The 60,948-nt window shown below is 46.8% G+C and overlaps 1 protein-coding gene across 2 annotated transcripts; it reads right to left on the bottom strand.

Moving 5' to 3' along the window:
• Positions 1–1,026: 1,026 nt before the first annotated feature.
• LOC149343229 (sodium-coupled monocarboxylate transporter 1-like) lies at positions 1,027–48,995 on the bottom strand. 2 transcript variants are annotated; one of them, XM_089545776.1, is made up of 17 exons: positions 48,790–48,995; positions 47,828–48,278; positions 39,580–39,645; positions 37,331–37,382; positions 34,401–34,468; positions 34,093–34,247; positions 31,689–31,829; positions 30,781–30,910; positions 26,133–26,221; positions 25,920–26,032; positions 25,047–25,114; positions 24,456–24,542; positions 23,663–23,835; positions 23,492–23,589; positions 22,044–22,162; positions 20,733–20,925; positions 1,027–1,489 (listed from the first exon to the last, which is right to left on the bottom strand). In XM_089545776.1, exons 2-17 carry the CDS (start codon positions 48,200–48,202, stop codon positions 1,356–1,358), a joined length of 2,061 nt encoding a protein of 686 aa, XP_089401902.1. In that variant the 5' UTR covers positions 48,203–48,278; positions 48,790–48,995; the 3' UTR covers positions 1,027–1,355. The 2 variants fall into 2 exon arrangements, with proteins under 2 accessions (XP_089401902.1, XP_089401905.1); XM_089545779.1 differs by lacking the exon at positions 48,790–48,995 and adding an exon at positions 48,358–48,750.
• Positions 48,996–60,948: the final 11,953 nt, after the last annotated feature.

Below are 60,948 nucleotides of genomic sequence, written 5' to 3'. Positions count from 1 at the left end.
GTGTGGTTGGCGGCAGCGCAAATTTGAAATCTTACGTTCCGTGCCTTCACACTAAACCTCTCCGCATTCCTTCGGTGCTGCTAGAAGAAGCCTGATATTTAATCCTCGATTACGTGACTACTTGAAATGCTAGCCCAAAAACACTTGGCATGCTTTACCCGCATCCAATATAGACTTGAACCCTTCAATAGCGCGGAATTATCATAAAGTAATCCCCGCATGCATCCCTGCAGTGGGGTAACGTAGGCTTCGCACAGATTATATCGCATAATTTTTCTTTCTACGTCATGACGTGTGTTAGATTCAAGTGATAAAGCCACATAGTTGTATTTTTGAGGAAGTTATGCTTTATTAAACCAAAAACAACAATAATGATATAAAATACAATTCTTAAAAACTCCTTTGATGCACGTCGTCCCAAAAAAGTTTTCTTAAAATTTGTCTGTTTTGTTTGACTTCAAAAATTGGCTTGACTATGGCTTGACGTCGTTGATTGAGCGAGGAGCTGTCATAAGGATTTAAGCATGGTATCTGCTTTGGCTGCTGTTCAGTTTTTGCCTTAGATGACCAATGTATGCAGTGACACTAAATGCTAAGTGACACACGCAAAGCTTGGTGGTGTGGTGAAATTGCTTCACTAGTTTGCTTTCTCACTGCTTAGTCAATCACACAGGCAATGGTTCATGGAGCTTCTGGACTCCTTTTACTTTCTGTTCTTCCTCTTCGGGGACTGATTTCGCTAACGGCTATCACGGATAATGTGCCTCAGACACCTTCTCGCTGTAAAAATGCTGCGCCGCAGTAAAAACCTTCTTGCGACCTTAAAATTGGAAAAATTCTTGCCAAAAGACGAATTCTGCCTTGAAGATTGTGACAAAGACTTCTGCATAATTCAACCCAGCGGCAGGTGTCATTCTAGAGCTAATCGTGGCCGCTTTTAAAAACAAACACCAGTCGAATGAGTGACGACCTCGGTCATTTACAATGAAATGGAAGAAAAGGGTGGAGGAAGGGGGGGGGGGGGGGGGAGGAATTGCTTTGGGCTATGAGGTTCTTGGCAGTGTTAAGGACCTGATTTTGACCCGGTTGACATGTGACCGCTTACAATGAAAATGAAAATTGGTGAAGAAAGGAAAAACGTGGTAACTGTCGCTACTCGGTGGACACCTCAGCCGCGCCGTAGGGTAAAGGATGATGGCGGTAATGAAAAAAATAAAAAAGGGGCAGCAGGTGGGGGCGGGGGGGGGGGGGGGTGCTCCGGAATAATTTCGATCACCTGGTGATATTTAGCCTGCACTGACACCGCACGGCACAACACGGTGAGGAAGGGAGAAGAAGAATAGGGTATGGTCTTTCTACAGCCTTGAACCGCCTCCGTTGTTGGCGCCCCGGTTACTCGAGTTTCTTCGACGTGGAGCTGGCAGCGAGAACGGGTTGTCCTGGCACACGACTCCAGTTGGGGACACCTCTGGGGCCGGAAGCACCGTTTCTGCGCGCAATAGGATAAACACAACGGTGCGTAAGACGCCGCAAACAATTTAGTCTATCGGTGGCAGCGCCAACGTCCCACGTGCAATACACAGTCCTTGTACTAGGTCTGATTTTGACAAGGTGCCGGAAAATATCCTCAGGTACTTTACACCTTCCTTGTTGCCCCTAAACATTAAGAACAGCTGACATCACACTGAACGACCACAAAAAAGCCCGTGAAAGATCACTCAGGAGCAGGGTGTCGAACCGGAACCGAACCTGAACGCGAAACCGGAACAGAACCCGAATTTTCGACCGGAACCGGAACCGAACTGAACCCATATCTTTTTCGCCATCTTGAAACTGATCCCAAACTGCAACGATTCAAAGGAACCGTTCCGAACCGGTTCGGGACTCGGTTCAGCCCCACTTCTTTTGGAACCCGGCATACTTTTTTTTTTTTCAGACAAAATGAGATGGTCTAGCGCCTAGATTTACCCACCCGTAGCTGTGTGCACTGGAAAGTGAGAAAATGGCACCCAGTATATGCGACAACAATTTATAGGAAGTTTGGTGTCTGGCAAGAAACCTAACTGACGCTTCTGTAATGTACTACTACCGATAATTCTAAGACTTGTACGTCAGGTTTATGGGAAATCTTGAGTTATTACTGCTTCCCTTTTACATTTTTGCGTAAGGTTTTAATCAAATATCTAGGACTGCTCTAAGTCAATAGACAACTACAGACACCAAATTTTTGCTTGCGTGCTTCCTTCTTTCAAATCATGCGTTAGACATTGGTATAATGGAGGACTTCGTGGTATTCGCCTATACGTAATAAATAAGTTATATTAGAATTTCTTCTTGACCCTCTTTCTGTTTCATGAACAGAACGGTGGCTGTGACGTGTAGAGGAATTTAGGTCGCGAGAGGTGCAGGGAAAATATGGCAATATAACTACTGATGCGTCGTTCGCTGCAATTCTAGATTTTAAGCAGGCTGATTGAGCGGTTGTATTACAGTTTTTCTGTACCTCATGTGAGAAAAAAGGATATAAAGAAACTTGAAATGATCCAAAGAAAAGCCGTCCGTTTCCTTTTTAACGCTTACCATAGCTCTATCTCGCCATCCGTTCTGATGTCTACGAAGAACATATCCACTCTAGTAAGGAGGAGAGCACTTGCAAGGCTTAAATTTCTGTACTCATTTTACTCTAGTCAATTTAATATTAATGCTGCTCCCTATATATCCCCCCGTTCTACACGACAGACACGCAATAGCCACAACCATAACCTTACCCCGTACTTTGCAGGCCCAAATATGTTCAAAGACTCATTTTTCCCCCGAACAATCACAACATGGAACTCACTGCCAGCAAATGTCTTTTCGGCTCAGGATGCCGCTGCTTTTGAAAAGAGTATCTTATTGTATGTGTAAACTTAATATCATTGCCCTCTGTTTGGTTTTCTTTTTTTTTTGTTGCCGGAACGCTGGATTTGCGTAGTGTTTGATATTATTTTTGCTTTTTGAATGTTGCCCCCCTGCTTGGTCTCTATGACTGCAGTATGTGTAAATAAATAAATAAATAAAAATGTTCAACTACACGTCACAGCCACCATTCAGTTGAAGAAACCGAAACAGCATGGGCTAATAAATTATATTCTGAATTATTTAGCGGCAGTAGGCGAATACCGCTCGGTGATTCATGTATTCTAATATCTAGGGTATCATTTTAAAGAAGTAAGCAGGCAATAAAATTAGGTGTCAGTAGTTCTTTAAGCACGGATTGAGAATACCTTCCATTTCTTGAAACCATTTACCAAAAATATACGAAATATTAGCGCGAGAACCTAACAACGTTGAGGTGGCGGTTTTTGAGAAAAGGAAATGGCGCAGTAACTGTCTCCCTTCTCGATGAATATCTCAAACAACAGGCCGTAAGGGAAGGAGGAAGGCGGGATTGAAAAAAGAAAGAGAGAAACACGTGCCATAGTTGAGGGCTGCGGAATAATGTCGACCACATTGGGATCCTTAACGTGTACTGACATCGCGCAGCACATGCGTGCCTTTTGCGTTTCGCCTACATCGAAACGCGGCCTCCGGGGCTGGGTTCGAACCTATGTACACCGAATAAGTAACCGAGTGCCCTAACCTCTCAGCCACCGCAGTGGGTAGTGCAACATTTATTTTTGTAAGCGTTCGTTGTCTCAGACAGCCCGTTCTAAATAAATTGCCTCACAATGGGTCAGTGGTGCAACAAAGAAAAAAAAAATGGCAGTGGCTTAGCTCTGGTTAAGCCTGGATATACAAGCGAAAAACTGCAGTTATGCTTTGTTTGACGTCATGGCTGTCGCAGTTCGCGCACAATGCATTGGGAGCACCACGATAACGGTATAGGCAAGCGCGTTATATAGCCCTCCTTACGCATGCGTAGTAACTGTGGTAAACAAGCGGTTGCAATGAGGTCAAACGGTTGTGAGGAGGCGGCGGCTGCGGCCACCTGCGCCGCTCGTGACGTCGCTGGGTTTCGCGCATGCGCAGCTGTGGCAAATCGCGGCTGTGGTGCGGGTAGTGAAGCTTTTCGCTTCAAAATGGCTCAATGGCTGTGTAGCTCGGTTGCTGATTCCAAGGTTGCGGGTTCGATCCTGGCCTCGAGAGCCGCATTTGGATGGCGGCGAAATGCAAAAACGGGAGTTCGCTGTCGCACGCCGAAAAACCCCAGCTGGTCTCTGCTAATCTGGAGTCCTCCCCTACACCGCCCATCCTAAAGCACCCATGTCTACTCGACACGTCAAATCCGAGGTATTACTACTATTATTACCAAAAGAAGGATGTATAAATTGGTGCAGCTTCTTTTTCTTTAGAATCCGAATATTGTTTTTTTTTTGCACGCGACATAAATAAGCAATTAAAGGCGGGCTCTTGGCAACGGTAGAGATATACTTATAAGAACAAAATTTAATACCGATTACAAAAAGAGGCAAAGCGGAAATGCATGCGCTCGCTGGCATGTGAAAGTGATTACGCCCAGAAAGATGCTTCTATCTTGTGCAGAACCTAATACGCGTTAGACCTAACTACGCAAATCGACCGTCAATTTTTATGATCTCTGCGTCTCCAGATAGCCAGATAGGATTTAATTCTTTTAATTTTTCTTCTCTCTTGCTCTTATGCCTCTGCCATCTTACACTTTTGTTTTATGTTTCATAAATTCTGCCACCATTAACTATTCTAGAACTTGATCATTTCCGCTAATTGCATTAGTGAGTTTCAACTCTGTCAGTATTTTTCCACCTCATCTGCAAAACTTGTGCGCCTATACTCATGTATTTCTGATGGGAGGTTCCCCTGAAATTTTTACTTGAGGATCTCCCACTGTACGAACTTTTTGTGCACGTCTAACTATTGCATTTCGTTTTAATAAACCTTCAAACAGCACATCTGCGCTCACATTGAATAGAAATGTTCTCACTGCGAGCGTACAGCTTGTCGGTTTATGCTACAGAACTCAAGGCGTCAATAGCACCCGAGCTATACGTCTCTCACATAACACGCGTTAGCACACCGTTAACCACAGCGCCCGCAACCGTTGCCACATCTTTCACGCGCCAATGCCGTGGGAGCTTCACGGTATGGATAGCGGGGGCAGAATATGGGCTTGGCTGGATGGCGGCTACGGCATACTAAAGCGTTCCATTATCACCTCAGGGTCATGAATTTCAGCCGCGTGATTTATTTATTTTATTTATTTAGTAAGGAACCCACAGCGCCGTGGCATTACAGTGGGGGGGGGGGGGGGGGGGTGCAATGTACAACAAAGCAGCACACATGACACCTCCGCTCGCAGGCAGAGTTACAAGCATAAAACTTTCACCATGTACATCTCACTTCAAAAGAACACATTACAATCGCATCACATCATTAAAGAACGAAAGAACGCATCATTTGATGTCACACTCACAACATCGCTCGGTAGTCTGTTCCATTCTCTAATGGTTTTCGGAAAGAAAGACATTTTAAACAATTCAGTTTTTGCCGTGAATTCGCGGACTTTAAAAACATGGTCAACACGGTTGGATCTATAAAAAGGCTCCTGCACATACCTTTCGCGTTCAACCCGAACAGTTGAATAATAAACAGCATGAAACAGCTTCAGACGCAACTTCTTTCGGCGCGTGTCAAGCAATTCCCAGTTGAGTGCATCCTTCGTACGCGATGCACTGTAACGAGCCCCGCGTGTGCCAGACACGAAACGAGAGGCAATGCTCTGCACCCTCTCCAACTTATCTTTATCTCTAGCAGTAGGCGGGTCCCAGACAGTGCACGCGTAGTCCAGAACCGACCTGACATAAGTCTTGAATAAAATGTCACGACATGACAGTGGAAAAGTGCTTGCATTTCGGCGAAGAAATCCCAAGTTTCTGCATGCTTTAGCAGAGATATAATCGACGTGACGGCGCCAGCTCAAATCAGGAGTAAAATAAACGCCTAGATATTTAAATTCGAATACCTGTTCTAACATTGTGTTCCTAATAACATATGAATACACATCAGGGTTTTTCTTTCTTGTAAACTTCATATGGACAGTCTTGGACAAATTCAAATTCATATTCCATTTAACGCACCACTCTGAGATTCTGTTCAAATCTTCTTGGAACATTTCCGCATCTCGATCACTAGTGACAACACTGTAAAGAACGCAGTCATCCGCAAATAACCGCATTTGAGATACTATTCCGTCACCAATGTCATTCACGTAGAGCAGGAACAATAGTGGTCCTAACACGGAGCCCTGGGGAACACCAGACACAACCTGCACTCTTTGAGACCCGGCGCCATTCATAACCACAAACTGCTGCCGTAAACATAGGTAATCTTTTACCCATGATATCACTTGAGGGCTAATATTGTAAAAAGACATTTTTTGAATTAGTAAAGAATGCGTCACGGTATCAAAGGCCTTTTTAAAGTCCAAAAACACGCAGTCCACGCTAAGTCGCCTGTCCAGTGCCTCAGCCAAATCGTGCGCAAATTCAGTCAGCTGCGTAGTACACGATAGGCCCCTTCGAAAACCATGCTGACGAGGATTAAACAATGAATGTGCGTCCATATGTGCTGCTATACTGGTGAACAAAATATGTTCGAGTATCTTGCACGCAACTGAAGTTAGAGATACCGGTCTATAATTTGATACAGTGTTGCGAGGGCCAGATTTGTAGATTGGCACAACACTTGCAATTTTCCAGTCATCTGGAAGGCAGGATTCTTCAAGCGATTTTTCAAAAATTATCTTTAAGTAGGGTGCAACCGACTCAGCACACAGTTTGTAGAATTTGTTTGGCAAGTCATCAGGACAACCAGCCTTAGCAATCTTCAGATTCTGCAACAGAGACTGTATACCGTTGATGCTGATCACAACATCATCCATAACACTCGCCACTGGCTGGAAACTCGGGGTATTCATATCGGCATGTTCGATTTCAGAGCTGAAAACAGAGCTGAAATATTTATTAAAGAACTCAGCTTTTTGTGCATCATCTTCAACAAAGGTGTCACCAGAAACAAGAGGTGGTATAGTTACAGAGTCTTTTCCATTTCTCTTTACATGTTTCCAAAATTCCTTTGGATTTTCTTTTAATTTCGTCTCCATTGAAATGCCAAACGAATTCTTTGCAGCTGCCACAGCAACTTTCATTCTTCCGGCAATTTCCTGAAGCTTGAACCAATTCTCACGCGTCGGATTTCCTTTAAATTTAACGTAAACACGTTGCCTTTTGCGCGTAATACTGCGTAGCTCCCGAGTAAACCATGGTTTGCTTTTACTCCTCCTCTTCGTTAATATCCATGCCGGAACAAAGCACTGCCTCAGTTCAAACATCTTATCCTTAAATCTAGACCATAGTTCAACCACTCCAGAGTTATCGGCATGCGTTTCAAAGATCATTCGGTACTTATTCAACTCTTCGTTTATCTCCCTTACGTTTGCTTTTTCATAGTTATATACTCGCCTATGTGCTGTACCAGCGCTCCTTACATGTTCAACTTTCATTTCACAAAGCACAGCACTGTGATCGCTTATTCCAGGTAGCACCTGAGTGGAATTGACGAATTCAGGTTGATTTGTGAACAACAAATCTAGGATGTGATCCCCACGTGTCGGTTCCAGAACAGTTTGACGCAATGCATAAAGTTCAACCAAGTTGATCAGTTCTTGGCAGGAGCGACTCGTAAAGGGCTGGAAGTGAGGTTGATGAGTCCAGTTAATGCTACGTAGATTGAAATCACCTCCGATCACCATAAAATCTGTTTGAATTGCGTCAACTGTCCCCGCCAGCTGCGCAAACACATCAACTGATGAATCAGGCGGGCGGTAGAACGAACACACAGTTATAACTTTGTTGTTATTAAGCATCAGTTTACACCATACAGCTTCACATTCATCGGCAACATTTATTTGGTAAGAAGAAATTGAAGCATCCACAAGAATAAATACACCTCCTCCATGCAAGTGTCTGTCCTTTCTATAACATTTAAAACGATCTGGGAATACTTCACCATCTGCAATTTCATTTGCTAACCATGATTCAGTGCCGAGAATAACGGACGGCTTCACCATATCAATTAGAGCTGCAAATTCATCAACCTTGTTTTTAATGCTACGGCAGTTAATTACGAGAAAGGAAATCAGCGTTGCATTACACCGACACCGTCACTCAACCGGTCCTACCTCCTTTGTAGCACTGGCCTTATCACCTACTATCGGTACGACCTCATTTGTATTATCATCAAACAAGTACTTCTCGCCGTTTATAATAAGAGTGTCATACCTGAGGCTGATCTTGTCGCCACTTTGTTCACGTGATTTTGCGAACTGCCATAGAAACTTTCTCTTTCTACGTACTTCCTCAGAAAAGTCCTCTGAAATACTGACATCACTTCCTTTCAATTTATAAGCCCTCTTTAAAACCTTCTGCTTGTCAGCGTATGAGGCGAAAATCGCTTTTAGAGGACGGTTGCTACCAGACTTGAATCTGCCTAACCTGTGAGCAATTTCTAGTTTTACGGATTGAACTCCTAATTTCGAATTACACACGTCAATTACGCATTCTACTGAGTCCTCATTTGACTCGTTTGGTTTTGTATCCTCGACACCAAAGAAAAGCAAATTGCAACGCCTCCTCTGGTTCTCCAGATGCTCAACCTTTGCCATTACTGAACTCAACATCCGCTGCTGATCTTCAAATCGTTTTTTCCATTCACCAACTGCACAGTTCATTTCATCAAGGCTCGCTATTCTTGACTCTATCGATGCGATACGGCTGCCGAGATCATGCATGGCTCTCTTACTTTCAACTTGGGTCAGTTCTATTGCACTCAACTTGGCCTAACTTGGCCTGTTGTCAAGCCCAAAGGCGCAGTCGACGCCATACGGCAGCCAGCGATTTCCGTCACGTGTAACAAAAACCAATGCTTTGCTCTCTCGCTGGGGAAAGTGCATGGTCGCTGTTTTTGCTGCGGGTGGCGCTCAGGCGATCTCTCGTCCGTACATGAGCTCTACGCTGTCCCCGCTTTCTCTAGACCTGCACTGTGAATGTGCTGTGACAGTAGCTCGATGAAGCGTTAGGCTCGCGCGCAAGCGCCTCGTTTTCCGGCATAGCCGCGCGCAGCCGAGCATAGAGAAAGCTCCCGCATAGATATGCGTACACAGTGTGCTGCGCAACATCCGTAAAACCAGGAGGTGCTCGAACTTTTTCCCTTGTGCCGTTTGCCTCCTTCTCAAAACAGTGACATACCCACACCGAGTAGCCATTGTGACGCACTGTTTGTATCAGTTTCATGAATACCCCGGTTGCTAAACGCGTGAAAGGCGTGATGGTTTCGCGGAGGAGGACGCTGTTTTGTGCTCGCCCAAGCCTCACGCGCCTCCAGAGACATTTGAAGTTAGCTTTACTAAAAAAAAACAACAAAGCTAAAGTATTCCAGACATCGTCAACTGCGTCGGAAGGAACGTGAGCATGTACAGTCTCAGCCGTAATGTTACAGACCACGCTTCGGCGATCACGGCTTTCCTACGGCTTCCCTGAAGAAAATTAGCACTTTATATACAGGGTGTCGCAGCTAACTAGGACCAAGATTTTTAAAAAAAACTAAGAGTTCTTAAGTACTATATTCACGTGGATGTCTTTAGGGTTTATCTAAAGTTGCAGTACCATTTTTCGCTCGTCTTATTTCAATAATTAGTAGAGATAAATAATTAACTTTTTAAATATAGCTTGAAAAGTTCGGACGTCAACAGGAAAGTTGAGGAGCTCCACAAATATTGTCCAACCCAAGCTCTTCCAACGGCATAGACTTGCCGTGGCCGTTTTTATTTGGGAAAAACGAAAGCCCGCGGAGTTTAAAAAATGCCGCATGACAGCGTGCTCCGTGCGACCGGATGCGCCGCGATTAAAGCGCTCTAATCCGTGCTTTATAAAAAGCATCACACGCTTCGCGCCTTTCATGCTGCCCAAGACAGAACTTCACGTGGTGCTTGGTTCCAAGATAAGCGCCAGTGGGTACGGGCGGCAGTTGAAAGAAAGCGCTTAGTGGAAATCAGCAAGGAACTGAGAACAGCGGGGCGCAAGAAATTTTTTCAACGGGATGGGCGGAAAAGTAGGATAGGGGCTTGAGGGTAGAGCAGTAACTGTTTTAGGGGTTCCGAAGGCACTCGAAAAGAGCGAGTAATGGGGGCAGTTTTCGAAGCCTAAACCGGAACTATGCAGTGAGGACCTCTGTGCTGAGCATAAAAGGGGGCTGGAGGACCCAGACGCCAGAAATGAAACGACCCACTGAAAGATAATGAACGAAATCGTGAAGGAAATCAGAGAACGAAGCATAAGATCAGCATTATAGCTTACATAAATATGCATGGAAGAAGCGCGCCAGCAAAGTGGCTTGAAATAAACCAAGAGACAGAAGCAGCGAGTATAGCAAATTATGGTTCATAGAAGCGCACCTTAGGGACCTCGAAGGAGCTCCGCTATAGTTGAGAAGGTTGCAATAGGCAGGCTGCAGATTGAAAAGGCAGAGGAGTAGGAATGTTGGTTTGGCATGGGCTCACTTGGCAAAGAGTAAATAACAATGTGAGGAGCATGCACGTGTTAAATGTAATAACACAGGCAAAGAAGTACAGTTAGCAGCAGTAGTGTTCTTGCGGACATAAAGCGAAAGCAAGGCGAATAGGAAGTTTTAATCGAATATCTGTGGGAAGATATCAGACTAATGTGAGGCAAAGAGTGGCTCTTATACTGGGGGATATGAACCTTCACATAGAAGAACTAGATGGGCCACCGCGGTGGCTGAGCGGTTATGGTGCTCGGCTGCTGACCCGAAACACGCGGGTTCGATCCCGGCCGCGGCGGCTAGAATTTCTTTGGAGGAGAAATTCTAGAGGCCCGTGTACTGTGCCATGTCAGTGCACGTTAAAGAACTCCAGGTTGGCGGAATTTCCGGAGACCTCCACTACGGCGTCCCTCATAGCCTTAGTCGCTTTGGGACGTTAAACCCCATAAAACCAACCAACCTACCAGAAGAACTAGATGGATAGCTACACTGCACCGGAATAATTATGTTGACCATGCGTGAGAAAAATGACATTCTTATAGTAAATAGGGAAGTGAAATGTGACGACGTAATTACTTGGGAATCAGGCGCTTCCAACTCCAACCTTGACTATCGCATATTGACGGGAGATCTATATGACAGGATGAATGTAATGAAAATAGACGGGGAAGGAATAAATAGCATTGGCCGCAACCACAAGAGGCAAATCGTAATGCTTGGGCACCAACGAAAGGATGAAGCTCATGCACGAAAACCTAAGAAGCAGCACGGAATTCGGTATATGAATGACCGTCATTTGATGGGCGTATCACAAGTGGTAGAAAAGTGTATTATAAAAGTCTCCAACATATCGTGGACGAATGATGAATTTCTAAAGGTAATTAAGATATAGATAGAGACTTGGTACTTGAAAAAAACCAGTTGAGGAGCAAAAAGAGACCCCAAAAAACAGATCCAAAAAAGACCTAGAAGACTGCTCTGCGATGCCTAGCTGCATGTACACAGCATGTATTCCATGCGCGGTAGCGTGGAAGTACAGTCTTTGTCAAAAGTTTAGAGCCCAGGGGGTTTGCTTCTAAGCCTCGCAGTGGGACTCCTGAAGCATTCGTGGAAGCCCTACCCATTGGAGGAGGCAGGACCAGAAATCTTTTTACCTTCAGCAAATTTGGAGCGCTGTAGATGCATTACGAACCGGACAGTGTGGCTCAGAAGCAAACCCCCTGGGCTCCAAACTTTTGACAAAGGCTGTACGTTATTCCGTGCCTCCTTGTCAACTGCACAGCACTTTAACGTTGTTCCTCAGTACAACGGCGTTCACTGACCACTCTTTCCTATCCCCCCCCCCCCCTCCCCCGTCATCGCCGTCTGTCAGATTCGTCAATATCATCATCGTCGTAGTCATCACGAGGCAGAGCAAAGGTCTTTCCCATTGATCTCCGTGCAATTAATCCGGTACTGTGCCTACTACGGTGACCCTATCCCCGCCACCTTCCTAATCACTTCTTCCCACTTGTTGCTCTTCAACCTCCCCTGGTTTCGTTTTGCTTCTCACAGAATTCCGTCCGTTACCCTAAGCGAGCCTCGAATATCACTGCTCTTCACTCACGTCCCACCCAAGTTGATTTAAAGTCTTTGATTTTAGCTAGGGTATCATTAACTCGCGCATATTCTCTAATCCACATTGCTCTCATTCTGCCTCTCAGCTGCCCCCCCCCCCCCCCATCACACCAGTTCTTCTTCCTCTGGAGTGCTGCACTGTCGTCAGCTGAATTTCAACCGCCTTAGCTTGCCTGTCGCTCTAACACTACCCCATTTTCCTCACGAAACAGGCGCGATTGGTTTGTACCTGCACTACACTGTCAAAATGGGTAACGAACGCCGGTGAACGGCCGGGTACATTCAAGCGGTGCGTTTCAATATTAGGCAGTTTCGACATCGGAAAAGGTCGTGGCTGTGCGAAGAACACAAACGCCAGGCGACACTGCGTTCGTTGTCCGCCTGCTGAAAGCCCAACCCTGATGCAATCTTCCGGTGTTATTCAGACGGAAACCGGTAAGCGACGAAGGACGCGAGCTTCATGGCTGCAGGTTGTTTGTTACCTTGCCTATGAAGAATTTCCGCTGCGCAGTGCGCAAAGCGCTGATCTCAATAACAGATCGCGTGTGTGTACGTAACATATATGGATGTGTTTAGGTGAGAACCCTAATCGAGGTCCCAAGACCATTGTTTGTTTTCAGTGAAATTTTTATATCTGATGAGAAAATGTAGCGACACAAAGGAATGCCGCTTTGTTTTTCAAGAAACGCAGCCCTTTTTTTTTCGAAAAAGTTGTATATCACAAGAGGTGCGAAACGTCGCTTTTGCGATTTCGCGAAATCACTATTTTGAATACCCTCAGTAAAGGTGCCCGGGTGCAGTGCGAGTTCAGTGCACATTAAATATCCCCAGGTGGTCTAAATTATTCCGGAGCCCTACACTATGACACGTCTTTATCTCTTTCTTACCTTCTTCCCTTCCCTTACGGCGCGGTTTGGGTGTCCACCGAGGTGTGAGACAATTACTGTGCCATTTCTTTTCCTCTAAAACCAACTTTCATTTTATCCCCGCAGAAACAAAAAAAAATTGGGGGAACCTGACTATTTTCAGCAGTTGTATGCAAACTTGTATATAGTTGTATACTTTGGCTATTTTTCGGGTCAAAAATTCGCAAACATTGTTGAAAAAGTAACACATTCCAATAGCGGCCCTTTTAGGACATTACTGGGGCAACAAGCAGTGGCAATTTTCTCAGTACTGTCTGTCATGTTGAAGACCGCACCGTTGAAGAAAGTCTTCAATGGCAGGCGGCTCGTTTGGAAGCGACGGGTAACCCTAAGCATATGATTGTTTCCGTTGCCGAGGGCCTGCATCGCAGACGGAAATCAGTCTCTCGCATGAGTGACAAGCAGAGAGCATAAAATAAGAGAAAATAAAAAAAGAAGAGAAAAAGAGAAGGTAGCAGTCATCCCTTACGCACAATCTCAAGAAAGTGGGGCAACGTTCTGGCGTTAGTCTTTATCACCATGCCAAAGAAGCTCGTGAGTCTGGACAGGTTAAGTTCGCCAACGCGTACGCGAAACCGGTTCGCACTATAAAACACAGGTATGCCTTTGTATCTTGCCAGAGGGGCGTCGTATACGAAATTCCACTGTCATGTGGAAGGCGCTATATCGGCCATACTGGAAGGTGCTTGAACGCCAGGCTGCAGGAACACACTGAGAAAGTCAGCAGCATTGCCACTGACGCATAGCAAGCTGCCTACTCTAAAAGGTGTGGCCCTGAAACACCGTGCCATCCTCTGCTTGATCAAACGATTTCTTTGTATAACCACTGCAGCAGCCTGACCACAGAAGTTGTCGGAGCTTAACTGATAGCACAGGCAGATGATGATTGTATCAGCGCCGGTGGCACGTCGTTTTGGTCCTTTCCTTCTGGATATCTAAAAAAAGAAATATCGGCCTGGTTCAAGAGGTAGCGCGCAGGGAAATTAAGACACATATGTGACGTTGTTGTCGTGCGTCGAATTGCGGTTTCACAAACTACATCCTTCTGTAACTATCAACCGTTTAGCTCGGCAAGTACACGCTCCGATAGTTTATGGTTTAGGGGGCTTTGCCGTTCCCATGCTACTCAGGCTGAGGTACACCGTAGTTAAGGGCTCCAGAAATTTCGACCCCCTAGGGTTCTTTAACGTGCACTGACGTCGCACAGTGCACGTTAAAGAACCCCAGGTGGCCGATTCGAAAACAGCGCTGGCAACTTAAATGGCACAAATGCGAAAACCTCAATTCATCTTCATTTCGTTGAATTCACAATACAAACCTAGGGCTAAATTATGAAAATCCGCCTCCAAACATATTGCACTCCGTATGGTACGGTTAAGGGCAAACGTTTTGCGAGGTGCAGGTTCATGAAAAAATTATGTATATTGTTAAGGTTCTATTCACAAATGCTATTTACAAGACAGGTCGACCAAAGCCTGGTGCGCCAGCGGCAGGATACTGTACTTCCTCTTTTTCTTCCAGCGTGCGCACATCTTCATTGTTCCTCAGGGCCCATGCTTAGCACGTGACATTTCCCCGTTCGCAGAAGAAGCCCTCTGGGCCAGTCAATCGATCTGGGTCCCGAGAGTGGAAGGGCTTTAGCCGTGCGACATGCACGACTTGGGTTTTCCTTGAGTGGCGTCCTTGCGTAGATTGGGGAGAGACGACATAGTTGAGGTCGTTGAGGCGAGCAACAACGATGAATGGGCCTGTGTAGTGGGACAGCAGCTTTTGTGATAAACCACGTTTGCGTAAAGGCGTCCACAACAGTACAACGTCACCGGGAAGGTAGCACACATCCTTGCGCCGGCGGTCATAACGCTGCTTAGAGTGATCCTGCGATGCTAAGGTGCGTATCCGGGCAATCCGACGGCCTTCTTCAGCGCGACATAGTGTGTTGGCAATAGAAGGCTCGGTGTCGAGAGAGAAAGGTAAGATACTGTCGACGGAGCTTCGAGGCGGACGGACATAAAGAAGTAGGAACGGGCTGTAACCAGTTATTTCATGCCTCGACGTGTTATAGGCGTATGTAATGAAGGGAAGCACATCGTCCAAGTTCTTATGGCGGGAATCGACATACATGGCAAGCATGTTCGTCCGATTGGTACGTTCAACCAGCCCATTTGTCTGGGGGTGGTACGGCGTCGAGTGGCGAAAATGGCATGAACAAAGACGCAGAAGCTCTTCCTCAACGTCTGCCATAAACTGGCGACCACGGTCACTGATAACAACTCGAGGAGGTCCATGCCGGAGGATGATAGCATGAAAAAGAAAGAGCGAGACTTCAGCAGCGGTGGCGCACGGTAGGGTGGCGGTTTCGCAGTAACGGGTGAGGTGATCAACGCACACGATGACCCAGCGGTTACCGTTGGACGAGCGGGGAAACGGGCCGAGCAGATCGAGACCAACTTGTTCATATGGTGTGCTTAGAGGTGGCACAGGATGCAGGCGTCCATGGGAAGAAGTGCTGGGAAGCCTGAACCGTTGACACTGCACGCAGGTGGCCACGCAGCGCTCAACCATGCGACGCATTTTTGTCCAGTAAAAACGTTCTTTAATGCGGTTAAGGGTCCTGGCAAACCTGAAGCACCCAGCCGTGACGTCATCGTGCATTGCGTGCAGAACAGAGGAATACAGAGTAGCCGGAACGACGAGGAGAAAGCGCGCACCTCCAGGCGAGTAATTCGTTCTGTAGAGTAAACCGTCGCTAATGCAGAAAGGGCTTGCGGATGTCGGGTCACAGGCTTCGGCAAAAAGCGGCGCCAAGTGCTGATCCTTGCGTTGTTCCGTCTGGAAAGTGCCAAGATCTGGAAACTCTTGGGAAACGGCAGTGATATAGCCGTCGAAGTTTTCATCATCGGAAGTAGTAGCCGTGCGCGGCAGCCGCGAGAGGCAATCTGCGTCAGCGTGTTGGCGGCCACTTTTGTAAGACACTTTGAAGTTGAACTCTTGCAGGCGTAACGCCCAGCGGGCCAACCAACCGCAGAGGTCGCGTAGATTGACAAGCCAGCACAGAGAATGATGGTCTGTGACGACTGTAAAAGCACGTCCATAAAGGTACGAACGAAACCATTGTACGCCGAAAACGGCGAGACACTCTGGCTCTGTTACAGTGTAATTGCGTTTCGACTTGCTGAGGGTGCGACTTGCATAAGCGACAACGTGTTGACTGCCCTCATGACGTTGGATAAGCACAACACCCACGCCGATGCCGCTAGCGTCAGTGTGGAGTTCAGTGGGTGCTGTCGGGCAGAAAAGACGCAATATTGGTTTGGTTTATTGAAGTTTAACGTCCCAAAGCAACTGAGGCTATGAGAGACGCCGTAGTGAAGGGCTCCGGAAATTTCGACCATCTGGGGTTCTTTAACGTGCAATATTGGCCGCGAGGTAAGGAGAAACTTGAGCTGGCGAAACGCGGAGTCGCATATGGGAGTCCACTTCAAAGGAGTGTCTTTCTGCAGGAGACCGTAAGCGGGTAGGCTAAATCAGGAAACTTGGGAACGAAACGCCGAAAATATGAGCAAAGTTCTAGGAAACTCCTGAGCTCTTTCACTGATTTGGGCTCTTTGACACTGCTTACAGCTTCAACCTTCTGCGGGTCGGGCCTGACGCCATCCTTGTCAAAGAGATGGCCAAGCACAGTAATTTGGCGTTCACCGAAGCGACACTTCTTGGAGTTCCGCATGAGTCCCGCTCTGTCTATGTGGTCTAAGACAATGGCTAAGCGGCTGTTATGTTCGGCGAAGGTCCTTCAAAAAATAACATCATCATCCACATAACACATGCAAACTTGCCACTTCAGGCCACGTAAAAGCGTATCCATAAATCGTTCAAAAGTGGCAGGAGCGTTGCAAAGGCCGAATGGCATAACATTAAATTCATACAACCCGTCAGCTGTCACGAACGCCGTCTTCTCTGTGTCTTTCGGGTGCATCGGGATCTGCCAGTATCCGGACCGTAGATCCACCGAGGAAAAGTAGGAGGCTGAGTGGAGGCATTCAATGGCATCATCAACGCGTGGGAGCGGGTAAACAATCCTTCTTTGTGACAGTGTTAAGCCGGCTATAGTCGACACAAAATCGCCATGTGCCATCTTTCTTTTTGACAAGAATCACTGGAGCCGCCCACAGGCTTGAAGATTCCTGAATAATGCCGCGGTGCAAGATGTCACGGACTTGTTCATCGATTATCTCACGTTCGGAAGGCGAGACGCGGTATATCTTCTGTCGAATCGGTTGTGCAGATTCAGTATTGATCATGTGATGTGTACGGGAAGCTGGAATCGGCGGTGGTTGATCGCGACCGAAGTCAAACACGTCCGCATGCTTTATAAGCACGGCCACTAGTACCTGGCGGTCGCTAGTGGGTAGGGATTTGTTGACCATGGCTAGGAATTGAGAGTCGCTCAGACCGTGGCGTCGGGATAACACTCCTCGTAGCCAGTGTCGAAGCGGCCATCGTACTTCGGCTGCCGCAGGTGGCGTTGCGGACGATCTGGCGTACTGGGGCTGGGGCGGGTGATCCGGGGAGCGTCGCTGTAATCGATGCGAGTAGTACTGGTAGGGGAAACTCCAAGGGGAGGAGGGGTAGGCGGGAGCCGCCTGCAGAGAACAGCTCTCATACGGAACTTCACTGCGGCGCCCAAGATCGTGATGCCGGGAGAGTTCGTCACGCACGATTTGACGAATGACGTCAGGGAGAGTCGCAGCATTCACAGGCTCGTGAAAATCCACGCTGGCGGCGGTGGTGACGTTAGGCAGGCGGCCGAACTTGGGAGTAATTCGACGCAGCTTTAGAGCTTCAAAGGTGGGCGAGTCTTACTAATAAGAAAGTAGTAGACGTCCTCTGCGATGCCCTTAAGGAGATGGCCAACTCGATCTTTGTCGGACATACAGGGATTAACGACTATGCACAGCTTCAAGACCTCTTCTATGTATGTCGTGCAGGTCTCTCCAGGCACTTGCGCTCTCTGAAGCAAAGACTGCTCAGCGCATTTTCGTTTGGCAATGGTATCTCCGAAGCAGCTGCGGAGCTCTTCCACGAAGCGGTGCCAACTCGTCATCGACGCCCGATGGTTTTCAAACCAAGTTGGCGCGGTGCCATCGAGAAAGAAAACATTGGCCAGCTGAAGAGTGTCATCCCAGCGGTTGTATTTGCTCACCCGCTGGGAATTGGTGAGCCAATCATCCACGTCTTCGCCAGCCTTCCCGGAAAACGTCCGCGGCTCACGGTAGTGCTGCCAAGCGGGCGTTGCTGCGCCGGTCGGACGTGCTTTGTCTTTCTTGGGCATTAGCACGGGCAACGGTGGCAATCCGGCGATTCTTCGGCTGCAGCGACGTCGAGAGGGGTCCGTGGTGATCGACCTAGCACCTGCACCACACTGTTACAGGTTCAATTCACAAATGCTATTTACAAGACAGGTCGACCAAAGCCTGGCGCGCCAGTTGGTTGGTTGGTTGGCCTCAATTAGAATGGCTCTGTAAGGAGACAGCGCCACCCAGCGTCGTTTGTGAGGAGAAGAAGAAAAAGAACGAGGAGCGCGTGCGGAGGGGAACGCCGGGACAGGTAGAAGAGGATTACGTGGCAGATAAGAGAAGAGCGCGGTGGGCGACGGACGTGGACGAGTTCTGCTGGCTCCCCGAGTTCCGGGCTTGGGCCTCAGCCGCAGACGTCCGGGCCACCAGACCTGGACATCCATCGTCGAGAGCCTCAACCACCAGGCCCAGACGCCACTCTTCTCCGTACATCCGTCAGCTGCTCCACACAGGCCGCCTCTGGTGCCTACGTGGCCTTTCCGGGATACCAGACGTGGGAACCGTGCTGGGAGCCCACAGACGCTGACGCTGCGGTAGCGTTGCATCGACATTGGAACGCCCAGAGACTCCCTGACTGCCCGACACCCAGCCAGTCCTCCCCGCTCGTTGCTCGAATGAGAGACAAGTAGTGTGACTTTCCTTTTTGACTTTCTTTTTCCTGTATTTTTCGTAAGCACGTTGTTCTGTTCCCCCGTGTGTTTTTCCCGTGTGTTGTTTCGTTGCTCTCTGGTTCCTTTCCTTTTTTCACTCTCATACTGAAATTGGTTTCCTTTCCTATAAAAGCCGCCTCGTTTATTGTTTGCACTTTTGTGTTTGTGTAATATACAACCTGCAATCTCCCACAGTCCTCACAGACACATGCCCACTACGGGGGAGTGGCCATGACACAGGCGGTGAACTGTTGGAATGATTAGCAGTTTTAGAGGAAAAGGAGTAGCGGCAGGATACTGGACATCCTCTTTTTCTTCCAGCGTGCGCACATCTTCTTTGTTCCTCAGGGCCCATGCTTAGCACGTGACAATATTGCTCCATTATTTTGCAGTCAGGTAAGCTGGTATTCGTTCTAGCGGATAGAGCAAACATACCAACTCATGCTTCCATGCTTTTTCAATGAGCTAGTTTGCATCACCGTCATCCATTAAATCTTTCTCAAACACATTACAATATGCCCTTTTTGAGGCGAAAGCATTATATGGCTTGTGAGGCGAAAAATACGGCGTTGTCTACGCCAGACGGTCCGAAAATCTACATGACCTACATCATTAGGAAAGAAAGAGAACTAAAGTTTCTTCCAATGTCAGTTTCGAACCCAGATCGGCGCGAAGAGGTCAACTTCGCTGGCCTCATCAGAGCACTCCGCCATCACCACATTTTTTTCTTTCATAGTATTTATTCTACACGGTTATGTACAGAAAGAATATATATATTTATATACACACACACATAGCACGACACGCCGCGCACTAAATGGTCAGTCTCTCGCGCCGGGTTTGGGCATTGTCGTCTTCATCAACATCCATTCAGGTGGCTTTGCTGGCTACTGTATTAGAGCAGTGCACCGTCGTCGCAGCCGAACAGCCCAAGTGCATACTTTCGCATTCACAGCACATGTAGCCCTAAGTGCTATCCGCAATTTTTTCCTAACTTCCTTTAAGTTCTGGCACATTTCATCTATCAATTACTGAAATTTTTCTTTCTCTGATTGTTCTCAGCTTTATGACAGAGGGCAGAGGGCTAACTTAAGATGCGACGACGTTGGATCCACTAGCTCACTACGGAGTCGCCTATGGTCCCAAAACACAGCTTTCTCACATGGTCATTTTGCGCACCCGCGCCACTTTTCAGCCTCCCTCCCCCGCTCATTGGTTGGGAACAAACGCCAGTTTGTAGCGCGCATTATTTTCATCATCCTGACTGTGCCCCCTGCGGGGCAAAGGCCTCTCTTATGTCTCTCCAATTAGCCCTGTACTTTGTCAGCTGTGGCCACTGTATCCTGCGGAGCGCGCATGCGCAGTCCGTATTGGCGACAGGTGCAATGTGCAGCTGCAAGCGTGCGTCTGACACCCCGCACGCGCCCATGGTATTTTGCGGAAGCGCATCGCACCTACGTCGTTCACACGTTCGTCTTTCAAAACCAGTTTTCTGGGCAGCAGATGAATTTTCGCGCTCTCACCAGGGGGCGGTACATCTCGTCAAAAATTCGGATCGCTGTTAAATTATAATGCCTGCACGGGGTGCTATAAGTGCGTAAAGTACTGACTAGGTGAACGCAGAGGTTCGACCGGTGGAAACGGTTGGCCAGGATAAAGCTGCTCCGTCAGCGCCTGGATGTGTGACACGTTCAGGCCAAGGATCTTGGAGTCGCGTTCGATAGGCAGGGCGGCAATCATGACGTTGGTCTGCGGCCAGCTTCTGCGCTGGCTCAGGCTCGGCCGTGGCGTATCCGGTCCCAACTGCGAGCGCGCCAGGAGAGGACAGAAACATTACAGCACCGCGGAGCATGAAAAAATAGAAAGTTAACACAGTCTGGTATTAACGTTTCATAAGCTGACAAGACACCATCACTCAACGAGCAGTTAATTCCCTGCAGCAGTGACAAGGCGCCGCTCCTGTGCCGCATTTCTCTCCATTGACAGACCGACGTACAATACAGTGCCATTTCTGAATGCGAACAGCGCCATTTAATTAGACTAGCCAGAAGCAGAGGCTGAGGAGGGTGGAAAGAATGCAGTGCAACAACCTGAGCTTCAATCTCTCAAGTTCTGCACGCATACCCAACAATTCTGGACAAAAGCATTTTTGAACAGGGAAGAGTTTACGAACCTATTTTTTTTTTCATATATTGTAAGACTTCACTATAACAATCAATATATTCGTACAACTCCCGTCGGCGGTATTCCATTTTTTTTTTTGCTATTAACGTTTTTTGCTGTAGCCAAAAACGTTCGTTTTTGGTTTTTTATGACAGTCTTAACCAGTCGATGCGAGCAATGGAAACACTACAAACAAAATATTTTGGTACATACGGAAGAATGGACCATTATCTTCAATATTTTCATATCAGTAACTTGCAGTTTTTCATAATTCATCATTTTTTTCCCAAAATGTTATACATGGAAACACGCAGGGAGCTTTTGAATTTCATTTCGTTTTTTATTCTTGCACTGGAACTGCTTTTAGCAGTTCCAGTGCATTGACAAGCACAATATTAGCTGTACATCAGCGCTTGTGTTGTGCTCTGCGTGGCTCTGTTCCTCCAGACTAACGCTCTTTGCTTGCAGTTAGGCACCAACTATCATTTGTTGACCTCACCCCCTTCCTTCTGGATCGTCATGGAGCCAGAGGCAGGAATGCCTTCAATGTAATTTTCACAAGGTTAGCGCACCTTACAGTGCTATCGCTGCAAAGGTAGCGTGAAAACAACGACCCCAAATTTCGAGTGGGCCGAGCATTAGCTGAGATGACGCCGCCTGCTTGCTCTCTCTCTCTCTCTCTCCCTATAGGGGACTGCCAAGTAAACAAAGATAAGATGTAAAGAGAGCGCCATCTAAAGAAGCCCTGGCACACTTACATAGTTCTTCCCCAAGTTGAATCTAAATGGCCTCCTGTATCTGTCTGGCAGGTACGGAAACAGGATGTCCACTATTGGGCAAATCAGCTTGGGGTTCATGGTCTTCGGATCATTCGCAGCTGCAAAAGAAGAGCAGAAAAAGAGCAGGGTGTGAGCGGTGACATGAGAGCGCCATTGTTGTCTCAACGTAAACAAACAAGCAACCAACGCTGACACTGTAAAAAATCGGCAGATGTATGCATTACGTTGTGACTAGTTAGAGCGATGGAGTGGCATTGTTGGAGTCCAAGTATTGTAATTAAAGATCCACAGAATGCAATAAGATGTTAATGAAACGCTATTCATTTTTTACTTTTCCATCTTAGTCTAACAATAGCTTGAAGTGAGACCCTGAGGGTGCCACGGAACTGAACATGAGCACACATAATTTGAAATGAGCTCTCAACCGTACCTTACGGATACTGTTGGGTGTTACTGCTTTAGATACAAGCGCGCTAAGTAATAATCTATTAGTTTCTGTGCATTTAAACCTAGCACTAAAACAGTAACAGGAAGTAAAGATAAAACGACAGATTTCAAATTCACTTTGACACCTCTCTCAAATGCGTAATGGTCGCTCCACAAGATGCGTAAGCTCATTCCCATTCAGTCAATCTTCAGAAAGTGCTCAGCTTTAACTTAATTTTGAGGCGAAGCGAAACGGATGACAAAATTTGACAGGTTAGGGTTAGGTTAAATGCATGTATGCTGCTGCAAGGTTCGGTCCCTTTTCCTGCTGGATCGGCTAAAACAAACGCCTTTGTCTCCTGCTTCGAGCAGTAGGAGCCCTTCTCAGCAGAGAACGCCAGCACGCTGAGAAGCCCTTACTCCGGAAGTTACTAATCGATGACGCCCGCGTGGTGCTCGGGAAGAGCTTTGAATACTCGAAATTAGCGAAGAAATATGTGCCGTTGTAGCGAACGCCCTGTAGTAGAGACGGTGTAATGGCATGATTAAACTAGTGGCACGACTCCAGATGTACTTGAGTCGAAAGGAAATATGAGCCACTTCGAGTGCGTGAACGCAGTCTCGCATGCCTTATGCACTGTGCAGGATGGTCGTCTTGACTGCCAAGGATCTCGTACCATGAAAACCTGACCGCACAACTACGGTAACTCATGCTGCGTGCAGTGATTACCCTCTGTACTTCTGATGAGGACTGAACAAAAGCAGCGGATCCCAGGATCTACAACTATGTGCTGAGGCTTCTTCTCAAGGAAGCATCAGGGGAGACTATGTGCTTCGCTAACCATGTATGTTTGCTAACAGGCCTCTGTTAAGGCTCCGAAATGAAGATTTAAAGTCGAGAACGTGGTCGCATTGAAAACATCTAGTGCAGAGCTGTCCTTGGAAACACTCCGCGCGTCTTGCACGGGTGGAGGCCTACGCGGCAACGCCAGCTTACTCACTTGCATAAAAGCTGGCGGGAATTCCGACTGCGAAGCAGACGAGGAAGGCCACCATCGTCTGCCACAGGTAGGACAGCGCGTAGATGCCTTCGGGCTCGCTAGAAAATAATATTGCAAAGGACATGTCAAATCCTCGGTCACGCTCTGTCTGCGTTGCTGAGCGGCACTTACTCGACCAGGACAGGGTCCACGTAAGGCTTAGAGCTGTTGGTGACGTTTCGGTAGAGAGCTGGGCAGCCGTCCACCGAGAGCGGCGGCGACGGGTAGACCACCGGGTTTACCAGGCTTCCTATGCAGATCCACAAGGCGATGCCCAAGGATACCAGCAGCCCCAACATTGCGCCCTGTGCGCGGTGAGCAAAAAGTCACGGGCCGGTACGTGAGCCACTACCGAACGTCCCAGACAGGTAATACGGGCGCTTCAAAAAATGGAATTCATAAGCTGCAATTGTGTGTGTGTGTGTGTGTGTGTGTGTGTGTGTGTGTGTGTGTGTGTGTGTGTGTGTGTGTGTGTGTGTGTGTGTGTGTGTGTGTGTGTGTGTGTGTGTGTGTGTGTGTGTGTGTGTGTGTGTGTGTGTGTGTGTGTGTGTGTGTGTGCGTGTGCGTGTGCGTGTGCGTGTGTGTGTGTGTTCGCGTGTGTGTGTGTGTGTGTGCGCGCGCGCTCGCGCGAATGGGTCAGTGAATGGTAACCAAATGCGTAAACATGCTAATCAGGATGCTCATGCTAGAATTAAACCTGCAAAGGTGTTTTCTCAGCAAGTTTGATTGATTGATTGATTGATTGATTGATTGATTGATTGATTGATTGATTGATTGATTGATTGATTGATTGATTGATTGATTGATTGATTGATTGATTGATTGATTGATTGATTCGATAATGCATTCCTTCATTCAAACATGGAGAACCATGCCTATCGAACACCAAAAACCCCCTAGATGGCAAACCAGACGGAAATATCACCTTCGATGAGACGTGAGGGATGAACATGCCCATGGAGAACAGGCCGAGCAGGGGTCCTCCAATGCAGCTGTTGATCGCCGACTGCGCCTGCATAGAGCGGTGGGATGTCGGTCGGTAAACATCGGTACTATATTTTGCATGCATCTTACGAGTAGTAAAAAATTCATGCGGGGCAGAGGGAACTGTGAGCTCTGCTCAGTGATTTTCCTCCCTAGAACGAGGGGGTGTACACGCCCTCTTGTTTTTTGAAGGCACCTCTTTAATTCGTAACTTTTTATTTTACACACGACGGAGAATTTTTATCATGTTTGTCATGAGGACTGGAGTAATAAACTCCGTTAGTCCGACGCGACACATCAACACAAATTGAAACTTAAGTTTAACTACCGCTTCTTCTATATCCTCAACGCACCCCTGCCCCCCCCTGCCCCCCCCCCCCCGCCCCCCCACTTTACACAACCCCCCATAATTTCAATTCCTGAGGAAAACCCCTGTTCAGCTGAACAGCCATTGCTCTTTTTTTTTCAGGTACTCCATCAAGTTTTCAGGTGCGAATGCTGGCAAGTTTTCAGGATTAAATGAAGGCAGTACCGCAAGAACGTCTCCCAAGTTCATAGCCACGGCTACCAGTGCGATGGACAACGCTCCGAAGAACACACCTGCAAGAGAAAGCGAGAACGTTTGTATTACATCATCTAGCCTGGTGTGGATAATATAGAATTGTCGAAGCAGCATGCTTGAGCCAGGGCTTTCTGTTACGTATGGAGATTCCGAGGGGGTAGAAAAAGCTCGCAGGGACACCTAATTCCATTATGTGTTGGCAATACGATAACATAAGTAGCTGTTGATGGCTTTACCGGCAGTTACGTCTCTTCCGCATTGGAATTGTCACTTCTCTCCAGCCAGTGGGAATGATCCCGTCTGGTGACGGTACTTCTTTCCAGAAAAAGGGTGAATTTCATGGGCGACGAAGCATTTTGGCCCCATGAGGCTTCCAATGTCATCGCAATGATAAGGCAGTAAAGCTAGGTGGAATTTTTATTCCTTTTTCTCTCCACACTTTCTTAACACGTCTCCTTCATTAAGGTGGCGAACCCTTAGCAAGAACTGTCTCAGAACAGGTAAGAAAACTTTTGATGTCGTCAGTGAGGTGCGTGCTAATCATAAATCTGACAGAATTATTTATAAAATAAAACGAATGAAAGGCTGACTACAAGTGCCTTCTGTAACCAATATTTTTCGTTCGTCCATAACGTATGCGTAAAAAAAAACTAAGCTCTCTCAACATTTGGAATCTTTGAGCGGTCACTGCAACGCTTAGATACAAGCCGCTAAAAATCTTTTAGGGCTTTCAAAAGGCACGAAACTAAGGACAAGAAACAGATACACAAACATGCACATACTTCCTCTAAAACGGCCCACAAACTGAAGCATAATACGCGGACGTATGCGTCCCTAACTTACCGAGGCCAACCATGATGTGGGAACCAGTGGCTTCTTTAATGTCTGGCCTGAGGACAGCTATGACGTCCACGTAGAAAACCGTCGCCAGCGCGTTGATAGCGGATGACACCGAACTGCGATGTTCAATAATGAACGAATGTAGAGGAATTGCTGCGGTTGAGCAAAGCTTACGGTACCTACAGACATCCATTTCGTTTGAGATGCCGGTCTCACCTAAGTGAGGCCATGAAGATCCCGGTGACAAACACGCCAGCCACTCCAGTCTTGTGGGCCAGTACATCCATGACGAAGTACGGCAGCAGCTGCGACGAAGAGTGGAGACAGTAAGCTTGGCAGCCACGCTACAAAGCGCTCAGCGTTGTGAGCATTGAATTAGGGGTTACTTTAGAGTAATGTAGCTGCGATAGTAACGCTGTAACACAGGAAGCGGTACATATGTAAGCCATTCTAAGCGGTTGATGCGATTAAAAGCGGTATTAATAAAAAAAAATACCCAAAGCAAATGAACCGACCTTTCTTTTCTACAACTATGAAAGAAATGCTTAAAGTCTATAGACACCAAATTTTCGCTTTTGGGCTTTCCTATTTCAGACAATGCGTTGCACGTTGGTGTACATAGAGCATCCCGCCGTATGTGCCTACGACCGCTAAAAAAAATTATAATTAAATTTCTTCTTGACGCTGCTTCGGTTTCGGCTTCATCAACCGAGCGATGGCTGTCACATGAGGCACGAAAAAACGGTGATATAACTGCTGATACGTCGTTTGTTGTAATTGTAGCCCTTGAAGCGGGCTGATTTAAGTGCACTAGTGAGTTAACCCTATGTATTACGGTAAAGCTGCGTATCATGTAACTATGTATTATAACTACGCATCATCGCATACCCCGAAGTTGGAGATAATCCTTACAGAGCCCAGGAACGTCCCATCCTCGCTCCGGATCTAAAGGGCGCCTTCGCCAACGTTATGCACGACGCGTTTCTTGGCAGCTTGGCGGCTACAAATTGCGGGTACCGAGCATACCAATAGGTCCAGTCTTTCCTGCGCGACCCTACCGCCACTATTCAGTTCGGAGACGCCAGCCCGAACTTCATCCAGCTTCATGGGCGAGGTACTCTCGCTCCTGGTCTTCAACCTGCAATGGCGAGTCTCCCTGCCACTCTTAATGCCATCAACTGCACAAAGCTTGCCGTCTACTTGGACATTACCATAAGGATCACAACGGGCTCGGATGGGGACGTAGAGAGTGCGCTCCGGGAAGCAACGGACGCCACTGTATGCACACGCAGCGCATGGGTTTCACATTTTCCAGCGGGAGGTACTCCTGGTGCGCTCAAGCCCGTGCGACCCGCCACGCCTCACGATGTGCCTCAACAGACAACCTATCACCCACAAGGACAGGCTCCATGCCCTCAGACTCTACATCCAGCACAGCGGCAAAGAAGGCTTCACAATACAGTTGCTCCAGCACCAAATCCATGCGGTCAAAAACATGGCACGGCGCGTGTCCAACAGACGGCGCGGATTGAGAGGCCGACATATTTTGGCTTACCCAAACCTTAATCCATTCGCGCCTTACGTACCACCTCCAGTAACACAACCTCCCCAAAGAACAGCGTAAAATAGATGCGACTCTACGCGAGGCAACGAAAACCGCTCTATGGCTACCTATACGCACGTGCATGACGGCGCTTCTTTCTCTGCACGCACAACACGCTCGACGAAATGTTATACGCGCAGAGGCCAATCCAAATGCAGCGTCTGTGTTATATTCCGTAGGGCTGCGATGTTCTCGCGCACCTCGAATACGCGGCGCTAGAACTACCGTTTTCCAAACAGCATAACTTGCCCATGACGAGTGCTTCCAGGCCCAGAGACAGGCCAGACAGATATACCCCCTCTTCACAAACCCTAGACAAGTGGAAAGAACACGCCCTCCGCTGACTCAAAATAGACACTCTAGTAACACAACTTAAACTCCTGCAATGGTACCCTTCACTCTACAAACCAGAGTGCAGACACTGTGAAGAAATTCATTTTCGCATGGTGTTAGCATGCCAACTCAATCCCGCTGTTGTAAAACTTCCTAATCCCAAACCTAATATCGAGCTGTGGGAGGCTATCTTACACAGCGAGGACCTCCACCGGCAACGAGTACTGATTCGTAGGGCCCACGCTGCGGCGCGAACCACTGGTCTGCGGATTCGGCGGACCCGAGAATCGCCATGCATCCAATAAAGTTTTCTATCTATCAAGCAAACCCGGATTCGAGTCTCAACTTACCACGCAACATGCACCCAAACGGACATCAATCCAGAAGACAACTCTGTGAGCGCTGGATTCATAAGCGCTACGCGGCTGAGGAGACGGGCCCGAGTACGTGCTATGCACAAACGCATCCCTGCCGCCTGAGCATAGGGCAGGAACCACTGCGGTAGCTGCGACCGACGGCCCTCCGGTACTCATCCCTACCGAACTTCACATGAACACCACCCCGGACCTCGTGGAGCTCACCACCACAAGAGCTGTAAACGGTGCAGATCCTTACACACACTGGCAGTAATACATACGAGTCGTTTTTATTCATTACAGACACTCGAGAAGCTTACAGGCGGTTCAAACAAGGAAGGCTCGTTCACATTTCACGAGTAACGAGTCGTGCTGTTGGCACTTCTGCCTGCTGCATTTCTTTCTGCGCACGCACGCGCTCAGATGCGAGCAACGAAACCAGGTTGTCTCGGGAACAATTGGGGTTCCGGCCCATAGTACAGGGCATTTCTCATACGCAGAGTATTTATCTAGGGCCCCTTGAGGATAGGCGCATGCACCCCCTACCACACCGCGCATTGTCAAGATAGAGACCTGTCCTATGTCGGTAGCCGCCGATCGACAGAGACCTCCGCCTCGCCTGAAAACGGATATGCCCGTCACTCCACTGACCCCCTCCAACAAGCAATGCATGTTGAAACATGCGACGTGCGTTCTACCACATGGTCTATGAATGTGCCAGGACCTCCAATCCCCCTTCAACAACTCCTCAAGGGACTCTCGGGACCTGCGACTATCGGTCCCCTTGCTCGGCCACCAGCTTCTGCTGGCCCACCGTGCGCAAGAAACGGCAGCCAGCGTTCTTTATCTTTATCTTTTTCATTTTTTTTTAATTCCTCAATAAATTTCCCCTCTCTATCTCGCTCTCTCCCCACACTCGCTCCCCACAGCACAAAAGCCAGCTGCCTGGAGGGTCGTGAAAAGATCTGTATGGTACAAGCCTAGAAAAACATGGATGCTGTTTACTCATACTCAAGTGACCATTAAGCTAGACAAGGTTAGCGTTGCAGGCCCTACCGTATCTGTGAACATCTGCACTAAAACAATATGGCCAACAGAGGGATGGAAGCAGCGCGAAACAAATTTGAATTTGCTGTTAAAACTGCAGTTCCAGAGTGGCTACTAGCACAACCTAACACGATCTGAGCTACACGTGCACCACAGTAATCTCAGCTTTTTTGACGACAAAAATGTTAAGCGCAGGTCGAAGGTTCATGTTTCCGATTGCGGCTTCGAAAAGAAGTAGAGAGTCCTTGCTTTTTTTCTTATCGAAAGCATGTACTGATAAATACAGTCTCTTGGTACTCCACTATCCCAGCTACGACACTAGTCTGTCTAGCCAATTGTTACTTCGCAGCGCGCATTGACAGCGGGAGGTGTTCGGGCACGACTTCCCGCATTATGTAAAGTGGCGTACGGTGTCCGAGCAACAAACGCGCATGCAAGTGAGACATCACTGGTGATGGTGTCACTGATAAGCGCAAAACGTTTTACGTTTTTATCGCGGATAAACCGCGCAGACGTGCGAAAGCATGTGTTTAGCCTGTTTGGCTCATGGTTTTGCTTTGATGGGTTGTCGGCATGTCTGGCGGCAATATTAGACTCAGGTTAAGCTCCGATCGAAGTCAAGCTCATGTGATCTGCTCGCGCCGCACATGGAAGTTGATGAAGACGACGATACGCAATACACATCTTGAGAGTGCGTTGTAGTTTAGCACGAGGCGTGGTCGGCTCCGGCGATGACACAGTGCCTTCGTGCAATGAACAGAGAAGCTGATCTGTTCGCGCCTGCATGTGTTCGAAACCTACTCACGGCAATATTTATTTTATTTCTGCATAGGCTGATGCTATGCAAGGTTTTGCCAAGGTTGCCTTCAAGTTCAAGCCTCACACATATTCGATGAGCCGATTGGACCTCATAGAGTAGCGCTTTCACACTAAAAACTCTTCGCTGTAGTTGCAAGAAATGCGAGGTATATCTGCTGACGCTAGACAGAAGCGCTGCCAAACTAGGTACAACGCATTAACTTTAATGTGCACTAAGATATCACGTACGCAAGTAAGCAAAGCGGGAAAAATACGGAATGGTCCACACACTGCCCCGGTCCCAACATCCGCGAGACTTCAAAGTTCATTGTTGCATTGCGCTCAGTGCAGCTGTTGTTAATGTTATTAGTCCTCGTGTAGCTAGGTGACCTCTTGTCGTCATCATCTCATCCTTTCCCGCACGCACCCCAACATCGTGCGAAGAAAGGCGGAACGATAACACGATGACTGCACAGCAATATGAATGTTGGCGGATTGTACCAAAGTGGGACAAACGCGACCAGTGGGCATCGTATTAAGGGCATCAACCGAAGAGTTGAGCTGATTAGAAAATGTTTTTTTAGACATTAACATTGGAAAGGCGACCGGTGACCAGAACCGTAAAGAGATAAGGTAATGAAAAGTGCGCATAACATATCTATGAACAAGCAAATACACACTTCGGGCTGCTTAGCTTTGTTACTAATAAATAGTAAGGTGTGCCTACCTGGTCGGGCGTGTTAATCCGTTTGGTGAGCAGTGGATCGCAGGTAGCGTACCGAGCGTAGATCATGAGCCCGGACAAGCAACTCAGCAGCAGTATCAGGCACAGGTATGGCAGGTTCAGCCACACCACACTGCGGGAGCAACTTATTTCATCTCGCCATACGTCACATGGGAACAAGTGCGGCTGAGGAGGCTCAGTTAAATGTGCGGCCTCTGCTGACAGATGGCCTAGTTTATTTTTTTAGCAGAGCAACCAAGCCAAAGCAACCAGAAAAATCGAGTAGTGAAGGCTTTACCTTCATGAAAGCTGTAATTAATGCTGCACACTAAGGGAACCCATGTCTTGGCACAACCTCAACTATCCGAAACTTCTAATTCCACTACAACTTGCAGCGCAGACCAGTTATAATACTACGTCTGCCTAAGACGGTTTGATAGTTTTATAGTGCGTACCTCAAAAGCACGACATTATATTAAGCAGTTGCTCATACATTGAGATGTTCATTAGCGCTTATTGAGAAAGGTTACAGCACGAAAAACACGCAGGGTACAAATAGAAGAAATGAAGAAATAGAAAGAAATGGCACAAATGTCACGCGGGCGCCGACCTGCATCTTTTTCGAGCTACAAAGTTTTCGAACGTGAACTTTAGCCAACTAACTTGGTTCGCTATTTTGTTATTGATAAGCACGGACGCGATTAACTAAAAATGAATCATCAGTAAGTGCACAACTGCTCAAAATATTTTCCAGCCTAAATTATTGCGAAGATTTAGCACCTTACATCATCATGAGCACTTTTTCAAAAACTAAGGTCTACCAGCCCTGTTTAGATAAGAAGCCAAGAAACGGTGGAAGCCATGTTGTCTTGTCTCCCACCTTCATTTTCACGCGCATGCGTAGTACGCACATTCTGGCCTTTTTGAGAGAGCTGACGGTCAGGTAGCGCAGCACCATCATCTGGTTGGTGGCGTAGCTGGCAGAGTTTGCGAACCACGCGCCGATGATGAGCCCCCAGATGGTGTGGCGCACGGTAAGCTTGTGGCTGGCACTGGAAGGGAGTAACAGGGCTCACTGTTTTGTATAATCCTTTGTCGGCCGTAAACACCTGACTGTATTCATAACTTATGTTTTTTTTTCTTTTTTAAACATCATTTATCCGTAATCTCGAATCCTGTAATCTAAATGCACACAGTTGCATGCCACATTACACAATACACATTTATTGTAGACTGAACCTCGGTATTTCACAATGTAATACATAGCAATAACTACTAGAGTACAATGAAACAAAAATAACGATTAAATACTGGTTATCACGAATTAGGGATAGCTGGCAGCTAGCGCCGGTAAGCCTCGCGACCTATGCCGCTTCAATGGGAGAAGGCGCATTATCTATTGTAACTAATCCCACAGATAACGCACCGAGTTTTTCTGCACAATTAATGCTCTAGGAGATATTTTACTCAAGTTCAGATGCACATCGATTCCTGCCTGACGCTTGCTCCAAAAGCAGTGAAAATTCATAGCAATTTTTTGAGGAAGTATGAAAAATCTACACCTATAATCGCTTTTTTCCAGCGGCTTCAAATAGAACAGGGACTGTTCTTTACACTTATCAGTGCCTAGTTTGTCGAAACAAAGAGGAAAATTCTCCAAAAGGAATATTTTCACATGACTACTCCATCCCACAAGCCAGAGCGTCCGCTGGCACGTACGCTTGGCTCCGTAGTCAAGTCTAACATTACCCGACACAGAAAAGGACGTTCTTAGATCAAACCTTCGCTACCATCGTGCATTTTTTTAAGAAAAAACGCAGCCGTTACTTCCTTGTCATGCGCCGCATGCAGGCATAGCATGTTAACTTAGACCGCCGTCCCGAATTCCTTTTAATGACTGAAATATTTTTACCAGAAAAAGTCATGGGTAGCTCACTTATTTGAATTCACTATGCTGTCATGTTATGCAAAAGAAACAATTGCTGGTGGTTTAGCATTGCTAAGCCCGAAACGTGGGTCAACTCAATTTACGAATGTTCGTGGGTGGGACACCCAAATTCCGGGGGTGGGCCAACCCCATTTTTGGAGCTGGGCCAATTCCTGTTTGAGACTAGATCAAGCCTGTCTTCCACCTGCAGTGCATCCAGGTTCACCTTCAGCCAAACTAGGCCAAGGTCATTTCATCTCAAAAGTCAAGGGTCAAAAGTGGAGTGTTCGGAAACTCATCGGCTTTTTCAGGATTGCTAGTCAAGTAGTGCTTTCGGACTAAAAAAATTGCGTTGCGCACAATTCCATTGGGAAGAGCTACAATTATTTCAAAGGTGCAAGGCAAGTTCCGCAAGCAAAATAAAGTACGTGACGTCTTTCTTTCAGCTAGCATTTGAAAGCCGTTATCATTTGAAAGCCAAGCTCTACAGATACGTGAAGCTAAGACCATGTAGGCGCTTTCTCTTCTTTCATGCCTCTCTCTCTTTTAGAGAACAGCGTCTATCTTACTACTACAGAACCATTGCTACGGAGCTAACCTCATTCCCTAGACTTAGACGCTGAATTAGATCATGTGGTTTCGTATCATCAGCATCAGCCTAACTACGTCCACTTCAGGGTAAAGGCTTGTTCCATATCTCTCCAGTTAATGAAAGCTGCGGCCCCCTTATCTCTCAGATTCATCTTATCCGCTCACCTGACTCGTTTCCGCCCCCTGCTAGGTTACCCTAAAGAACCATCAGTTACCTTACCTTCGCATTACATGCCCTGTCCATGCCCATTTCTTCTTGATTTCGACTAGGTTGCAGTTAACTCGCGGTTAATCCCTTACCCACTCTGCTCTCTTCCTGTCTATTAACGTAATACCTATCATTTTCCTTCACATAGCTCGGTGCGTTGTCCTCAACTTGTATTGAGCCTCAGGTTAGGTTAGGTTAGGTTAGGTAAGGTTAGGTTAGGTTAGGTTAGGTTAGGTTAGGTTAGGTTAGGTTAGGTTAGGTTAGGTTAGGTTAGGTTAGGTTTCTGCCGCATAGGTGAGCATTGGAAAGATACAACTATTACACATATGTACTTTCCCCTTGAATGAACTCTGGCAAACTGCTATTCATCACCTGAGAGCACCTGCCAAATGCTCTTCACCTCATTTTTACACCCCGAGCTGTTCCACTCCCATGGTCAGTGCCTATGGTCACTAACTGTTCTGTAGGTAGATGTATTCCTTAACCAATGCCCATCGGAATGGTTTCGCGTGCAGGTTTTGCATAGCGCAATCAGGTGTCGTCTGTTACTGCGAAAGCACCTCTTCTCCCGCCCACTTTACGCGCTCACCTGTCGAACTCGATTCTTCCGCCTTCCCTGGCGATGTTCCAGGCGTTCTCGAATCCTCCAACTTCCCGGAAGCCGATGCTGACCACCACAATGAAAGCGATGTACATGACAACGCATTGGAAGGTGTCTGTGTACACCACCGCCTTGATTCCGCCCTGCGCGTCAGGTGAACACGTAAACAAGGTTTTCATAGGCAACAGCTCGGTCGAACGCAAACACAACGCCAATAGAAAGCGCCGGTCACCGCATGGTACCATGAACGCTCTTAATAAGTAGGGTTGAATTAAGGTAAATTCAATTTGACTTACAATGCTGGTGTAGATGGTGCATACGATTCCGAGAACTGCCACAGCCGCCCACAGAGGCATTCCCATGACTGCGGAGGTAAAATGTGATGCTGTTACACTTTCTCTTGTGTTTCTGGCCCCTCTAGCTCAGTAGCGTATCTCTGTAGGCGACGCAAGTTAGTGCATTCGCATTCAAAACGTTACGCATCTGTCCAAAGTCTACGTGGAAGCGCATGACATCCTAGGCACTCTCTACAAACTTTGCTGCTGGCTACATTTGACACATGACTTTCTAAGCATCGCAAGCCGAACACACAAGGCACATTCATGTGTGTCCCGTTCAAAATGAACAAGCTGAGAAACAAAATGTCAACAGGTGCTCGAAAGGAGAGACGTAGTAGTTCATTTCCAATGCCTCCAATTGAGTACTTCGTGGCCGTCTTAATCAGAAGCGGCAGTAAGAGCTGTTGCACGTGCACGGGTTCCGAAGAGGTGAGTGCAAGTTTTGGAGAAGGTGTGTGTGTGCTTATTAGCATCGGGTTTAGGCACCATCGAAACTGCCCAGCTTTGTGCCTTCCGCATATTGGATCCGATAAGTGTACTGGCGCAGTCTTGTACACTTTCTGCTTTTCTTGGTTTTCCAATTGCCGCACACGGCGATTAGTTTTCTATGCGCCTTGAAAACTATCGCTATCGCCACCTCAGGCTTACCAACAGCGCTCCTAAATTCCTGCTCTATTTCTGGTTTTCGAAATTGCGGCGGACGTTTTCGGTGTCAATTCCAGGAAACGGTTTTCGACTTTTGGGGGGAATATTATTTTCTGCGGATTAATTACCCGATTTTTCTTTTTCGGTGACATAACGTGGTATTCATGTGCGGCGACCAGTAACTCTTTTGTTCGCTTGAGCATTTCATTCATCTGTAATTAACGTACAAATTAACGTACAAAAGCACTTAGAGTTGTTCTTTAACGAGGGAATGCTATCGACAGTAAAAAAATGGTAAAGAAAAATGTATGGTGGATTCGATGGAAATGAAAACACAAGTTGATGTTGGCTTCTAAATAGTGGCTTGCTGTATTATCTAGGTTAATTGGCTAGCTTGAGCGGAAGCGAGGGGCATTACATGGTCTGCGTGCTTGACGGAACATGGCCCTTTTCGAGCGAAAACTCTACTTCACAATCAAAGCTCCAAAAGCCTTGCCATCGCTGAAGCCTGACCTAGGAATTTCGTTTTTTTTTTTTCAACGTTTCGCATTCTTCTTGCAAAAACAACAGGAAAAAACGATTCTTTCTTAGTTTTGAAAATTTCTTGAAATTTCGAATCTCTACTCGTGTACCGTCAGCGTCAAATTAAACGCGCTCAATACAGCTGAAATGTGAGCAGAAAAACTACAAGAAATTACTTGACGCGGATTGGCTATTGCTGAATTTGACTTTCGTTTTGATGGCGCAAATGATCACCGCGAAGAAGTGTTAATAAGCGCTGCCTGTATATCTTCTCCTGAAGCTAATACTTTTGGGTTATTGTAAAAGTGTTAAAGTTTTCCTCTTCATGTTTTAAGTTCACGCTGACGGTACATTTCCGGTCAAAAGTCTTCAGGCCGCTTAAGTTCCTTCAAGCTCTAAACCTCTGCAGGGTGAAGAGGACCCTCACCTTTTAAGCAATTTCGGTCTTGCTCCGCTGTGCGGCTAAGGTGCAAACTGTGAGGAATTAAGAGGTTTGGGCAACGTTGCACGTACGGAAGCATGACTCGGCACCATGTCCTTCACCTCTTGTTTTTGGCCCGTCATTGTTTTCAGCACCTTTTCTGCTACTGAGGCGACCAGACAGAATTCACAGAAAGTGAGATGGAGCTTGCGCGGTGAAGTTAAAGTTGGGGGACTAGCCTTCATCATGCATGAATGACATTCGCCTTGCAATCAGGTTAAGGAACCTGAATGTGCGAAATTCCTGTGAGGAGCTTGTAATAAATAGTTATGAGTGGCGCCATGCGTTGTTCTTTATTGTCCCCGTGCTCTGCAATTCCAAGTAGTGTGTACGTTCATAATGATCAAGCAACTGGTCCTAGTTTTTGTTGTGTTACACTGACTAGAGAAGAAACATTCAGATGGAATGAAAATAAGGTTGAAACCATCACGCGCCTTGCCAAGCAAGTATCCTTCGCTTTCTTTAGATGAAGCTGGATAGCGGCCGTCGCGGTGGCTCAGTGGTTATGGCACTCGGCTGCTGGCCCTAAAGACGCGAGTTTTACCCCGGCCGCGGCGGTCAAATTTCGATGGAGGTGAAAATCTAAAGGCCTGTGTACTCTGCGATGTCAGTGCACGTTAGAAAACTCCAGGTGGTCGAAATTTCCGGAGTCCTTCACTACGGCGTCCATCATAGACTGAGTCGCCTTGGGACGTTAAACTACATAAACTATAAACCGAAGCTGGACTGTGCCTTTTTATTTTTATTTCATTTTATTCCGTAAGCTCTCTGGTGATATCACTGCCAGTCGAAAAACACAACAGAAAATTTTCTGTTGTCACAACAGACATTTTGTTCTGGTTTTGTCCGTGAACTTGTAGTAACAACGTAAGCTTTTGTAGTAAGAACAAAATTTTGTGTAGTTACTCCAGAAACGTACTACACACTACGGAAGAGTACTACAGAAAAAAACTATAATACTGCGCAAAAATAATCTAGAGCAACAATAAATCTGTCGTTACGACAAAACGACAAAAGATTTTGTGGTACTTCGGAGACTGTATTGTTTTTTTTTTGTTTTTTTTTTTTTTTTACTGGGCTGAAACTTGAAAGTAGCCGTTTCTGCACGTACGCTGCACTACAACACACTGCTTCCGCACAAACAAAAAAATTACTCCACAATTCACTACACTTCGAATGGACATGCACACAGCATTTAATGTGCTCCGCTAAATAGACATTTAGAAAGTTGTCTACCCACCTTTTGAAAGCGCAAGCGCTGGAGCGTAGAGCGAGACAGCCAAGTAAAGGGCCTGCGACGGAGAATAGAGATATCTTGTTGCAACTCTTACCGGGATCATCCGCACGAATACTGTTCACGATTTACAAGTCGCTAACCTATTTAACCAGCACGCACATCAACAAAGAAAGATCATTTAGGGGTATTCACGAAGTGGTTGATGGTTAACACCCTGCCTAAGGATTGCCGCCATTCAACAGACTTGCCTGAGGACAGGGTTGATAACCCTCAGGCAAGGATTCAGTGGTAATCCCTGGAAATGGCATTAGAAATAAAAACTTTCTCGATAAAGCCGCCGCGGTGGCTCAGTGGTTATGGTGCTCGGCTGCTGACCCGAAAGACGCGGGTTCGATCCCGGCCGCGGCGGTTGAATTTCTATGGAGGCGAAATTCTAGAGGCCCGTGTACTGTGCGATGTCAGTGCACGTTAAAGAACCCCAGGTGGTCGAAATTTCCGGAGCCCTTCACTGCGGCGTCTCTCATAGCCTGTGTTGCTTTGGGACGTTAAACCCCATAAACCAAACCATAAACCAAGCCAAACTTTCTCGATAAGGGGGAGGAGGAATTGTGATATTTTTATGTGGCGGTGGCAACGCCGTCAACGGTGGACGAGCAGACAGAAGTGGCGGTCAAACGAATTCTTTATTGGGCTGCCTTGCGCCTACAAGAACTGAACAACTCGGCGGCGGCGGTGGTAGCAGCAAACGTTCTCAGCGGTCGTGAAAGAAGAAATAAATATTGCAAAGCTTTGCGTCAATATGTAACTGAAAGATATATAATCAAACAAGCCTCACTACGCCTTGTTAGCCATTGGACATTGTCAACCAAAAGATAAAACGTCTGAAAATCTGCGCATTGACGGTCTCTCTCTCTTGTCGAAGTCCCGGGCCTCGTGTTCAAAAAATGCGGAGATGACATCCAAGAAACCAGTTTTCTTTATTTTTTTTTTCACTGGATACCTTAAAAAACAGCCAGCTGCTTCTGTTTGATGCGGCAGAAAGAGAACCTTGACATTTTGCATAGCATCTAAAAGAGTTAAAACTTGTTGGGCGAGTTGGTTGTTCATACCCCGTGAACCAGGACGTGCCAAGAAATGGCATAGATCAACACGAGCGCTGACTTCCAAACAGTTTTCCTCAGTGATGTTGTCACCCGCCACAAAGATAAGAGTGTTAGGGAAATCACCGAAACGGCTAAGATGACATGGCGCAGGGAGCAGGTGTGCAAGTATAGCATCGGTCGAGCTGTCGAAAAAAAGACCGCATGATTTTACATGGCTGTCTTTCGGCACAGAAGTAAGATTTATCACTGTATTTCAGTCGTGCTCCTTTTTTCCTTTCTCTCCGCCGTTTCTTTTGTGTCTGTAGGCTTAAATTGTGCCACAGCAAGAAATAAATACTTTGAAGTCAGCGTTCGCGTTGCGTTGTGCCCTTCTTGTGCCGTCATAGCTTCACGTTAGTTAGGTGGGGTCTGGAAGACGAAGTAATGTTAAAGGTTCCTTGTCTTCCGTGTACTAACAGAGTAACGTTTTCCAAAGCAAGGCGCTTGGTGCCAATAAGAAAGGTTTGCTCAGTACGTTTCGAAGCATCAGCCACGTGAGATCCAAAGAGCGATTTATGCCTTTTTTTATACCGTTGTATGACTGGAAACCGATAGCTCTAATTTAAAGGGGAACAGACAGTTCGCACACAAGAACTAATTCTGCTGTGGCGTCTACGCTGAAAGTGAAAATTTCTCGCGGGAATTATCAGTACAGAAGAAAACTATTTGCAAAAAAGGAAAAATGCGTTTTCCACTCATAATGATCATCGGCGAAATGCGGATGTAGTATTCTATCTTATACTGAACCTACGTTTACCTGCCTCTGCCTATAAATTTGTTCTTTGGCATCGAGGTTTTGACCCAGGGCCAAACAGACGTTGCGAAAAGTGCACGATTGTTTAGGCTTAAAGTTGTGCCAAGGAGGAAACTCAGAGTTAGGGCTCAGCGACCACCGTTGCATCTGACGTAGCTCAGAACGGCATGCATATCAGCCCCGTTGCACACTTGGAACATCTGGAACCCTATAATGCGCAGCATTCTAAGGCTCCAGGCTGACTACTAAGGCTATAAACACGTAAACATTGACTAATGCAGACAACGGCATGGGTAAATTAGGCAAAACACATTGCTCCGGAAACATTACGAGGAGAAAGGTGGCTTTGTGCTTACCATTTGCACAGTGTACAGGCCCACGGCTGTGAATCGTATGGCTCGGTTAAACCGCAGTTCCAGGTACTGCAAGCAAAGCAATAAGAACAGCAACAGAACTATGAAGAACGCTGTAGTCGTGGATATTAACTAAAATTGTGACAATTTAGATATCTTCAGATTTAATACACTATAAAGCACTCGCCAGCGTTGTTTTCCCCTCATAAATCTCCTCATTTTCTCGTATAGCTACCTACCATAGTACAGATTTCGGCCGTTCGCACTTTTTGGCCCACCACCTAGGTGCTCATTTTATGTGCACTGGTGAAATAACAGATCGTACGCAAATAGGAGATCGGCGTTGGCAGCTTTTTCTCGTAGTTACTTGTTTGGTTTTGATTTGGTTTACGGGTTTTAACCTCCCAAAGTCACTCAGGCTATGAGAGACGCCGTAGTGAAGGGTTCCGAAAATTTTGACCACCTGGTGTTCATTAACGTGCAGTGACGTCGCACAGTACACGGGCCTCTAGAATTTTGCCGCCATCGAAATTTCACCCAAAGACTTGAGAGGAACCTACTTCTGATGTCGTAAATTGGGAAAATATTTCTTACGTTGATGCACAAATTCCGACTTCAAACCACCATTGTAGAAGGTAATGTGTTGCGTGTGAGCTGTTATGTCTTTCCGATGTGACCCAATGATCAAAGTCTTGTATTGGGGTGTCTGAGAGTTCTCGGCGTGCAGACCGGATTGCGCGCCAGTTAACAAGTCTATGGGTGAGGGGTCGAGGGCTCTGTTTTGCGTGGGTTATTGGATGGCAGCAATGTAATGGTTGCTTTTAAGTGTATGTTCTGTACGTAATTATGAGTCTTTTGAGGAAGGCGGAATGTGCGGTCCGGAATAGTGTCCATGGCTACACTATTGTCGATCCTAGTTGAGGTATGACAGCTATGTGCGACACTTTCTTAACCAGGTTGCCTAATCCAGTCGTCTTCTCCATGCAGGTGTTCCAGCCCTTCCTCATCAGCGTCATGCTCCCTGACATCGTTTGCTCTCCCTGGCCGACCGCAATGAAGCGCGCGCCCTTGCGCGGCGCGGCTTAGGGGGCACAACCTACGCAGCAGCCGCAAATACCCCCTTTCCCGCAATAACGGCTCAAAGTACCTGGGTCCTCAGTCCCGTTCGGAAGGCCCCTTCGTTAGCGACCACAATTAACGTGTCAACTATAAATGAGCAGCGACCGCCCCCGGGCACTCTGTAGGCTCGACGGCTTTGCCACAACACGGTTGTCTAATCCACTCGTCTTCGCTATGCAGTTTTGTGGTCAATGCAGTGTTTTTTCAATAAAAAACAGTAACTATGTCTACCGAGCCGGAGTACCAGGGTTCGAACCCGTCCGCGGAGGCCGCGTTTCGATGGAGGCACAACGCAAAGGCGCCCGTGTGCTGTGCGATGTCAGTGCACGTTAAAGATCCCCAGGTGGTCGAAATTATTCCGAAGACCTCCCCTACGGCACCTCTTTCTCTCTTTCTTCTGTCACTCCCACCTTCCTCCCTTCCCTTTCGGTGCGGTTCAGGTGTCCACCGAGATAAGTGAGACATATACTGCGCCATTTTCTTTCCTCAAAAACCAATTTACTTACTTATAACCAGTAACTATTTTTGGCACAGCTCCCGAGCCCTAAGTGTTGGCTTATTATCAGCGTCGAGAGCATTCATATTTATCGGTCGTTATTACAGCTCTGTGGTGACATTGAGAGCAACCTCCGTCCCGATAAGATTGGCCTTATCCTTGGCAAACTAAAAATGATGTATGCTGGTCAGACCAAACTAGTAAATTAAGTGCAGGAGTTAGAGGCCAACTGCTCTCAATGGGCCCAAAAATGACGGATTTTACCGCACGTCTCAGCACTTTACAAGCCCAATACGAAAGTCTACATTGTGCACAGACCTAGGCGATCCAAACCACTGCAACCGGAACGACTCGTCTAGTTAGTGTACTAGAGGCTCGTCTGGACGACGCCAAAAATCGCTCCCGTGAAGCAACCTAATTTTCTACGGTTTAAACAGCACTAACTCCTCTGAAACCAATTCGCAATCCGAAAACCTAATCATTTGTTACTGCTCCGACCACCTTGACGCCCAATTAAGTCCAAACGAAACTGAACGTGCCCATTGCCTCGGACGACACTGAGTACGGGCAACGCCCGATTACCGTAGCGTGTATATCCTTCAAAGCTAGAGACTGAGTTCTCTCCAAAGGTCTAAAATATAAAGGTACAGACTATAGAGTAGGTAAAGACTGTCCGCGCCGCCTACAAAACTGCCAAATACACCTTGTAGCTTTCGCCAAGGCGAAGTCTGTATCTTTCTCCTCAGCTTTAAAACACTGCATCGGCCCAAAACATTACATTTTTGACGAAACTTCTCAAAACTGTAAAAGAAATATCTTAACAATCAACTCATCCCTGCCGGTCATTGCGTCATCTCCCGCCTACTCCTCGTGCCAACTTTTCCTCATCGGTAATCTTTGCTAACATTTGCAGCTTCCTGCCCGGACATGATATCGTGTCAAACCTTATAACATCGTCAGACACCAATCTACTTAAACTAACCGAAACGTGGTTGAACAAAGACACAAACGACTCTGAGATTCTGTTTGACCTGCCAAATTTTCGTCTTTTATGAGCCGATCGCAAAGAAGCTCGCGGAGGGGGAGTTCTATTTGCCGCCCAAGAACAGTTATCCAGTTACGTCATCAATGCCGTATCAAACTTCGAAATGTAATGGCTCATGTGACGTGCTTCACGACTGGCACTTTTAATTGGTCCCTGTTATAGGCCACCTTGATGTAGCCCCGACTTTCTTCGCAAGGTTCACAACATTCTAAATCAACTGGTTTCGAAGCACCCTGAGGCACATATCCTCCTATTCGGGATTACAACTACGCCGGTATCGACTGGAGTAACCAACCTCAGCTCATAATCAGTAAGAAAAAGCCGAGGGAATTCGTTGATGTGCTTCTTAATTTTAATTTCACCCAACTCGTGCCTGAACCGACATGTGTCGCAGGAGAAGCAGCTAACACTCTGAACACTCCCCGGTCCATTGTTATTCCTCATTTACGTTAATGACTTTTCCCAGCACGTAAGTGTCATGTCATATCCGCTTGTTCGCTGATGAATGCGTTATTTATCGTCTAGTCCCTAACCGTTCTCACCAAGAATCCTTACGGGCAGACCTAAATTATTTGCAAAACTGGTGTTTGCAGTGGCTGATGACACTAGACCTTAACAAGTGTAAGTATGTGTCTTTTCACCGCCGTCGAAATCTTCTTGTTTTTCAATAACTTCCCAGATGACCTCGTCCAGTCATACAGACACTTAGGTATCACCATTTCTAATGATTTAACCTGGCGTTTGCATGTGACTAAGCTTATACCACCACTTTCCTTCTTAAACCATCACCTGCGGAGTGCCCCTCAACATGCCAGACTACAAGCATGCATTTCACTCATCAGAGCTAAACCTGAATGCGCATCGGCCATCTGGAACCCTCATCAATCATATTTAACAAAATCGCTCGAAGCTCTACAAAATAGAACAATCAGATTCATTCACTCCTCGTACTACCGTACTCATGCAACTTTAGCTTATCATCCCTAAAATTTTAATCATGTTTGTATAATTGTATAACAATAAGCGCTTGTCATGCGTCTACAGCCGCGCTTCAAGCAAGGCTCTAGCAGAAGATGGCAATAATCCGCCGTGGCAAGTGCGTCAGAAAGTCGACATCTAGCCCCGAAATAGAAGATACCCCGAAGAAATACGCCTGCAATCCAAAGATTGAACAGCCGCCGCCGTAGTTCAGTTGGTAGAACACCGGACGAGAAATTAGGAGGTCGTGAGTTGGTATCCCACCGGCGGCATACGGTAGTTTTTTTCTTCTGCTTTATAATCAATTACACTAATAATCTCCCGCAGATGAACACCACAAATTTAACAAACAGAAAAATTTCTCTGTGCTCCTTGGTTTCGGTGTGTCATAACTATCCCCCCCCCCCCCCCCCCCCATTTTCCTTCCCTTGTCTGCTCCGTACTGTAATTTAAACCTGTAATGTCTGGAGAAATATCAGAGCAGAAAACGAAAGCTGTAAACACGTTGGTGCACTTCCGTATACCCCACGCTATTTTTGGTGTTCGCCAAACCATTACCGCACAGTAGAATAATATTAAACGTGCCATTAACACGCACCTTAATCAAGCATACATCGTACGTTGATTGTATAGCAGCACACAGCAGTCCTTCGACCTTTCAACCCTCATGAGAAGCACAGCTTTATTTTTACACGTGCCCAATACTGGGCAGCGGTTTTGTTTTCTCGATCGAACTAACCTGGTGCCGCCGCGGTGGCTCAGTGGTTATGGTGCTCGGCTGCTGACCCGAAAGACGCGGGTTCGATCCCGGCCGCGGCGGCTGAATTTCTTTGGAGGAGAAATTCTAGAGGCCGGTATACTGTGCGATGTCAGTGCACGTAAAAGAACCCCAGGTGGTCGAAATTTCCGGAGCCCTCCACTACGGCTTCTCTCATAGCCTTAGTCGCTTTGGGACGTTAAACCCCATAAACCAACCAAACCAACCAACCGAACTAACCTGAAAGGACTACACGTATCAGCGCTCGCAAGAGATGGTAATGCAAATGTAGGCTCAAGCAAAGTCACTATCGCCTAGTCCCAAGAGTGATGAGACAATGATAGCGGCGATAATGTTAGTGTATCTGCGGCAGACGCACTAATAAGGAATGGCTAGAGGACTGTAGGCTTCATAACAGGGCAGTGACCTAAGGAGACAAATGCAGGTATATTTAAAACAAGTATAGCGGACAAGTAAACAGAAAAGGTATTCGCTCCACTGAAGTCTGCAAATGCAGAAATGCAGTGTGGAAGCATCCTATACTAAACTGAACGCAAATATAGAATAATTAGTGAGCGCTTGACCTATCCTGCATAAGCGGCCAGTCTGAGCGAGAGAAAAACGTAAATTTGTTTTATGTTTTTACATTTTTGTTTTTACGTTCGCATTTCAATTGCCACCCCCGCAAAAAAATTGTCGCTTTTCGAGGAAGGAAATGGCGCAGTAACTGTCTAACTTCTCAGTGGACACTTCAACCGCGCTGTATTGGAAGAGAGGAAGGTGGGAGTGAAAGAAAGGATAGAAAAAGAGATGCCGTAGGGGAGGACTCCGGAATAAATTTGACCACCTAGAAATTTTTAAGGGTGACTGACATCTTACAGCACAAAAAGAGACCATCGTCGAATATCGATGTGTGCCGTCGCTGGATCATAGTGGAGAGGAAGAAAGAAGTGAGTGGAATTGGACAGGTGCATGAAGTAGAAGAAGCGCTGTCAAAAGGAGGGAGTCTCAGCCGCCAATCAGAGCCGGCAGCGGAGGAGGAGCTTGGAGTGGAGGAATCCGAAGCGCCCAATCAGAGCGCAGCTGGATTTCTTCCTTTCTTTTCAACAACACACTCATCCTGATGGCCCCCACACGCTCACAGACTCGAAGTCTGTCCCATTCTTTCTACTTAACCTTGGGGATAGAATTCATTCTGAGCATGTCAATTATTGAACTTTGAATTCGAAAAGCATGAATATGAAAAAAGACAAAAAAAAACACTACGGAAATAGGGCGAAGAGATCTCGGGATGAAAGTTGAAGACGATGATTTCCGAAACATAGGGCGAGAGGCGTACGGATGAAACGGATGAAGACGATTTCCAAAGCACTGCGTGAGAATCTGACCTGATCCTGCAGGTTCAAATCCCTGTGACTTGCTTCATGCTCGTCAGATTGCGCGTCAGGGGTTATATATATAGTATATATATATATATATATATATATATATATATATATATATATATATATATATATATATATGCGTGTGCGTGCGTGCGCGTGCGTGCCTGTGTGTGTGTGTGTGTGTGTGTGTGTGTGTGTGTGTGTGTGTGTGTGTGTGTGTGTGTGTGTGTGTGTGTGTGTGTGTGTGTGTACGTGCGTGCGTGCGTGCGTGCGTGCGTGCGTGCGTGCGTGCGTGCACACTGCCCACCACGGCAGGTGGCAGTTCAGTTAACTGAACGCGAGAGGTTGCTAGGGAAGGGCCCTATTGCCCCGCAATAATGCATCGCTTAACCACTGCGCCAGAAATGGTATGACGACTCACAGGCATCTGTGGACATAAACTTGAGAAGGATCAATTCCGCATATACGGGCATTAGCCCCTTATCCCTATCCGAACAACTTCCATCCGTGAACAATGGATGCGAACTGAAAACCGAAGTTGGCATATGTCCTAACTACGAATATTGACCGCCAGTTTTGTAATACTCATGGATATTCAAATGTTGTAGAGACTCTGGGCTGAATGTAAAAATATAAAGAATTTATTTTTTTTTAATTGTCATTCTTCTTGTGTTTCTTTAAGCTATTGAAGTTTGTCCATTATTATTTCTCCATCTGTAATAGACAGATCAATCAATTTTATACACTTTAGCACGTAAGTCCGTGTAGAATGCAGTTTTAAATGTTAGTTGCTGTACCTTATATCTTCTTTTAGGCCGAGAGCTCCGAAGTTAGCAAGAAACATTCCGTGCGTCGTTATTGCGGAAAAAGAAAGACATACCTACTAAAGTAACTAGGCACCCTCGACAGTAGTCATAGATATCCTGTATAAATTTATCTGCTCTTAATATATTTTCTGTTATTCGCATTATAAGTTGGTAAAAACAGCAGTGCGCGTAAGCGCGTGCGGTCACCTCTTCGTGATCAAGTGTTTTTTATGCTTCAAAAGAAATATCATTTCTCTACTAGAACAATTGCAAATACAGGCGTTCCAGTCAGCAGGATTGACATATAAAGATATTAGGTAAATCTAAGATGTCGACTCCCAGTACATTGTCTTATGTGAAGTCGCTGTGAAACCAAATTTTATTTTTATAGTCCCTATTAAGGAAGCAAAGCTGCAATGGTGGCTTATTAAGAAACCTTATAAAGATCACCATTTTCAGTCATTCACCTTTTACTTAGCAATATGGCCCTCACTTCTTCAGAAATCTGTTGTGGCGTTCTGAATGGAGGGGTATGAAAGGTAAAGGATGACGGAGTTGAGTAAAGGAGAGGAGGTGGCGCGCTACCATAGCGCCCCTAGCGGGTGTCATAGAAATCAGCGCTGGCGTCGGAGCCGCCGCGGTGGAGCGAGCGAAGCAGTGCTATACAAAAAGGGAGAGGGCACCCCCCCCTCCTCTTATAGGCGGAGCAGCAGGATTTGTGCGCGTCGGAGCTTCCGCCATCGGAGTGAAATTTGAAGCGAGAGAGGAATAGGGAGATGAAACGGCGCACTGCGATAGCGCCCCTAGCGGGACGTGAAATCGCATAGACGCAATTACAAGTCGAATAATTAAGCGAACTTTAAAAGTAAATAAATGTCACACTCCAGACGCTGAAATGCTGCATCACATTGTTTGATCGCCTGCCAGTTCATTGTCCCAACTCGTCGCTCACGGGACGTCTGCTTGGTTGACCGGCTTTTAGTTTTTATTCTTGGTTTGGCTCAAGCTACGGCTTTCAGTATGAGTGTTGTAAAAAGAGATATGGTTTAATTATAGCAACAGCCGTTCGTCTAGCTACTAGTATAGCAAGCCAGATTACAGAGGTTAAGCGATGCGCTGTCGACCGCAAAAACAGTGGGGGCATGAATGCTGCTTCAATTTTTCAAACTGCTGTATTGCTGCAGAGACGTTAGGTCATCATCACACGAAACCTGTAGTTCACTGTTCACTGTAGTTCACTGTAAGACAAAGCCCTCTCCCATTGATCTCCAATTAGCCCAGCCCTAGGCTCGCTATGGCAATCTCTTGGAACCCACTCAGTTACCCTTGTGGATCATCGATTAACTTCCCTTCGTGCCTTGCCCATGTCCATTTCTTCTACTTGATATCAGCTAGGATATCGTCAGCTTTTCTTTAATCCCTTACCCACTCTGCTCCGTTCATGTCTCTAAACACTATATTAAGAAGCGATTAACGTTCCGATTACATTTGTGACCGCTAGGCGTGCACCATACGCTCGGCCAACACATACAAGAACGCACTCTAAAAAAAACGCGTACTGCGTCCAGTCATGTGCCCGGTGTTACAGTGTTCCTATAAAACTTTAGATAGCATAGCACACGCGCTGCTGACTACGCCCATTCCAGGAGTGATCAAGCTGCTCACCTCGTAAGCGGTGCACACGTTGAGGTTGTAGAATACGGGCATGTAGAGGTACGCTGTGACCGGAATCACCAGAAAGTACGAAAGGAACACCATAAAGTACATGGTCCCGCTGCTGTATATCTCGGACGCGTTGCCGAGCAAGTAGGCGGCCGATATGAAGCTGGCCGTGAGGGAGGTGGTGACGGGCCACGGGGGCAGCTGGCGGCCGCCGGTCAGCATTTCCTGCAGGGACTGGCTTCCTCCAGAACCGCCGGCGAAGGCCTGGTACAGGCCGATGGCTCCCGAACCCAGCAGCGCACACACAAAGACAGCGTAGTCGTAAGGCGTAAAGCGCGACACCAGGTCGGCTGAGGACAGGAGGACCACGCTGTCCATGGCGTCGTCCTTTGGCTGTGACTTTCCTTAAATGGATCGGTCTACCCGCTGTCTAGCTCGAACGTGGGCCGGCTTCCTGTAATGGGGATTTTTGGAGAAAATGAGACGTAATATCTGAGGAAAACGGTACGTGACTGTGAACAAGTAGGCCTTACCTCACATACTTATGTAGCGTACCCTTTACAGCAAATTCCAAACTAGCTTACTAATTCTGTCAGTGACGCCAGTAGACGGTCAATGGTTATCGAAGTATTTCCCCGCCTTAGAGGCTAGCCTTTGAAGCAGCTCATAGATATCCTGACAGAGGGCAGCGCAAACAAAAATTGAAGAATAATCTGCGTTATTCGAAGCTGCGACCAGTCAACTTTGGTACACCTTCGTGAAAAGCAACACGGCTGCTGTCTGGGATACTTTAGCCCCTGCTTAAAGCTCGCCAATTGTGCACAAGCTTGTCAAATATCCCTTCAAATCTGGAACATGTGAAACATATACGGGGCCAGTTTTGTCAAACTTGGCAGCACGAACTGAAGGGATCATTGTAGTCGTTACACCCTTCCCAGCGTGATTGTTCTCAGAAGACAGCTAACCTTTATCGCGATGCCTCGCTGTCCAGACTACCCTCATGGGTCGTTCTTGGTGCCATTGGGGGTCTCCTCCGCGCCATGTCGCTCGATCTGTCGCTCGCAACAGTACGTGTCCGTCTGTCGCCTAGTGTGTTGATGGCGGCGCATGGGAGCCAAAGCGCGCGTTATGCAGATTAGGACGCACCGCTCGGAGCACAAGCACCAACGCAGGCTACGCATGCGCCGCTTCCGCTGTTGTAACAGCGCAGTGTCGTTTTCCATGAACCTGACAGCGTGACGATAGCGAGCAACCTTGGCCTGCTGCTATTGGCTGTTCGTGAGCCCGTAATGTGTAGGATAACAGGGATGCATGCGGCTGCACAATAACGCGAGCAAATAATGAATAAGTTTTATTTGTGCTGTATAGCGTTGTTTACGTCCGCTTACTTCACGCATTGACCTTTGCGCTTAGACCTCCACGGGGGACATGACTTGTGTCTCCGCGCGTCAGATGCGCGACTTTTGTGGCGGAAGAGGTTCGGTGCATGAATGTGGAGTACCGGTGTGCCCTTCATTGCGCAGTCACTTTTCATGCAGTGTGGATGGGCTTGGAGGCTTGTTCCGCTGCTGAAACTCCATCGTTTGTGATAGATACAAAAAGCGAATTTCCGCCTCGAAGCAAGAGTAGTTTCTAATAAGCTGCAGGGGACCTTTGATTTGTATTTTACCCAGTATTAACGCTACCTGATACCACAGACACTCTACCACACCTTTTGTCACCATATAACGTTGGACTTTATGGTTCTATGCAGTACAGGATAAAAAGGAGGTTATTAACGGCGCTTCGCTTTGGTACCCCAAGGTTGAAGCTCTTCCTCGATGGGAATTATGCGCTATGCAAGCTGCAGGTTTTGCGGAGTCAGTCAACGGCAGCAAGGGCAAAAAAGGACAAAGTTAAAGTGAAAAGACGGCTTGAAAAGATGAGCGAGACAAAGACGGCTTGAAAACATGAGCGAGACAAACTCCTGCAGCCCTACTTCCACTGATTAGATCATGGATAAATCCACAGTGCGTTAACACATGCCCAAGCAACGGTGCTTACACGCCTGAGCGTGGAAGCATCAAAGTGACGATACTGTTATAAATCTCGGCTATGTCATGGACAGCGGGATGCCCTTGACTGGAAAGCCCTAGCACGCAAGCTCCTGCTGTGTGTTCAATGAGTGGTAGTGATTTGTATCGACTGCACTCGAGTGACTGAACAGTTGTTATGGGGAACTGAAATGCGTTTTTTTTTAATCTTTTCATATTCTTTAACTTAAAGTTTTACAAGTGGGATAACGCTGTTGGCATGAGCCGTTCTCTCTAATTGCTTTTGCGCTGGTCTCAGCCACGCATGAGGAACCCTTCGGGGTGCAATGATCGTCATTTGAATTGTCGCAATCCAAACAATAAACGAGTAATATATTCCCTCACTGCCGTCCTGTATTTGTGTTTTGGTACCTTTTATTTGTATGCCTTTGTTGTCGTGCTGTCTGGTCGGCTGCATTAGCTGGTTCTGATATCTGGGGGTCATTATACTTGCTCTGCAGGAGGAATAGAGGCCGTGAAGACAGGAAATGGAGGGCGTGAGGACCTCCTACAGCACATGAAAGCAGGAGCTGCGAAGGAAAAACACTGGGAGAAACTCTGTCAAAGTCCACGCGTCATAGCAAACCAAGCAATACTAGTAATTTTCTCAAGAACTGCTCTGAAGTTATGAGTAAAATTTGCCATTTCGCAATGCCAACTGGCTCCTTCTGAAGCAGGTCAATAGTTTTAAGCTCCATGGGACTTCTACTTGAATAGCTTTATGGTTTACGGGTGTTTAATGTCCCAAATTGACTCGGGCTATGAGGGACGCCGTACTGAAGGGCTCCGCAAATTTCGACCACCTGGGGTTCTTTAACGTGCACTACCATCGCACAGTACACGGGCCTCTAGAATTTTGCCTCCATCGAAATTCGACCGCCGCGGCCAAGATCGAACCCAGGTCTTTTGGGGCAGCAGCCGAGCGCCCTAACCACTGAGCCACCACGGCGGCTACTTCGTACTTTGAGTACTGGCCTTTCTGTCAGCTTTAGACCACCGGTGATGGTGCGTAAGTTCTGTGGGGCCATGAACAAGAGCTTCCCCAATGTCGCAGAAAAGTGAATTTCTTGGCTCACGGGGAAGTGCACACGCAGTAAGCGGAGTACATCGAACCATTGCGGAAACAGTGCAGAGGTACTCGCACATTGTCTACCCAGTACCATCACCAACCATGTCATGAATGCCTGTTTCTAGGCCTCTGTGGCCTCGATAAGTAATGAACAGGATAGCTAAATAGAGTTTTGTATTACGGCAAACAAAGCTTTTAACAGATATCTCTCCGAGGTTAGACATCAACAAACTTGCTGCGAACATTGCTAACATCAACTACATATTATTTCCCTAAAAGAAACATTATTAAAAAAAGACTGTGTTCAGTTTAATGACCCAGTATTACAAAGTGCTAAAAGACAAATCCGCTGAGCTGCTACGGCATGAGCACATTCACGACATAACCTTCCAGATATGCAAAACAATTCCTCTTATTCGCAACCTAGACTATTTATACTCAAATAGCACGTTACTAATTTCGTATCACGCCTTCATACACTCGTACATCGCACAGTCACAGGCATTCTTCAAATGGGGAGGGGGGGGGGGTGCTCCCCTCCCACACAGCAGATCTTCAGAGAGGACAGCACCCTTCTATCGCCAACTCTTGTCATACCGGATTTCTGACAAACGCTTCAATTCTATGAAGTTATAAATATAAAGAACAGTGTTACTGAGCTAGTTAGCTTCTTAGCCACTCTTAAAGCTCTTCGTTTTCGTCACCTAAGCCAACCATACCTGAACAAAAGTCGCCGAATATCTGACCCCAGTTTATAAAAATGATTACCACAACTGGAACAGGGTATGGGCAAAAGTATTAATGCAGTCGATCACTCCTTTTGTGTAAGCCTTTATAAAGACGAACACTTCATTTTAAGTTTCAAATGCATTAAATGCGCCTTTTAACAGTTCACAAAAATAAAATGGGATAAATGTTTAAACCCAAACAGTGAGTAAATAAATAACAAAACAAACTCGAAGTCTTGCCTCCGTTGCTTAACAAACGTTGCGGGGCTAGTTGGTTGTGCATCTTTTTCTTGAAAGGTAATCCAGCAATACACTTTAAGGGAGGGACCCCCAACTCAAGAAAAAGTTCTGGAGTCCCTGCCCATGCAGCCACAGTACGTGTTCTAACCTATCCCACGATGCTCCGCCCTGTTCAAATGGTTCGCAAGATAGCATTGCGAGCAAATCTTTTATTATTCTGTTGCATTTGTATATCCATAGCTGAATGTTCAGCCCCTATTGTTATAAATCATTTACTATGCTCCAGTCTTAACTTAAAAAGCGAATCATCGCATTGTGAGCTGCCCCATTATAATGCTTCCAAATCAGCAAGGAACTCATGCATTTCGATCAATTTCGTCTACCACTCTAGTTTTGCCCTACCTTTTAAACTAATTACGGATCATTCTTATTTCAGTTTTTTAATTAACCCTTTCAGCCCTGAATTTTTTTTACCACTTCGGGAATTTTTCTAAACTGCTATTTTGCTTCACTGCCACCCAAGAAACACCCTAAGGCAAAAAATTTCTCTAGGACCTCCTTGGTTTTAAAGATGGCGCCGTGTCCTATATATAGGACACCAGGGCTTAGTGGTTGCAAGAACAAAAAAAAGCAAAGTTTGGCGTTACTCTTTATTTTCAAGCTTTCACAAAAATTCAAATATTCAAAACAAACATGCTGGTAGCCTTGAGGTGCAGCTAATACTGGACATTGATTAATGCGTGTGAAAAGTTTTGAAACAGTTCTTTGTGCCTGATATGCAGAGGTGGACGTTGCACTTTTTACACTTGGTTTTTGGCTTTCCTTGCATCCTTCCAATTCTCATCGCTGTTTGCCTTCGGCCATGAGCGGCCAGCTTGATCATATCTTACGCCATACACTGGTTGCTGGGCTGTGCAATTTTGCCTTTTGAGTGGCTGCAGGGGAGAGGAAGGTTGTCTTCCTAGTTTCCGGGGCAGATCAGCAGAATCAGCTTTTGCTAGACTTTCCACGACACTTAGAGTAAATTCGAGCAAATGCATCTCCTCTCTTCTCAGCCCTTGAATTTCAGCGTTAGTCACGAGTTAGTCACGGAGAGGTTGATAAAATGTGTGATAACTCGCAGTGTCCATTTTCAGCTGCGAATGAACATTCGGTACCGGCTTATCAGAAAGTCTGTCTTGTCAGCGCCTCCCAAACTTTGGTTGTACTCGCGGAGAACTGCGGTACGTTTCACATTTACGTATTACGTATTACGTATTTCCCATCTGCTTTACTCCATCGAGACACTTCATCCTCGTCATCAATTCCAAGGAAATCTGAGGCTAGCATCACCTCCCTGTTGTCCAACCATCTCGTGATGATGATTTTCTCATCGCTGCTGACCATGCAGTCAGAGGACCCTCTTCTCTCCTTCATTTGGCCTTCTGGCTTCAGCAGGCATTTCTCGGCCCGGTTTGATTGGACTGTTCAACCAGCGTTTATAGTCTTCTCATGAAGCATCCGCAAAACTGGAAAGGACGTAAAATAATGTAAAAAAAAAGCTTTCTAGCACCATTCAGTATTCGCTTCGCAAGATGGAGGACAAATGCTCCGGTCACTTCAAAGTCCTTCTTGTCTGCTGGAATGACTTGAGTGGTTGAACTTTGATAAACGAAGAAGTCGTAGATAATCCCCGAAGCACCGCACATGAAAAAATTTCACTCCCCACGTATTTGGTTTCCTTTTGATGTATTGTTTTATGTCTAGCTGTCCTTTGAACGGAATGATTTTCTCGTCGATGCAAAGATGCTCCTCTAAAGAGAGGTTTGCACATCTTTCACGAAAGGTGTCCAAAAGTGTCCTGACCTTCCAGAAAGGATCATTGCTGGTGTGGTCTCCGTTCACGTCAACAATGTGCAAGCAGTTTCTGAGCTTCTCAAATCGGTTTCATGAGATTTTCACGGTCGAGGAAAGCTCAGTTTTGAGCGACCGCGTCCAGTACATGCTTTCTGGTTTTTTCTTCGTTCGGCTCAACTGATTTTTCCTCTTGATAAAGAGATATATGTTAGTTTCCTCGGCAAGATCAGCAAAAGCAGTCTTCGGCACGTACCGAGAAAAATACGCATACGGTATCGGTAGACCATCAAGGTCATTCTCATTCTCGTCACCAGATGACTGAGGGTGATAAGTGGCTGCTAGCTTATTGAGTGCTCTCCGACACCACGACCTGTCTTCCGGTGTTGCTTTGTCAACTTCATCACCGCTGGAGGCAGCCGAGAGCTCACATTCACGTCTTCAACCTCAGCGTCTTCAACCTCCGACACCTAACCATCCTTCAGTGTAGCAAAACATGACGTCTGGATCCTCGAGACGCATATGTCGATTAATCGAGGCCGCTTTGCCGTTGATTAAATTCCGGTCGGAATTTTCGCCTCTGCAATAAAAGAAAACAAAAAATTAGGCATTACCAAAAAAAAACTGTTCTCCCTTGCATGCAACACGCGCCGGTGGTTTATAACCACTGAGCCCTGGTGTCCTATGTATAGGACACACACATCGCGGCGTGCTCCGGCAAATGTACTAACCACACAGAAAACGTTCTGCAACTGTTACAGCCTTTAGTGTCTTTGAAACAACCTGCAAAATTCTAACCACGAACACGCCCTTAGATATGGAGTAAAAAAATGACAAAAATAGCACTTACCACTGCAGCCGCCGTTCCCATCTTCCGCCATTTTGTTTGTTTACTCTAGGCGCTACGAAGAAGACGACGAAGGAGAAAGTGGTGTCTGTGCTTGTAGGGATGTCTTGGGAGTCGGCTCAGTTCTTGTTTCAGATTATTGGCCATTTTAATGACGACTTATAGCCTTTTTTGCTTCGTGTCCTTTTTATAGGACACCAGGGCCGAAAGGGTTAATACAAAGCTGTGAAATAAGCTACCACTATCACTTCGAATATGTCTTTCTGTGCATACAAACAAGCCACTAAAGCACGCGAATCAGTACAATAAAAATTTTATCATAAAGTACGCATTGTTCTTTCTTTTTATTGTTCCAAGTTCTTGCTTAATTTTTGTTTCTAGAATCATTTTGTATCTATAAGGATATCCTCTGCTGTACCCACCTTGTTTAATTCAAGGACCCCTCACGCAACTCCTATGAAGATTTCTGGTTTGGTTTGGTTTTATCGCGTTTAACGTCCCAAAGCGACTCAGGCTATGAGAGACACCGTAGTGAAGGGCTCCGGAAATTTTGACCACCTGGGGTTCTTTAACATGCACTGACATCGCACAGTACACGGGCTTCTAGAATTTCGCCTTCATAGAAATTCAACCGCCGCGGCCGAGATCAAACCCGCGTCTTTCGTATCAGTAGCTGAGCGCCGTAACCACTGAGCCACCGCGGCGGGGTACCTACGAAGATTTCTGGCGTCCCTCCCTTATAAAATTGAAATCTAAAATCATAGTACAAAATCAAGAACATTTTACTATGAATGAATGAATGAATGAATGAATGAATGAATGAATGAATGAATGAATGAATGAATGCGAGATTAAGTAAAGGGCGTTTTCTTGAGCTCCTGATAAGGATGAAATGGTTAGAGGTGTGGTGCAGTGAGCGAGTGAGTGAGTGGACTGAGTGAATGAGTGAGTGGATTGTGTCCGTGAGTGAGTGAGTGAGTGAGTGAGTGAGTGAGTGAGTGAGTGAGTGAGTGAGTGAGTGAGTGAGTGAGTGAGTGAGTGAGTGAGTGAGTGAGTGAGTGAGTGAGTGAGTGAGTGAGTGAGTGAGTGAGTGAGTGAGTGGACTGAGTGAATGAGTGAGTGGACTGAGTCCGTGAGTGAGTGAGTGAGTGAGTGAGTGAGTGAGTGAGTGAGTGAGTGAGTGAGTGAGTGAGTGAGTGAGTGAGTGAGTGAGTGAGTGAGTGAGTGAGTGAGTGAGTGAGTGAGTGAGTGAGTGAGTGAGTGAGTGAGTGAGTGAGTGAGTGTGAGTGAGTGAGCGAGCGAGCAAGTGAGTGAGTGAGTGAGTGAGTGAGTGAGCGAGAGAGCGAGCGAGCAAGTGAGTGAGTGAGTGAGTGAGTGAGTGAGTGAGTGAGTGAGTGAGTGAGTGAGTGAGTGAGTGAGTGAGTGAGTGAGTGAGTGAGTGAGTGAGTGAGTGAGTGAGTGAGTGAGTGAGTGAGTGAGTGAGTGAGTGAGTGAGTGAGTGAGTGAGTGAGTGAGTGAGTGAGTGAGTGAGTGAGTGAGTGAGTGAGTGAGTGAGTGAGTGAGTGAGTGAGTGAGTGAGTGAGTGAGTGAGTGAGTGAGTGAGTGAGTGAGTGAGTGAGTGAGTGGATTGAGTGAGTGGAGTGAGTGCGGATCTCGCATCGGCAAATGAAAGTCTGCCTATGCGAGATCCGCGGTTATATTGATTGTTATAGTGAAAGCTTAAAATATATGAAAAAAAATTGTGCTCATAAACTTTTTCCCGTTCAAAAATGTTTTGTCCAGAACAGTTGGGTATGATGCAGCGAAAAATTTCTCAAAGGTAGTTAGTTACCCACCTTTCCGGCGCTTTAGCAAGGAAATGGTGCTAAAGTGCTTGAAAGGGATTAAACAGTGACGTCCGTAACTGCCGCAAGATACAGGCCCTTATAGAACAAGTGGTGTTAAAAAAGTTTGATGTTCTGCCTGATCCCCGCGACGTAGTAGATGCGTGCGTAAGTGAAAATGACGATGCGGGCGATAATACTGCGAAATCGTGAATATGCAACACGCATCCGTTAAGGAAGAGCGCTCGTGCGTATTATTGCCACGCGCAGTTCGCGTGAAGACCTGATCATAACAATGGACAATGAATGAACGAGAGCGGTTGTTTGAAGCCACGTGTGGTCGTCGGCTATTGGTGGGCACTACGTGCGAGAAAAAGGTGAGTTCATACTGGTGTGGCACCACAGGGACAGGGACAGAGACAGAGTGACAACAACACAAGTGCTCTTGTGTTGTTGTCACTCTGTCTCGGTCCCTGTCCCTGTGGTGCCACACCAGTATGAATTCGTACCAACTCGCCCAATTTTCAACCCTTTTGAAAAAGGTGAGGCTGGTGCAGAGCACGTGTGTAGAGACAACTGCTGTTCCAAGATGGATGCCGTTATCTAATCCGCGAATTCCAACGCACCGACCGGTGAAGTTTATATTATTTCCATGAACAGACCCGTCGTCGCTTCAACGCATTCGTGTCTCTGGATAAGTGTGACAATGTCGCTAAAGGCGCAATAGTAAACGTCGAAGTATCGAATATTATTCGGAGGGAAGCGACCTCCTTTCAATGATTGTAAAGGCAAACGAGAATGTGCACTACCTGTGTATCCACGGCGGAACAAAGGTTGATCGAGAGCAAGATATATCATAAAGCCTTGCCCTCACCTGGGGGCGATATTAATCAGTTTTTCTTGCGCATAAACGGCATCGTTCAATCGAATACACTGCGCCTGTCAACGTATAGCAATCTACCTCTACTCTGTTGCGTATACATTACGCGATTGGCATTGGCTCCTATCAGTATTTCTCAAGCAGCAAAGGAACCAGTAGTAAGTTGATTACAACCCTGTCACCAAATAAGATGCCTGAAGGGTTTCAGTTAAATGGAAACAGAAATTACAATGAAGCAATAAAACTCTTCTTTAGGTGAAAACGGGCCTACTTTGAACAGAGTATCATCACATTTGCGTCATAGTCAGCTGCCTTGAAGTTCACATGTCTGCCGGCACATGTTTACTGGGCGATTTAAGTTGTCCCGAGGCCAATCCCTCCGTATAAGAGCAGGGAAAACCACGATTAGATCGCTAAGCGCTAAGTTCGAGGAGGGGCCAATACAGAGTTTATTTGCAGAACCTTGGGCTGCTGCCCGTAGCCAGCAAGCGCCGTGCGAGCACACCGAACACGGGCTTGAACGCACTTCGTCGTCGTCGCCAGGCGCCAAGAGTACCACCTGGCAGGATATAACATTGCGGATATCGGGGTTCTAATGTTACGCTTCAAATTACTTTTGTGGCTGGCAGCAGCGCTAGCGCATCTCGGGATCCTGAGAGACGAAGATGTCCTCTTTCGTAATAATATATTGTGGTGGTGGGGTATCGAGATTGGAACACAAAACGCGTGATTGTGCAACCGCCTTTAAGCAGCGCTAGCCGAAATTGTCATCGTTGACGTGAGTCACCGCAACTTCGAACGCCTCTGGTATTTCGGCCCACTTGGTTCACCCACTTGGTTTTCATGAGGTGCGAGAAGCGCTTCTGTTGTAAAAATGCAGAACGTCACAAAAAACAACAATAATGACATCGTGCTGAAAGCTGGTGCGCCTTTATGTCTACGTAATTAGCGGTGGCAAAGTCATCAAAGGGTAGTTTTTATAGTTTAAACAAATTGGCAACCCGGACAGCTTCCTCTGCAGGACGTATAATGTCCTTCTTCAGCGCTCTTTCTTTCAGATTCACGGAATCGTATAAATGTCGTGGATGGGCATTCCGTTCTGCTTCCTTGTTCTACAGATTTCTGTCCTTCTGGGCGCGTGGTTATTGGCACCTGCATGCGGACATACCACTATTGTCGCATCGCCAGCATTTCCAGAATGCTTGTTACGAGTTTAAGCACTCCAAAGACCAACTGGATGGCGGATAACCTCCTCTCTGCCGGTGCATCTTCGCCATCGCCGCCACCATACTCAGGGAAACGTCATCAACGACAGCCGAGCCAAGGATATAAAAGCCTTTTTCAAACGACTTAAGCGTCCTTTCCAATACTTAATGCGAAGCATCTAGGCTGTCGGCTTACAAAAACGAAATTTTCTAATTGGTCAATTGGGAGACTACATCATCGGAGCACCACCAAATTTAAAATTCTGAAGGACTCCTAAAATCTGGCACTCCGAAGAGAGTGCTTTCAAAGTTGAAATTCCGATGGCTCCCAAAATTCAGCATTTGGCTGACCTAAAAAACTTGCCACATGACCCGCCGACAAAATTTGGCACTTGGCCCAATCCAAAGACTTGGCAGGTAGCGCACCCCAAACTATGGCAGTTGTCCTATCCTCAAAATATGACATTTGGTCCACCCCAAAATTTTTCACATGGCCCACCCAAAATTTGTCACTTGGCCTACTTTCAGAGTTTAGCTGTTGGCCTACCCTCAAAGTTTCGCAGTTTGCCCACCCCGAAAATTTCAAGGTTGGCCCACTGGAAAGCATTTCCCATTTTGCCTCCACCAAAGTTCGGCATTTGGCCCGCCTCTCAATAATTTTATGTTGATCCACCCCTAAAAAATTTGGCAAAAAATTTTCCAGACGCTCACGCATAGGTAGGGCGGATGTCGGTGTCTCTCTGAAGTGGTGCTTTATGTTCCTGTCTGCATAAAAAAGTGATGGCGAAGGGTCCGCAATTTAACTCCAACAACTACATAACTATCACAACGTAGACTAAAACCGAACAACTAAATGTTGTCGCACTTCCTTCGTGAAGCAATCGTTAATAAGGCTCCAAATTTTTTGTACTCACCGAAAGATAACTTCAGCGAAATAGGTTCTGCCAACAGTCGTTTCATTTCTAACCAGCGTACGTCTCATGCTGCCCGGACGCCAAAAATGCACCAAAAACGATGGCTCCTTAAAGCTAAGGCTACACAATGCCGGTTCAGTCGACAGATCCCTTTTATAATTCTTTTACGCAGCCAAAAAAAACGAACAAGCGACCCGATTTCATTGCGCAGAATTTACTTCGTACGGAGCTTGCGCTGCTTGGTACTGTCAAGTTATGGGTTGTCCACTTTAGTCTCGAACTGTAAGCCATCGCCACCGCCGTAGTTACATAACACGGTCAGATAACTCCTGACAAGCGTCTGATCACTGCACGAGAGCGCCACAAACCTCGCTATTACCACATCTTGATACCCGGAATAAGGCTGTAGTGTTCAAGTGCTGGCGCAGTTTGAAAACAAGTCATTTCGCAACCAGCGGGCAATCCCGCTCGGCACATGCCCGCACACGCGCCACGGTGTAGAGGCTTTGAGCTTGCGCCACCGCCACAATAGCCAGAACGTGCTCGCAGCTTCGGCTGCTCGGAGGCTGCACGCATCAGTGGTGCTCTCCACGAGTTTAGCTGGTGAGTGAGACACGTGGTCGTGATAGTTGCTTACGCCGTTACTCGTTCCTCCCACCGAATAACGGAATCGGGGCGAGGCTATTCGTGTACCGTACCCGCCACACGTGCACGTGTTTCTTGTGAATGAATCACACGGTCATCACGCGCTTGAGGATGTCGTTCGCTTGCCTCCAGACGGTCGTTCGTCGAGATTTCATGCTGTGCAGTGCCGGTTGCGGGCTGCTTCTGTCAGGTTCAGGCCGCGGTGCGGAGAGGAGTAGCGCGAGAATGCGGCACTAAACGTAAGACCGTGCGAAAGGAAAGCATCCCGAACAGGACAGAGCCGGCACGCGACCAGCATGAAAGCCCTGACGCTTTCTGCTGCTGTCGACCTGCTCCTGCCTATGTGCGCCTCGCGGAAATCGGTCAGTGACACTCATGTCTAATACTGCGCTGAGTTAGCCTGCATTGGGGCAGGAAATTCTTTCACAGCAGCACCCTTAACGTTTGGTGTTTGTGAACGACTCTGGGAGCCGCATTAATCGATACAAACTACTTTGAAGCTCACGACTCTGGCGACGCTCGTTTGCTGGGTGATTTAAGTTGCCTCGATGCCAACGCCACTGTTCAAGGGCGAGGAAAACTAATATAAGGTGGAATGGCGTGGCATCGTTGCGGAGCATCGGTATTGCATATACCCATGGTATGGATACGATGCTTCTGATTCTATATGTGCTTGAAATGAGACTTGTATGCCTGACCGCTGCCGTGGGCAGCTTCGTGCCTTCGTGAGAGCCAAAGATATCCTCTCGCAGAGTAATGTAATGCGCAGACGAGGGAGCTTGTGACACAGAACAGTGTATTTATAGACTCCGTGTGCTGCAGTTTTGTAGCCCCCCCCCCCCCCCCCCCCCCCCCCCCCCCCCCCGCC

This window comes from Amblyomma mixtum, chromosome 5 (assembly GCF_055824585.1).
Source record: "Amblyomma mixtum isolate Tamu chromosome 5, ASM5582458v1, whole genome shotgun sequence".
NCBI lineage: Eukaryota > Metazoa > Arthropoda > Arachnida > Ixodida > Ixodidae > Amblyomma > Amblyomma mixtum.
The sequence above is the reverse complement of the archived record's forward strand: the minus strand, read 5'-3'. Positions and strand labels throughout refer to the sequence as shown.

Bases quoted from the DNA above. Each gene is read 5' to 3' on its own strand.
- LOC149343229 (XM_089545776.1), bottom strand. From the start codon at position 48,202: ATGGACAGCGTGGTCCTCCTGTCCTCAGCCGACCTGGTGTCGCGCTTT. The intron at 24,543-25,046 runs GTACTGCCTTCA...CGCTCTATGCAG, and splicing joins ACTTGGGAGACGTTCTTGCG to GCGCAGTCGGCGATCAACAG. The intron at 22,163-23,491 runs GTGAGTAAGCTG...CTTCTTTTGCAG, and splicing joins TCCCGCCAGCTTTTATGCAA to CTGCGAATGATCCGAAGACC.